We start from the raw sequence: 60948 nt of genomic DNA on the forward strand, positions 1-60948 counted from the left end.
CTGCATATCTGGCAAAATTGGATGTTGTTCAAAGCAGCGAATTAACAAGACTTCCTGTATCACTTTGTACCTCAAGAATATGCCCTCAAAAAATGCTGATTTTTCCAAGTTTTTATACAAATTAAATCCAGAGCCCACAGCAAAAGGAAAAGGCAATATTGGCTCTAATATATTATAGCTAGTTTCCCCATCCCTCCTGGAACTCCTTACTAAAGTACAACCACAAGATTTCATATTAACCAGTCGCTGTTGTTGCTTTCCCTTTATTTTTACAACCTTGCTCCTCTTGATGTCTCCCTTGCTGTGATGGTACATTACTCTCTCATTGAGTGCCTGTGTCTAATTTTTCTGTTTAACTATCCATCCATCTAATTCAGTATATATGGATATGTAATACACAGAAATATAAAACAAGGGGCTTTCTTTCATAATATATTGATTTCAAACATTATGTTATATTAAGTGGAGTTTATTGCATTATTATGGAGGAACTGAATATTTGCAGATAGAAATTTTAGTCTGATTATCTACTGCCACTTCATTTCCCATTTTTTTCATGTGTCGTTTTGGGGATGCCTTTATATAAAAAGATGCTGACAGTGAGGGTAGCCATTCACATACCAATGCTGATTTTTTTCCATATACGAAGACTGCTACAAAAGTAATTATTCTTATTTTATTTTGTTGGCCTGCAGTGTCAGAGGCGTATGCTGGTGGTATGGCAGAAGGCTGAATCTTCCTGGCAACATTCTGTTACGTTTTGTTGCTGTACAGATAGCAGCAGTGTGACATAATGGTGCCTGACATGGAAATGCGTATGAAGCAAAGCTATGTCATTGAATTCCTCCATGTGGAAAAAAAATGGTACTCATTGACATTAATTGACACTTGCTGAACATTTACGGAGACCAAACAGGGGATGGGAGTACAGTGAGGCAGCGGGTGGTGCATTTCACCAGTGCCAACAGCAACATGAAAAACATGCAACGTTCTGGGTGGCCATGTACAGATGTCATACCACAGAATGAAAATCATGAAAAGCATGGTGGAGTTTATGGTGAAAAAAAATAGTTGTTGTTTGATGAGAATTTGATCTATGCTATTGCACTCTTTATATCTGTTTTAGTTTCCATATAAATAAATATGAAGCATTACTTTCAGAGCTACCTACATAGTACACAACTAGTTATGAATATTATGTGAATGATATAGACTCATATAGAAATATGAGTTTGGTACTATTGAACACCCACATACTATTGACATACCCACAGATGTAAAAAAAGATCATTCCTCTTTTATCCTCACTTATCCACATAACAGCTTACATTAAGTCAGAAGAAATATGCGGTCAAATTGATAAACTGGTATTTTTTCTTATATTGTATGATTTACTAGGAATGTTTTTTCAACTGTATTTCTTAGACCGAAAATAAATGTTTTTGTTTTTTTTTTTACGGTTTTTTTTAGGAGCTATATAGGTATAAGAGCTCAAAGTTCTTCCTGTCCCTGTTTTTGAGGTAGATTTGCCTTTATAAAATTACTTGAAGTCTGAGACTCCTAAAGAACAGGAATTGCCCGTATGATGATTTATTCTCTTAATACAGATCTCAAGTTTGTAAGCAGAATAATTTGATTTTTTTTAATTGTAATAATCATAGAATCATAGGAAAAGTGGGAGAAAAAGACCACAATGATCATCTGGTTTCAAGCCCCCTGCTATGTGCATTTACAACAATAATATTTATTTGGGATCCTATTTTGGCAGAATAATATCTAAATGCTTGTTAACCCTAATAATCTGAATCAGTTGAAAAAAAAAAAAAGTACAAGTCTCAGAATTTCAGTTAAAATAGATGAGAAAATGAGCAAGTTCAAATGGCAGAGCCTACAGTGTAGAGTTCCATTTCACACAGAATTTTATAAACTCAAATTCTTGTGAAACAGTAGAATTAATGACAAACTAAAGATGTAAAAGATTCTTAATAAGCAGATTTACTCCTTACCTCTACCTTTTTTTAATTGGAAATTTAGACTTCATCAAACCTAAAAATACCAAATACTGATGGTTTTTCTACTTCAGAAAGCTGAAACCTGGACGATGTTGTTCATAACTTTCCAGAACTTGTGTGTGTGTGTTGGCAAGAAAGCAAGCATTCTTGCCAAACTTCTCAGTGTTGGTCAAAAGTGTTCAAGGAAAATACATGCTTTATTCATTTAATTGAAATCTAATTTTGTTATTGAGAAAAGGTTAACAGAAAATATTTAATAAGCTAAACGTCACGTGTTTTATGTTGTTACATTGATTTATGTTGGAGAAATCACTTATAATTTTTCAGTTATCAAATATCTTTCTGATGGTATTTAATGACAGTACTAGTCAGGGCAATAATTTTTCATTTTCTACGATTCTATTCTGAATTATTAAAAAACCTTGGAATCCTTCTCCTTATTACTCAGCAGCTGAAAAATTTCAGGGAAAACCTGGCTTAAAACAAACAAACAAACAAACAAACAAACAAAACCAAAATCATGCCCTTCTAATAATATTTTTAATTGCACACAAACTTCAGTTTGATGTTTCATTTGTTTTCAAATACGTACTATGACTTCAGAAAGCAAAGCAATTCAAACTGGGAGATTTTCTCTTCTGTGAAACAGTACTATAAGAAGATGCAAAAAGATCTAAATAAAAATGGTGAATTACTAATTAGATGCATTCAATCATTCTGCCTCACAGCACAAAGGTTGGGTAAACCATCACAGTATTTGCCATACTCAGCCAACATAACTTTAATTTATGTTGTAACTCTGGGATCACCTGCGCACCAGCCTAATCTGGCCAATAAAGACTAAAGATCAAATAGTTAAACAATTCACCTGGTTCTCATCAGAGATTCTGACACTAAAAAACAGGCTGAAATAAGCAGAATATAGAGGACTTCAGGAATTTTCCATGGAAGTCATAGAATACTCCAGAATTATAGCTTAATTAAAATAGAGATCAATTTTATGTCCTGCAAAATGAATAGGAATCTTTCCTTTGAATTTTGTCCCCTATACTATGCTGTACAATGTGCAACCATCATTATTTTGCCAACTTAAAATTTAATAGCTTCTCCCTTTTCAAATAATGAAATCCAAAAAGAAAAATAGTACTGTCAGTTTGTGTACATTAAAAGCTTACTAGATTTTAGAAATGTTGAATGAAAATGCAGACATAAAATAAGTTATAAAAAAGTAATTAGAAAACAGAAATATGAGATGAGTCACTTGTCACAGTCAGGAGGATTTCACTAAAAAGTGTGAAATAGACAATAGGATGAGTTCTTGTTCTTCCTCCTTTCTAATAACCTGAAAAAAAAAAAAGAAAAAAATAAAAGAGTACCACAGACAAAATGTTGTCTTTAATGTTATTTTTAATATTCCATCATGATTTTTATCAGGCTTCTCCCACAGTAAGAAGTCCTTTTTTCTCTTTCCATGCTGAGGCCAACTTTAAATACAAAGCAAAACAGATCCACGTTTCTTTTTTTTTTTTTAATACAATCAAAATGGTGAGAAGAAACATGCCAGACTGAGACTGATATGTTCCCACCTTTTTTTTTTCCTTTCTAAAAATGAGAAGTTAACAAAATCCTAAGCTATTTCCAAGTTTTCTTTGTAGAAAAGCAAGCTATCTTAAGTGTTAAGCATAATAGGAAATTCACCATGAATGTTATAAAGATCATCAACTTTTACAAAAGTTCTAGTCAAAGACACTATAAAGAAAACAAAGTATTTTCAAGAACAAGAAAAAAAATCAACAAAAAAAACAAAAACAAACAAAAAAAAACTTTAGAGGAAGCTTTCTTCCAGCACTGGGAAAATGAATACAATAAAAAAATGATACGTGGTTTTTTTTGTTGTTTTTTTTTTTTTAAATACGTGTAGGAGAAGTACTTCCAAGCTGTTGAAAAGAATTGGAAAATGAGAAATGTCAGGGTGAAAAAGTTTAAAAGGTGAAAATAATGAAATGTAAATAACTGACACATAAATCAGAACCAGACTGGCTAGAATAAATTGAGCAGAATTTACAAGAGAAAGAGAAAATAAAAAGAGGCAGATTTACTTCGGAACTAAAGGCCCTTCAAAGGAATCTGAAATGTAGAAGAAAGTTGACCTAAGTTAAATGATGTGTAGTTAAAACTGGAAATATAATTAAAAATAAAGAGAAGAAATATTATGAGGAAAAAAAAATCTGAAAAATCAAAAAAATGAAAAGAACTGAAGAATAAAAACTATTTCTGATAACTGAAATATAAAACCTCAAGTAAATAAAATTAGAATTTGATTCAGAGTACAGAAATAATAAAGCATGAAGAACTGCCTTGTGTTCATTTCTGAAACCAGCCCCAGTGGAAGACTTCTGACCTTCATTATAAATATACAAGTCAAAATGGGAAAACTCTTTTTTGTAGGTAAAAAGCAAAGCTGCCATTTTTTTTTTTTTCATTTGCAGTACGAAGCTTTCCTTTTCATTTTCCAAATGAATACATTGATGAAATCTAATTAAAAAAACCACAGAGATTTCTTTATTTTATTTTTCCTGGCATTACATTGAAAAATACCATGCAACAGACCAAGATACTACTTTTTCAGACTTAATTTTTTTATGATGAGAGTATCTTCTTGAGCAATTTTTTGAAATATGAGGCCTTTTAATTTAACTCCTGTAAGTTCCAGCCTTCTGTACCTTTCTGGACCCATCCCTTGAACCACTAAAGATAGTAGTTTGTTCGTATAGAACCTGATGTTTCACTGGCATTTCTTTGTGTATTAAAAGGCAAAACTATTATTCTGTTCATTAAGTAGAAGAAAAAGTGAGAAAAAAATGGAGTTTTGGTAGCTTCTGTGAAATCTCATGAAAGCTGTAATTTGAATTAGACAGTTTCCTAACCAACTGAATAGGTAGAATCTTGCTCACCTTTAATTGATGTGATACTGTAAGTTATTAGAGGTAAGGAATCCATTCATTTTTATCACTCAGTAAGTCTCTGAAGATTTTGCATCTTTCTGTAGATTTCTTTGAGGGAAGATTAGACATTTAACTCAAAATCAAAGACATGGAGATATGATTCTCGGTTTAAATGCCTTTTCATTTTAACTCCCTATTAACTTCAAAATGGAATGGATGAAAAATAAGAAAACATGCAGCGTGAGTCTGCTAGAGTAGTGTATTTCAGTTATTTTTAGTTTCTGATCTTAAAGCTTTAAATTGATTTATTCTTATTCATAGTATTCATAGGGTTTCTCTGAATGTGCTGTCTGTATTATTTCCACAATAAATAGATTCAATTCTTGTATCAGTGTCATTTTTACATTATATCATACAGATCAGAACCAAGGGAAAGTAACACCTCCATTATTAAAATACCATTTAACTTTCATTTTCCTAAAATATATTCAAAAACACAATAGGAGTTTATTCTGATTCACATTTACAGTAAGCATATGTGTTAGAGAGAGAGATTTTCAATACAAAAATTGTATTAAATAAGTTGAATTGGAACAATAATATACAATACTCTTTAAATCGAGTATTTTATTACAAAGAGTATTAACTTTGGTTGTGACTATAAAAGAAACCCCACAATTTTAAAGACTCTTTTAAAGTCATTCTGATGACCATAACAGTGAATGCGTTTGTTCTGAAAACTCTGAAATGTATGGAAAAAGTTATTACTGTAGTAGATATAATTAAATAGGAAAGATTGCCTAATCTGACATGGAATAAGTGATAGCTGCTGTCCATACTATGGAAACATTTTGTAATTTCATAGAAATAGAAAATAAAGGACATCATCCTTCATGACAGTATCTTCAAATGTGTAGTATCACAGTCTAGGCTGGCACTGAGCAACAGAACTGGGGAAAGCAATACTGCCTGATGATTTCACTAACATTTTCACAATGACAGACAGCTTTTTTCCTATTCTCTATGATTCAGTTGGGAAAACAAAACAAAACAAAAAGAAACTCATAATGGAGAATTTCTTTCATTTTATTGAAAACATTTCAAGAATACCTTACACTGGGACTGCAAATCTATCATGAATCACAGGACTAGCATATATGGCTGTATATTACTGTATAGTAATCACACCTATAAAAGTATTGGTATAGCAGGCTAAAAGAAGAGTTTCAGAATGGGGGAAAGGAAGGAAAGGTGGACAGCTATCAGTGTTTCTAAAGCTAATATTACCTGATGTAAATGGAGATTATGGGACAAAATTCTACAGAATATTCTCCACAAGATGTCAGATTAGATGTTAGTAACATTCAGCTTCGTTTAATTTTTTTTTTTTGCCATATGCTTACTATTTTAATAGTGCCAGTGCTGCTGGGTTGTTGCATCCTTAAAGACACAAAGACTTTGTTTCCTTAAAGCAGACCCTTTGTTATGGGTGGAAGAGAGTGTTTACTCCGGATAGTTTGCATCTTCCACTGCCTCAATCCTAGTGTCTGAAAATCCTTTATGAAAATTAATATTTCCTAAGCACAGGATGAAAAAAAACCTTAAATTCTTACCTCTCCTGCGCATGGACCAGAGAGAGGTTTGCACATTTCAAATTCTTAGAAAGCCTGCCAGTTAAAACATGGCCCTACACTTTAGTTTAGCTTTTGTTTCTGTATTTTCTTATCCACGGGAAGTTAAATCATCTCTATCAAATGTTATTATACTGAATGAAAACTGTCTGGGAGAAGAAAATTTATTAAAAGTGGTAGTGAAGTTCTAGAAAAATAATTAACTACCACTTGTCACATAACCTTGTGATTTGGAAGCTTTAAATATATTTCTTAGTTATCTAGGAAAAAGTAGCAAATATGAATATGACATACAGTTGTCATTAAACTGAGGACTGCTAAAAATCAAGAATGAGAATAAAGGATACAAATGTGTCTAGCTTCCAGTATGTATGTGACTAATTATTTTTAATATATTTATCAGTGAAATGAGAGAAAATATGACATTTTTCTTTAAATTTTTTTCATTAAATTTGTAGATGACAGGAAGAGGTATTTTTCTGAACAAAAATGAACAATTGTTTTCACTGATATCCATGCTGATACACGTCTATTTATAGTCTGTGCAGATAAAAACAATGACAATAATTTACACATTGTGGAAGACTATGTTTAAGAAACAGTGATTAAGAAAAAGGCATTGAGGTAATCAGCTGAAGAGTAATCAATTGAAATTGCCTTCTGGCAAATGCAATTTCTGGGAATGTCAGCATGAATCTTGTATGTGTAAGAAAAATAAAAGTATTGGAAGGTGTAAATATAGGTCTCATGTTTTCCTACTGCTTTTTTCTGTATTGCATTTGTGACATCATTATTTGAAGATGATGTCCACATCTGGTGTTTATTCAAGGAAAAATTAGAAGGATTTTATTACATTCTGTAGGTAAATGGGAAATAAATTTCTTAAAGTAGAAGAGTCTTTAATATAGCAGATGGAAATTTCACAGCATGAAATGGATGGAGGCTAATGTAAGAAATTCAGACAAATATTTAAGAATACTTTTTTAGCACAGCGTAGCCTACTATTGAAATAGGTTTCCTGGTGATGCAATGAAGTCTGCATCATCTGCACTCTTTAAATAAAATTTAGATCATTTTCTACAAAATGTTCTTGCTTGGATACTGGATACATCACTATGCAGCCTAATGCCTACACCTTCTACAAGCAGATAAAGCTACAGTGATTCTTTCCAGACTCGAAATTTGTGATAAATCTTGAGAAAGATTTTAAATGGAACTGATTGGTTGGAAAAGCAACACTGAGGAGAGGTAAGCACAAATTTGCAGTGAGGTGCTTGCAGAGATGAAAAACACTGATTTTTTTTTTTTATAAGCACGAAGATCTGCAGCCAAATTGTGCTGATTCTGTGCATGACTAGTGATTTCCTTATGCATCTAACTGATGTATTCTAAGACAAAGATAAATTAGACAGTTTTTGTAGAGAATCGACGAATTTAAAGGGCAAGAATCCTTTTGTGTTTTTGTTTTGTTGGTTACATGATCTGCTTATTTGTGTTGCACATCTGAATACTAACTGTAAAGAAACATTTTAGTAAATGGTTACAAATTACAAGGAAAATGAATAGAACAAATTTCAGGGTACTCATCTACCCACTCTTTCTGTATTATTATCCCTATACAAACTTGCTTTAAAAATAAGTCACTTACAAGTTTAGCATGTCCAGCACTGCATCTGATAGATTACTAAGATCTTCAATTTTCATAATTCAAATGAGATTTACAAAGAAAAATAAAGGGGAAGACACGTGCTTATCACTATCCATACTGCATATACAGTCTCAGAACATTTGTTACAGTGTAGATAGCCATGTACCTCCATTTAGGCTGGAAGTATCCATAATTTTTGGAGACCTTCACAAAACACTTCAAATAGCTATGGAAAAAATTGATCATGAATGCATCCATCTCTGAATAACTAGCACAATATTTTCCCTTGACCTTACAGGTAATAAGATGACTTTTATGTAATAGTTAACAACAGAAATCTGCAAAACAAACAAACAAGCAAATGAAACAAAACAAAACAAAACAGAACTGCCATAAAACCTGAGGCAAATTTAAATTAAGCAAATAACTCTAATAGACTGCCATGGCTGGGACCAATGCAAATGGTTTCGAACTTTCCAGTCTTTCTTTTCTTTCATCTTCCATGAAAGTAATCAAATGCTATTTTTATATCAACAGTAATGCTGAGCTCCAGAAAATAAGACTGATTAATGATTAGCCATTGTTCCATATGTGACCATGTGGTTCCTAATGTGCTTTGATTTAAATGCAGGCTTTATAGACAACAGCTTTGTTTCACTTCCCTCAAAGCTTGCTTTTCCTCAATAAGAATAACTGCCAGAGTAAGGCCAAACTTTCACAAACACCTGTGCATCCAAGTGCTGCACTCTACAGATCTGGCAGAGAGATGACCACGTGGATCACTGGCTACTACTACTTCTTCTAAGGATTTCTTTTGGTGGCCCTGCCTGAGGCAGGGGGGGTGGAGCTTGATGATCCTTGAGGTCCCTTCCAACACATGCCATTCTATGATTCTATGACACTGCGTCTCATGGAAGAGTCAGTCTGATCTTTTACTGGATCTTTCTTTCAACATCCTACTATGCAGTTCTTTGTCTTCAAAGAATGAGTTTAATCAGGCCATCAGCAAACAGAAGTGGGAGTTTTTTCCTCTTCAGGGCTGTTCTGAGTTTGGAATCATCTTTTAACACTCATATATCAGCAGATTTCCAATATCCTTTTTCAAACAGAAATATATCACTTACTTACATGCTTACCCTGATTACTTGGTAATTACTGGGTTCAATATGAAGGAGACACTGTAGGAAAGTATACCACTACTTTTGAAATGTAAAGAGACACTATTGTTTCCATTGGGAGGTTTTTTAAATATATGGAACAGTGAACCGGTTTACTTCAAATTAATTAATATTTTGCTCCTGTTATAGATGAGGATAAAAAATTATTTCCGAGTATGAAAACAGATCATTTTTATATCAAATCATTCATCTCCCTCCACAACAAAAAGCTTTTCTGCTTCCCTAGAAAAGTTGCAAAACAAACTCTATAGTCAATTTTGGAAAACTGAGTATTCCTCATAGTAAAGTGTGCCCAAATGGTAAGTACATATTTCTTTGAAGCAATAAAGAGAATGAAATCTCTTTGCACTTCATGCTCAACATTTGAGATAAATGGCTACGAGTTTTCAAGGTTCTTGTTCACCTCTAGAAATATGTCTCCTTTCATATCTTAAAATTAATTTTCTATTTATGGAGTAAAACCTACTGATGATCTACTGATAACTGGATTTTTCTGCATTTTGGGAAGTTCCTCTAGTCTTTCCATTCTTTCTTGACAGAGTGACAAACTACAGTACTACTTGTAATCTTTTTCCTCTTTAACTTACTTATTTAGCAATACTGTAATTTTTCAATAGCTACACGACTCTGCTCTACTCTATCTCTTAGTGTCCATAAGTAAGATATTTCCAAAGCCCAGAAATCTGATTCAAAGAAACTGCTTAAATGTACAGGCAGAAGAAATGGCAGGCTGCAATATCTTCTATGGTTCATAGTGAATTTGAGCCATGACTTCTATCTCTTCTTATTTTGTGTGGGTGGTCATTTGACAAGTTATCTGCAGGGATATTACTAATACAGTTTTATTTGAAGTCCAAGACTATCAGTTAGGATGAAATCATTCTGAAGAACAAACACATTTTATGACGACAGGAAAAACTTACTTTCAAATGAAATTTAGTCTCATGAAATCCACAGCTCTGGCAAGTGTCTTGGATTGGCTGACCTTCCCATCACCGACAGTTTCTGCAGCGGGTTGAAGAAAACTATCAACAAAACACCTCATTCCCATGAGCATCAAAGAATTCTAGCTGCCAAAAATAACCTCATTTTTATGACTGTGTAAAACCTGCCAGAGTCTAAGTATGACTATTAACCACAACAGTGTGGAGAAAAAAAAACTGCTTTGATTTGGTGAAGAGCTGAGTATTCACAATTCCCCATGATATAATAAATACTCCTAATAAGAAAGTCAGGCCTAACATGGTCTGTGGTTGTCTGAGAAGGGCTACTCCAACCAACACCCCAGCAACTGCAAGTGCAATAGATATGAGAATGCTACTTTAATGAATACTAAAGTATTATGCTGGCATTACTACATGTGGTAATTTTTTTCTAAAAAGATAAATATATCATCCAATTAAAAATAAAATCAGACCTTAATATGAGGTTACAAGGCATAATATTCTCACCCTGATTCCTAGAAATATTTTTACCCGTCTGGGAAAAAAACTGAATATTTTCATGGAAAATTCGGTACCAAACAAGCATCTTTCATCCACAAAGAATTTCCAAACAACTAATTTTGTCTTATCTTGCAAAATGATTACCAAATCCCACCAAACACTCCTTGAAATCTGCACATCTGTCCTTTTTTTTTTTTTTTCCTGTAGTCCTTAGAGAAAAAGCAGCTTTCTCTGATTTTCCCCTCACTCTATGTGATGTTGACTAAATCAGATATGAAGTTACAGTGCCTAACTGTGGTGCTAAACTGCTTGAGAACTCCAACTAATCCTCCTGATTTTCCTGATTTTCATACTCGGAAATAATTTTTTATCCTCATCTATAACAGGAGCAAAATATTAATTAATTTGAAGTAAACCGGTTCACTGCTCCATATATTTAAAAAACTACCCAGTGGAAACAATAGTGTCTCTTTACATTTCAAAAGTAGTGGTATACTTTCCTACAGTGTCTCCTTCATATTGAACCCAGTAATTACCAAGAAGTTTTCAGGTTCTCATTCTGTACTCAGTACCACAACACACTGTTACGTCCAATCCATTTCATACTTTATTATCTCAAGCCTATTTTCCACAAAGCTGAAGTATTATGCACAATACTGTATTGAATGGGCTGGATGCACATTTATGACTGCACTTGAAAAAGTAATGGGTAGACACATTCCAGAATATAATGTTCCATACTGTCATAAAGGAGAAAATAGATCAGCGTCATAGACAAATCTGAGGCATTTCTGTCATTGAGAGAGATGATTTTCATGGGGCTTGACTGGCCTATCTCTATCAACAACTATAGTTATATACCTATAGTTTTTTCTCCTCTGTTTCCCAAGAGCTGTGTGGTGCTGCCATGTATTGAACAGATTGGAATTGACACTCTTAGCAGCAAAACTTGGGACAACAATTACTATAACAGTTTTACAAATCTGTTTACAAATCTGTTAATCTCAGTTTTTATTGTTCAGTTTTGAATTTATGAACAAGTTTTTGACTGAAATCTTAAAATTTACCTGTTTCTTTCAGCCTATGAAGAAGCATAGTATTATTATTCTGCAAATCAAATCATTATTATTTTTATTGCAATGACTTGTTTTGTGGTTTTACTAGTCCACTCTCATAGAATCACAGAATCAAAGTGTCAACGGTTTACGGGCTGGTTCGGCCCGGTTCCGTGACTAGAAGGGCGGAGGGATCCGCGGATCCGCGCCCCCGGAAAAAAAAAGAAAATAAGGGACCCCGAAATAATTGAAAACAGTGGCAACAATCTGAGGTAAAACAAAGTAATTTACTAAATATGGTATCAACAGAATTTTATAAGGAGAGAGAATGTGAAATTGATGGTGGATTGGCCTTACCACAACGCTGAGATGAGAAGCACAGGCAGAGAAGCGCAGGCGAGAAGCGCAGGCAGAGAAGCGCAAGCAAAGCAGCGCAGGCAGAGAAGCGCAAGCGAAGCAGCGCAGGCAGAGAAGAGAGCATCAGGTGACCTTGCCGGGAGTTATATCTCCTCGCTGACCGCAAAGCCCCCTGGGGAAACGTAGCTGCTCTTCTCCGCTGGACAGGCACCCGGAACTTGAGCATCAGCAGTCAAAACCCCAGTGCATTGCATGATGTTATGATGTGGAATACCGATAATGAAAAATCATGAAACCATGACACAAAGAATGGTTTGGGTTGGAAGGGACTTTTAAGGTCATCTGGTTCCAGCCCCTCCTGTTATAAGCAGGGACACCTCCCATTAGACCAGGCTGCTCAAAGTCCCATCCAGCCAGTTCTTGAATGCCTCCAGAGAAGGGTTATCCACAGTCTCTCTTTTCTGGTGTCTCTCCACTCTCACAATATAATCCTTCTTCTCACGACTTCTCTGAAGCCATTTTCCATCCGGTCTCTTGGGTGGCAATATTGGTAGAAAGTTGGAACGGTACAGCAATGACTCCTGCCCTTACAAAGAGGATTTCTATTCTAACTAGCTACAGCCTAATTAAAAAAAGAATGTGAAATGAAATATATACAGATAAACAAAGCTAGTTTCTTTAGCGAGAGAGATCGTATTTTCAACTTTCCAATCTGTCTCCCCTGAATGCATGGCTTAAGATGTAAGAAACCTGAGCATTATCTGAGGCCCCAGCCTGCATTTAGGCTAAATAAGAGAGTGATGAATATTGCCAGGGGAAAGGAAAAGTCAAAAGAATCCTTATTCCTTGTGGAGCCCCCCAAGTCTGACAATGACTGTAAAAGATTTAGCCCTTTATCACTGTCGATAATAAGATTACTTTCCTCCACTCAAATGCAGTAGGTGTCCCTTATTCATAACTTCCTGAGAAGAAACTGTAATGACAAAAATAGAAAAAAAATAATAATAAATAGAGTAAGAATACTCATTATTCTATTCCAACTATTTTCAACATGTCAGTGAAAAACTTCGTGTAATGTTAAAATGTAGGTTAATGTTCAAATTTTATGGAGAAAATAGATATGAAAAGAAATGAATCAAAACATTTCACAGATGAAAACTGTTGAAGTTACATTTAGAACTGCCTAATTCAGTTCTTGAAGCTTAAGAAGCTATTTTTCATATTGCAAAGAGAAATTTCCTTTCTGTTATTTCTACAAATTGTTTGTACATGTTTTCCAAGTATGTGAACAAAGATTCAGAGCATTTTTTGTACTCAGCCTTTTGGAATATCATTCATCTTACATCACAGCTCTGCATGTACATCTTCAACTGTATCTCATTTTCCCAAAGGAAGTCAGGTGCTGTACATGACTATGTGACACCAGGAAACACAAACATGCATTTGAATGTTGTACTTTTAAAGCAAAAAGCCTCAGTTGATTTTATTCCACCATGTGAGCAAATGCAATGAGGAAAAAGATTGGTTAAGATCATAGAATCACAGAATCACAGGGGTTGGAAGGGACCTCAAGAGGTCATCAAGTCCAACCTGCCTGCTAAGGAAGGTACCCAACAGGTCACACTGGTAGGCATCCAGATGGGTCTTGAATATCTCCATAGAAGGAGAGTTCACAACCCCTCTGTGCAGCCTGTTCTAGTGCTCTGTCACCTTTTCTATAAAGAAGTTCCTCTTCTTAGTATCTTCTTCTTAGTATTGAACTTCCTATGTTCAAGTTTTAAGCCAGTACTCCTTGTCTTATAGCTATGCACCACCAAGAAGAGCCTGGCCTCATCCATTTGCCTCTCACCACCTTTTAGATATTTATAAGCATTAGTCAGATCCCCTGTCTTCTTTTCTCCAAGCTGAACAGATCCAGGTTACTCAGCCTTTCCTCATATGGGAGATGTTCCAGGCCCTTAATCATCTTTGTGGCCATCTGCTGGACTCCTTCTGGAAGATCCTTGTCTTTTTTGAACTGAGGAGCTCAGAACTGGATGCAGTAGTCTGAATATAGCCTCATTGGGGTGGAGTAGATGTGAAGATCACCTCCCTCAATATGCTAGTCATGCTCTTTCTAATAGACTCCAGCATATACCATTCGCCTTCTTGGCCACAAGGGCACACTTCTGGCTCATGGCCAACCTGTTGTCCACTGGGACCTCCAGAACATTTCCTGCAGAGCTCCTCTTCAGTAGGTCATCCCCTCACCTGTACTGATGCATGCAGTTATTCATCCCCAGGTGCAAGACTCAACAATTGCTCGTTAAACTTCATCAGATTCCTCCCTGCCCAGCTCTCCAGTTTGTCCAGGTCTTATTGAATGATAGCATAGTCTTCAGGTGTGTCAACAAATCCTCCCAGTTTTGTATCATCAGTCAACTTGCTGAGGTGGACTCTGTCCCTTCATCCAAGTTGCTGATGAAGATGTCGAACAAGACTGCACTCAGCACCAACCCCTGGGGAACATCACTAATTACTGACCTTCAACCAGACGCTGTGCCACTGATGACAATGATCTCAGCTCTGCCAGTCAGCCAGTTCTTAATCCCCCTCATCGTCCACTCATCTATCCTACATTTTCTAGGTTTTATAACAAGGATGTTGTGGAAGATGATGTCAAATGCCTTGCTGAAGTCAAGGTACACAACATCCACTGCTCTCCTCCTATCTACCCAGCCAGCGATGACATCATAGAAGGCTGGCCAAGTTGGTCAAGTACAATCTCCCTTTGGTGAACCCATGTTGACCACTCCTGATAACCTTCTTCTCTTCTACTTGCTTGGAGAGGTTATCCAGAGCAAGTTTTCCATCATTTTTCCAGGGACGGAGGTCAGACTGGCTGGCCTGTAGTTTCCTGGATCCTCCTTCTTGTCCTTTCTGAAGTCTGGAGTAACATTGGCTATCCTCCAGTCCTCCGGCACATCTGTTCACCAAGACCTTTCAAAGATTATAGAGAATGGTTCAGCAGTCACCTCAGTTAAGATAGTTAATATCCTCAATGAAACCAGGTATTTGACTTCTCTTACTGTTAGTTCAAAAAAGCTATAAGAGAAAATACAGAGTAAAACCTAGGGGAAACACACAGACCAAGGGCTGTAGCACTAGCCAGCTCCACACTAGCCATGTGAAATTGTACCAGTATATGCAATGTCCCCTAAACACTGCTAACCATGTTTTAAAGTAAGGACACATTTTTTTCCTGGGCCTCAGAGGGAAAATATCAACTCCTTCCTCTCCTTTCAAATGAGTGTGATCTGACCTCATAATCTAAATCAGTCTTTCATTCTAGAATTATCTACCCTGGTTGTCCAACTTTTTGTCTTGCCTGGACTGCATTGGGTTAAGAGGAATTTTCTTGGGCATAGTATAAAATATATAATATGGTTAATATATATAGGTAACAAAATTTTTATTTTTATACATTTTTTATTAAAACATAAAAGAAAAGAAGGGAACAAAAACATAAAACTAGCAGGCTGGACATTTATGAACTATTGTTGCATAATCCTAGTCTTAAATTGTCAGTGTCTTTAGCCATAAACCCATAATCCAGTAAACTATGTGTAGTTGTGCAAACTCCTTTGCACTGTACTGTAGTAGTTTCCATTAGTGTCACTCATTGTGACATGGCCAACAGTGGTATGCAACCTCCTGTAAGCTACTACTATCTGGCCCTTTCTTGGGCTTGTGTATTTGTTTGGAAGGAAAGGCATCTTGTGGAAACTGGACAACACTATCTATACCAGAGGAATCCTTGTCCATGCTGATCTGGAGGCTTTTACATCAATACAAAGCATGGAGATCCCATTAGAACATGGAAATATCACGACTTTGATAAAAAAAAAACTGGGCTCTTTGGGCTTAATTCCCCTGCCTCTTCCTATTCCTTGCTATAGAAGATAGAGATGAAAAGTTAAATGCAAACATCTATAAAGCATAGTCTTTTTCTCTTCCGTATAACATAGAGTCTTGGCCAATGTTTTTTTGTTTTCTTCTTTGTTTTCACAACTAGAATAATTTTGTCTTAATTGTATCTACCAATGAGTTGAACAGGCTCCTCCAAACAGAAAGGAAGCACTTGCCAACACAGATGAATTCTTTGTAAGACTGTTGATGATACAGCTGCATTAGTTCAAGACTAGACTGTCAACCTAAATTAGGGACCAGAGCTCTGAAAATGAAAAAGATACTGGCAAATGCTGCACAGTTTGGCTCAAATATGTGATATGCAAGCCAGTATGCATACTAGATGAAAGATTCAAAAACGAAAATATTCATCCTTAATGGTTGCAAAGGGACGCATTTTCCAGGGTTAAATTGTATAACACCCACTGAATAAACAGAGATTTGGAGCTTAACTCTCCTGTCCCACTTTTAGTACTTTCTTCATGGTAGATGTGTATGTAAGAACATTACATTTTCCCTCTGAGGCTTGCCATTAACAAAATAAGATATTCATTTGCTTGGTTTATTGAATACCACCTGACTCATCTTCTTAACATCAGATAAACAAAAACTGAATTAATAATTAGTTATTTTCTCAGTCTTGAAGGTGTTTCCTGTTATGTTTTGTCTGTTAAAAAAATAAAATAAAATAAAATAAAAATAAAATAAAAAAGAAAGCATAGAGGAATAGGACTGAAATTTCATGTTGTTTCTTTTACATTTCTCTCCCTTTTTCTACAATCATTGTATGTCATCAGAGGCTAGGGACGTGCAAGCTGGGGGGTGAGAGTGATGTAACTGTGATAGTTACCTCTCTCATAAAAGCTGTAGCAGTATTCAAACTATTTGAGATATGATGAAGTAACTTTGGCTTTTGTTCCATTCACATATAAGAGGAGCATTGAAGTCTCAAGCTGAGCACTTCTCCTTGCTGTCTTGAAAGAACAATATGTAACTCCTGCTATCTGCTTACCTAGAGCACTATCTGGTAGAGCACACTGTGAATGGTAAATTATAATCCTTTATTAGATCGGGGTGTTGCAGAGCAAGATCTTAATGCATGTGTGTGGTAGGGAGTATTTCTGGCTTTGTACTGCATTCCACAATGGATTTTGCACTCAAGCCAGGTGCTAGGACATGCCAGCATTATGATTAAATAATTACATAGGTCTGTTTGTCCCCTACAAGTCTGCATTTGATGAAGGAAGATCCAAAGTTGTGTGCTTCATGCATGTTGTATGTGAAAGCCTGTACAAAAGTAGAGCAAATAGCCCTCTGTCTTGTCATCTGTTTTCTTGTTCCAGGGAAGTTGTCCTTACAAAATGACCTGCATTCCTGATATGCACACAGGTTAAAAACTTTGGATGTTCTCCTCTTTAGCAACTGAAATAAAGCAGATTATTTTCATGTCTATGTTACTGAGATATTCGGATTTGATCCCCATTTCTCCTCTGCATTTTGATTTCCATATTTTTACCCCGCAGTTCACTTTTTATTTGTTGATGTTTTCTATCAGGGAGTTCAAATATATTTTGAGTACCAGTCAAGATATTGCTTTATTTTACATGATATAAATATAATGGGTTCATCGTGTTTCTGCTGAATGTTTTAAACATCACTAGTGTAGGATGTCTCATTGCCTAAAATGATCACTATATCTCAATCTCAGTGAGTTTCTATTTGTGTATATTCCACAGAAAACATATTCTTGAGAAGCTGATTCAATATACAATGATAACAGAGAAATCTTCTGCACATTAAATACTCCTGAAGTTGCTAAGACGAGATATACTTATAAGAACAATGTGATACTTTCCATTTTTCTTAAAATCTTACATCTGAAGAAACTGATGAGTCAACCATAGCCACAAGCCCTTCTGTCTTTATTCCTGATTTTATGTCTTCAAGTAATATCTTCTTCACTTTTTATAGTATATAAGTAACTATGCAAAGATCCAGTCAGGACACTGAATTGTTATATTTTCATTATATATCTTTCTTCATTTTCAGACATGCACTCTGAAAATTTGTTACTCTACATGCTGAGTTTCTGAAGTATTTTCCCTGGACAGCAGTCAAAACTTCATAAAAATTTGCAATTGTGTTAGGAGTCAAATCTAAGATCTGATGTAGGATTTAGACATATTTGCATTGAATCTGAAGGAATGAGTTCCAATATTTAGACAATGATATTCTGTAAAATAAAATTCACCATTCAGTGTTACGACAGTGATGATGAGAGGTCAGCAGCACAATCAAGCACAGATTAATACAAGGAAATATACTGAGTCAATTCAGCAGCAAGCAGGCAAGGTTAAAATGTAAATGACTGATATGATTTTTTTCTCATTAAATACAAAGTACAATAAGGCACTAACATTTTCCTCACAATTTATTCTAGAAGATTATTAACCTTCTTTGAAGAGAATGTGCTTTTAAACTCATTTAGTAATTCATGCATTGAAAGTTCATTTACACAGAATATGCTTTTATTAACAATACAGTGGATCTGGGTATTGTTTTTGCTACGGCAAAAATCTAGATTATCAATTCATACACCTGTTTTGGGCAAATGTCACACAACCGAGCTGCTACAGTAATTTAGCTATTCACAGAAGAAAGAGTTCCATCTCATATTCCGCTCCAGCTGTCCACTACTTCCTCTTGCTTTCACTCATTTCATCCCAGCTGAATAAATTCAATTCACTACCCAAAGAAAATGAAGTGAAATAAAAATTGAAGAGTTCTGTTGAGATGATAATGAATTAGATCTCTTCTGCGAAGGTCTGATCAACGGCAAAGTGGAGAAGAATGAGAGTGGGAAGATAGAACTGCCTCCTTCTCGTCATCATCAGAGCTAGATTTATTCAGTATCATGCCATTTTACTTTTTGATATCATAGAACCCTCAGACAAAATGCTTGAAATTGATGCATTTCAGAGAATGAGAAGTAATCACAGAGAGATGCAATAAGTGTACACAGGCCGTGTGTGATCAAGACTAGATTCATTTTAATCTGTGCAGTATTAGCATAAGCATTTCCAGTCTAGCATAGGCTCAGATTATTTGCATTCAGACTGCAAAACAAAATTAAGAAATTCAATGCATATAGACATGATGTAATTTTCATGTGTGTGATACAGTGCTCTGCAAATTCCAGGTACTTCCCCAAACTGTTAGTGTCTTCTGAAGTTTGGTGACTGTACAATAGGGAAAAGACAGAACAGCAAATTACTATTTAACAAATAGTAGACACCAATGGCAGCCCACCACATTGTTTTTCTATAACTGTGAAAAAGTCAGTGTAACCAGCTCTTTGATACAGATATAGAACCATATATATCTGCATGTCATGTTTCATAATTTTCAGCTACCTGACTATAATAAATTACATAAAACTCATACAAAGGTGTGGATAGTTTTGCAATTTCATGTTTCTATCTTTAGTGGCAGTGCAGGTTTAGTAGTTTCTGCTCTCAGCCCTCCCTTTCTGTCTCCATACTACCAAATCCATTGTGCCGACTGTCTCACTCCAATTTATAGGAGGGAGAGGAAGTTCTTTGATATCTGTATACCCAGCAATGGTTCAAATGTTGTTCTGACCAGTTTATTATAAATCCTAATCAGGGAGACGGGGAAGAGAAGGATGGCAACTATTATGAATTAGGGTGATGGGGAAGGGAAGGAGGGTTTAGAAAAGATAGGAAAAAAGCAAGAATTGCGTCCAGGAGGAAGAAGCAGGACTGACTCTCTCTCTGTCTCCATCTCTCTCTATCTCTCTCTCTCTTTCTCTCATTTTGCCTGGCCTTGTCCATCTGCATCCCTCAGACAATTGATTTATGAATCCTTGCCCAAAGACTTGTCCATCAGTTTTCTCCCAACAAAGGATTTCTCAACCCTTGCCCAGGACTCGCTTGAACTTGTAGATCTGTGTGCCCAGCAAGCCCACTCTTTATCTAGTGCCACTACCTCTTAGCTGTTTGCAATTTGTAAAACTCTTTATGGAATAATCCTAAACTTACTTGAGTATAAATCTTCTTGATGAGTAAAGATTCTTAAGTACCTATCATTCTATTCCTCTTTTGCTTTTCTCCCAGGAAAGTAGCTGAATTGTAGCGAAATTTTTATGCATATGGACATGTTCATGTGTATGTGTATACTAGCATGTATATACTAGTTATGTAAGCATGATATTATGTTTTTGCTGTCTAAAGAGAAGGATATCATTCATGACATCTCGATTAAGATGTTATTAAGCCCTATTTACAATTTAAACATACTTTTTAGCTGAATACTCAGTTTCCACTAAGAGCCAGAGACATAAATGTCTCTCACCTGTCAGTTCTGGCAGTTTCTCTAGATTGACTTAGTTTCTCATTTTTTGAGAACAAGGGTTTCTGTCACAGTCAAGTCCCCGCAGGAAATGTTGCTCATTTATAGATCTATAATTCTGGAACACTTTACTGACCAGACACATTGCATCTGGAGACTAGGTATCTGGTTTCCACTCCAGGGTCTATGCAGTAAAATACATATCATTTAGGTGTTTTAAGTTTTGGCTAATTTCAAGTCTGTGAGTAATGACTGGGACTATTCATACCCTTGACAGTAGGAAAATGCTCAGGAGATTTATTATAATGTTAAGTCACAGTAACACTGTAGCCTCCAAATCAGAGATTTTAGTCATAAACTCTCATATTTCTTCACTTTGCCTCCTCATATCCTTATACAATGACTTTTACATGCTTTCAAGTAATTGTTTTTCTCTGCAAACCTTATCATACAGTTTACTTGCTATTTTACCCTGACAAATTCTTCAATTCAGATAGCTAAGATAAGATAATTTTGGAAGGCTCCTATATGAGAGCTGTTAGGTCACGGGCTGAACCAGTGATTGAGAATCTGGTGAAACGGCATAGCCAGCCCTGGGAGCACAGGTGGAAGCAATTCACCTGTGTGACTGGAAAGGGTAGACCCAGGATCTGCCCCTCCCTAACCTCATTTGAGGGTCAGCAGCTGCAAAGGAAGTATCTCTAATTGGAGATCATCTCCTTTGGAGCATTCAGCAAACCCTGATCCTTGGAAAGGGGTAAGCGCCGCCTTCTTTATTACCAGATTCTGACTGCTATCTTTCTTAAGTGATTTGAAACTGGTTTAAAGCAGCTACATCTGCTGTCTCCTGCATTTCTTCAGTATCTTTCCCCAGACCATCTCAAAATGCTTTATGAAAATTTACTATGTCAAAGACAATTCTGTACTTAAAGGGAAATGGATTCTTACACATTCCAAGTCATTCTTCTTCTGTCCTGATTCACTTCTCATCTTTCTCCTCTCATATATTAACACACCTTCAAACAACTTTGATTCATATATCTTTTCAACAACTGCATCTAACTGTAGGCTGTATCTACCAAAGACCCGATTGCATCCTAATTCACATAGCCATCAAATCCTGTTTTCTTTCTGAAGATTTTGTTTGTTTGTTTTTTCCTTTCCATACCTCCTTGTCTTTCTGGTTTTCTTACTGCCTGTTCAGTTTACACTTGTATGGTCACTGAATTATCCTTATTTCAGCTGTATGTTTTCCATTTTTCTTGTATTCATTTTTCTTTTAATAAACTCAATTCCTCATCATTCCATTACTCCTTTTTCACTTTTTAATTCCTGTTCTTTGAACTGCAAACCTGACTTTTCCTTTTCATGTATTTCCTTTTTGCTTGAATCAAAAATCTGAAAACCAATTAGACTTGCTTTAAATAATTTTTTTTATTTTCTTCCTACACAATTGTTCACTAATTGATCCTAGCAACTAAAAAACAGTTTTATTTTCAACCTGTTGAATTTGGATTGGGTATGAGACATCCAGAGGGTTTCTCATATACCTATATATATATATATATATATATACACACATGCGCACGCACACACATGTATATATATGTAAGTATGTATATATGTACATACGTGTATACACACACACATATATAAGGATGTATATACATATGTGAATATGCACACAAGGATGTATATATGAATTTATATAAGGAAGTAAATCTAAAGACACCTGTTTTTTCACTGAATGCCTTTCTGTATTAACAACATAAATCAAATGTCATGGCATGGGAACACTCATTGCCATTCTATGTACATAATTGAGAAAAAGTAAACAGCAAAGATATCTACTGAAGCTGATTTATAGACTTAGATACTACTTTTGTTCACCTAGTGCTAAATTATAAGATACAGCAGAGATGAAAGGCACAGTATTTCTATCATAGTGAGTGAGGTATTCTTTACACCCTCACTGCCAAAAGGTTTTAACAACTGCCCAAGACATAAAAAAAGATTGCTGCTATTACAACATAACATTAGTAGATATCACACTACTAGCTTTCTTGAGAAAGTTACAGTCACTCCATCAGCTGTTGTCCCTTCTAGGTGTCCCTTACTGCGCCTTTGCTTTCAGCTACCACATTGCATCTTTCAGCACTTAGCGATGGAGCACTGAGCTGCCTGCTTTCAAGACACAGACTAGGCACTGGGATACTGACGGTATGTTGCCGTTTTCATTAGTATTAAAGATTTGTTGTATCGTTCATTCCTGGCTATTAAAATACAAAAACAAAATATGAACAAACAAAAATGAAAAAAAAAATCATGAAACCATTTGAAGGTTTGTGAAGCACCGACTTTTTAGAAAGAGACCATGGTAATTCTCAAAGGTAGAGAATAAAAGAATGACATTCTCCCTTTTTAAAAACTCCTGAACGTCATTTTTCCAATCGATATGAAGTGCGAGCACCATCCAGTGGCAATGGAAGTAAATCACAGCTGAAATATTTCCTCATTCCCTCCCAGCCAACCCACAAAATCTAACTAAACATTTAAAAGTTTTCATTAACTTTTCCTGCATTTCTCAAAACTGGCATGTCTACATATATATAAAATTGTCAAATATGCTGTAGCAGTAGAAAGGTTTTGTTTGTTTGTTTTTGCGCGTGTGTGGTTTTTTGGGTTTTTTTTTGTTTTTTTTTTTTTTTTCTAAGCACATTGATTTTCAGCTGCACAATTTATGTTAGCCTTTCTTGGTGTCCAGTAGAGGCAGGTATTTGACAAATATCTGGAAGCTTTCTGCACGCAGTTCTTTTTTTAACCATCCACTGCTATCACAATTATAAGTGACTCTTCCCCAGCATAACAAGATTGCATAAGAGAGAAGACTCATCTGCTAATATCAGTTTGCTGTCATCAAATGACTTGTATCAGCTGCTCTCTAAGATCAGTATTATGATTATTTGACTCTTCTGTTTTGTTCATTCTCTTTCTTTCTTCTTTTTTTCTTCTTTGTATGACTTTCTGTAAGGTACCAATTAAATTCTGGAACATCAGGAAAAACAACATTCAACCAATAAAACTATAATCTCCATTCTGCAGAAATTGAGTTTCTTGAAGACTATGGAGGTACAGTGGCATGGCCTTTATTTCTGTCATACTTACGCTGAAAAGTTCTATTAGCTTTCATTGAGGACATCAGATTTCTTAAAACATATTGGTTTCAGAAAACTTAGACTTGCTTCAATAAATGATATTGGTAATATATTCATTTCCACATGTACAGTTTGGTTCTTAAGCTATTTCTGATTGTGTAAGATTCAAATTCTATTTACTTTTAAGCAAGACAGCCTTTTGCAATGATCTTCTCCTTAACAAAAGGCAAATTAATTATGGCTATAACTGACATGACACGTAGATATTCTGCTATTCATGTTAATAAATACCTGAATCTTCTTTTTTTCCTGCTTTCTACTTCTACTTTCCTTTTATCCCTGTGATCACCAAGTAGCAACCTGTACCCGAAGTAGGAAAGAACAGTGAATTTCCTTGGCTTTAGAAGCAACTGTACACAAAGTTTCATACCTTGCGTCAACTCTTTCATATCCAAGCACTTGAATATTACGCTTTACAGATACAATGTTTTTAAACAAATCTAGTTGTTTTTCAGCCTATTCCTACCAATTCCTACTTCTTTAGGGAGCAGGGACTGAATTTTTAACCCAACAGAATAAATGAAGTTCCAAGGAGCTTCTGCACTTCAATCAAGGTTAAGATTAAACCATGAATCAAATACCTACCAGTAGACGAGACGTATATTCTTCAAGCCTGCAAAAGTTAACGAAGCTGAGGTGAAATTTGCTAATTGGAGATGAAAGAAAATAAGTGATTGATAAATAGTGGTTTAAATGAGTGGAAAATCTAAATACTCACTAGAAGTTTTCAAGGAAACAAGTAAAAGGACAGAAACAAGATATATATTCCCCAACAGTATTAACTTTCAGCACTAATACTACTTACGTTGCATTAGTCCTCTTTGTGACATTTTCAATGGAAGTGCTTATTTTGCTTTGATAGTGAGATCATATTCTTTTTGATGAGTTATCTGTAACAGCAGACATTTCACTTCTAAAACTAAGGTCTGTATAACTAAAAGTACGTATCTCTACAGCCAAGTACTCTATAGTAATGAACTTCTGCTCTTTGTAGACTGGCCAGTGGATGCTTCCTTTGCATCTCTAACAAAGATCCATTATACAACTATGAATACTGCCAACTGATCAGTTATGAAAAAGCAAATTATGCTAGCTTTCCCAAACACTCTAATACATGCTTTTAGAGGACTAAATTGAAAACTACTCTATGTGCACAATTTTTGACTAGTGTTTAAAAAAAAAAAAAAAAAAAAAAAAAAGTCTAATAATTAAAGGTATCTTTAATTATTATTAATTAAAAGTCTCTCAGCTAAGTCTAATAGTCCTACTATTTTAATTATTGGAATCTTCTTCAAAAAAAAAAAAAAAACATGACAGCTTAGAGACAGAATATTATCCAGATTTATCATCCTAAAGAAAAAAAAAAAAATAAGGAATTTAAAACCAAGTAGCTAAAGTATTTTGATTTGCTCAGGATTGGGTATGAAACAAGCAGCTATAGTATGTGTTACCAAGCAATTATTCCACATGTGGACAAGCAGAAGGCACCTCCAGGGCCTCCAACTGTGAAGAGCGCTCTCTTGCACCAATTGTCTTCCCCTGCCAAAGGTCAAGAGGTAGGCAATACGTGATAGAGAATACACAGAGGTATGCACAAAATCTGTTTGTTTTTGCTCTCTGAAACAGGTAGGCCAGAATGATGGAAAGTAAGACAGTAAGAAATCCTTATCTGGTTATAATTCTGAGATGTGTGTTTGTCTCAAGTAAAGTAATTCATTTATTGATTTGACGCTGAAAAAATGCAACTAAGTTCTGTCCTCTGCTTGGTATAGATAGTGAAGTCAGAATTTACACCTAATTTCAAAGATTTCTGAGATAAGGAATAAACTATCTGCTATCTTTCAAAGTATCATGTCAATTTACTTTGACACATCAAACTACTGTATTCATAGTTAAAGTCCTTGTCCAGTAGTTTAGTAATGAGAGAGCAATCTTGTTTACTATTTTTGTTTTCAGGTTCTTCAGGAACCTCCAATTGGTATTATTCTTTCAGATAGCCTGGTATTGTCTCAGCAGTGCTATGTTCTAATAAATGGCAAAGGAAATTACAAATACCTTGTCAATCTCTTTATTCATAGGTTAAAATGTAATGGCATACAGTTCTTAGCAATTACTGACTGAAAAAATTATTGGCAAAGAACAAGCAAAAACAGGAGACTAATTAAAAAAGCCGTCTTGCTTCAACTTTTGATTACATACAGAGTAATATACATATTTACAAGTATATTATATAAATATAATATATATGTAATCTCATAACCACAATAAATATCAAGAAGGTCTCTTTTAGGCACACAGCATAGAAAAAATGCAGAATCTGCACAATCCTTAAGATTCTTGGAGTGACTCACTCTTACATTGTTTTCACACTGAAAAAAACAAGTATTTTACACAAAATACGTAGGTTGCTCTGAAAATAATGCCTCCTATTTCTACAGAAACAACAACAGATGCAAAGAGAATAACGCTATCTGATAGAGCAAATTCTGAGCTACAAAACAGTTTTTGAACACAGTCACAGCTGTTAGCTATGCATTTTCACCAGTGATGAACAAGAGCCTGCATGCCACGCTTGTTAAAATCTGTACCAGTGAAGATGGCACATTGTTTCACAGCTGCTATGACGGCATAATTTCTAGGAAACTGTTGGCCATGCAGTCCATCTTCCATCAGCCTGAAAAGATGGAAGTCAGAAGGCACCAATTCTGGACTATACAGTGGGTACGGTAGGACAGTCCACTGGCAATGTGCTCCGTGTGTTCGAACTGTTATGGGGCACAGCCTGGCATTATCATGTTCTAAGAGAAAGGTTAACTTTTTCTATGGCCTGACCTTGGAAGTTTTAGCCTTCACCTTAGTCAGACTCATTATGTAGTGGTCAGTGTTGATAGTTTGTCTGGGTTACAGGAAGTCCAGAAGGATCACCCTTTACCATCCCAAAAGACAGCGCACACCACTTAACCTGCTGAAGGCTGTGTCTTAAGCTTTTTCTTTGATGGGGAACCTATATGTCACTGTTCTGCAGACTGCTGCTTTGACTCCAGCTCATACTAGCAATTCCACATCTCATCACCGGTAGTGATGTGATCCTAGACAGTGTCAACTTCAGCGTTTGTCCTGATAAATTTGAGTATGGTTTTCTTTTTTTCTGCTGTGACCATTTCTGGGACTTATCTGGTGAAAACTTTGTGATATTTCAATATTGCCGCCATCGTTTCCAGTGCATTAAAGCTAATATTCAGCTCTATACATGGTTCCCTAGTTGTAATCTGCTGATTTGCACAGATGCACTGACCAAGATGCTCTTCTTTTTGTGGTATGGCATTTGTGCATGGCCATCCAGAACATGGCCTGTTTCTCACATTTCTATCACCATTCCTGAAACACCACCCACAGCCTCAATGTGCTCATATCCTCATATCCATTGTTTGATCTCCATAAATGTTCAGCAAGCTTTGCGGAAGGTCAATGTGTACCATTTTTTTTCCCATGGAGAACTTCAGTGACACACCTTCGCTTCATATGCGCTTTCATGTCTGATGCCATTTGTTAGAATGCCCCTCAGCAGCTGTCACATGACAACAAAATGTAACTGATTACTGGTGGGAAGATTCAACCTCTGCTGCCACACCACCAACATCCACTTCTGATGCCATTGGCCATTATAATAAAATAGGAGGCATTAATTTCTTAACAGCCCTTGTATACAAATACAGTCTATGTAGTCCCCAGTGAACAGGGAATCTTTTCTTGCCTTCCCATGAGTCTACTCCTTGATTTTTCTAATACTATTGCTCTATACAGATATTACATAAGAAAATAGTTTGCAGGTTTTTTTACTTAGCTAATAGCCTAGGTAATTATCATTGCTAACAAAATAAGTACAGCTTATCTACATAAGATATATACAAATGTGTGCATAAACATGGGTTTGGTGAACTTCTTCAGAGCTCACTTTTAATACTGGGGGGTTAATCTGGAAGCAGAAAAAAAAAATCAGTTATATTACCTCAGAAATATTACATCATTTAAGTGGGATCTAGGCTTCAGTGTTGGAAAGCTTTAAAATTAGAAATTAATAAAAAAAAAATTCTCAGCTACACTGGCAGATGTAGGCTGCCACTGATTTTCCATTTTTCCTCAGTGCAAATGAAACTCAGAAAATTAATCCAAAGGCAGTTTTCTCAACCTGTACAGACAGTCATAACACCTTGAAGTCTGTCACTAGGGAGCACCTGAGATTGCACCTTAGTATGTGAATACGACCGCCTCTTTTAGGGGAAAAACAGAGAACTTTTTTTTTTTTGCAATTACAAGTCAGATTCTGGCATATCAGGCATATCTGCCATTAAGTATCCGATACCATAGCGTCCATTTGGAGCAGTGTCCAGAGTTGGTGATCCAGTCTGCTTTCGATATATGTTTTTCCCAAAGTTCGGAGATGGCACTTCACTTGGACTCTTCCCATGAATTAGACTTGTATTATCTCCCTCAAGATTAACAGGCTCCTTTATTATCCGACCTCTTTTGTAGGATACAGATGCCAAGCTACCAGAGCTGTCATCAATAAGGTTGCAGCGGCGCACTATTAAGACTATTGGGACAGGCAGTATGGCTAATACCATCAGAGATATACAGACAATCATTCCCCATGTTGGATAGCTGTGGAACTCTTCTGTAGCCTGAGAACGCAAAGAGAAAAAGATTAAATAAATCTCTACTTTAACAAGAGCAAATCTGCAGTTCTCACTAAGGCCTGAAGTTTTCAAATATATGCTAATCTACTTGTCATCCTGCATCCACAATGTGGGCATCGCTGAAGGTTTTGAAGTTGAACAATCATGGAATGTATGATTGGTATTTTGCTGCCAGGAAGCAGTACTAAACTGCCATCCCAAAGTTTCTCACATTCTCAGAGCACTGAAGCAGAGTCCAAATCAGGATTTTCATATTCAGCCTTCTGCTAAATCTGCCTGTAGTTCCCTTATCCTTTAAAACAGCAGAGCAGCATGCACTGGTATCTGTAACCAGGCCTGGAAAATAGATCTTTGTTTGGTAGGCTAACAGCTGAAGTAGACAGGGACTGTTTCAGATCATCTTGTGGAATTGTTCTGCTTTGTCTAAACTTCACATAAACTGTAATTTATTTACTGGGCCAGTGACTACCCCACAAGCATGCCTCTCTACTCCAAGCATGAATCACTGGACAACACTCTCAGTTTGTCTAACAGCTCAATTAGTATTCAATTTTATAAAGGGAAAGGAGAAACCCAAGCCTGCATTATGAAGGCATAATGACTTCAAAGGTCAGACTATTAGACTAGCTTAAGACGATGGTATGGATTAAAATTCAAGCTCCACATAAGGCACAGCAGGTACTACCTGTTCCCAAAAAGGAAAAGATATCACACTGCTAATCTCAATATTTAGTTCCAAGTAAAAAATTGATGTGGTATCTGAAATACCAACAATTTTCTGCAGTAAGATAAAATTTAGTGAAAGTGAACAACTTCTCTTGCCCTTAAAACATCTCCAACATACACGAACAAACCAAAATTTACCAAAAAACACATATATTCACATCAAGTGGTTATATTTTAATGCAAAAAAAGACTTCAAAATTTAAAAGATTATTAATCACTGTATCATTTTTTATACTGATATTGAATTTGTAATTGAAAACTTTTGATTTTTTTTTTCACAGACTTCTGAAATACTTCATATTTGATTACTGTGATTGCAATGACATCTACTATATACATACCGTATCTTCAATCCATGCATTGTAGCCAGGAGGACTTAATCCCATTTGGACAATACTAGCTACCAGCAAACATAACAATACTAAAGGTGAAACATACTTCCACATGTAGTAATAATACTGGCTTGGAGAAAATCCAAGCATATCTTTCAGATCCTCCATGAATCTGTGAAGGAAATAAAAGGTTATCGTTACCCTGGCCGCCTCTGAGATTTCAAATGTTGTAGCAGACAGTATCTAATTTGAAAGAATAGACAAGCTGTATGTATAGAAATGCCTGCAGACTGGAAGGCATGAAAAATAAAACTTTATTACAGTTCTGAAAAATTGAGCAAAAAATTACTCCACAGTGTAATGACTCAGTAAACTAGCTTTTGAACACTGAAGATTCAGACATAATACACTGTAACTAATACAGTAAAATAGTGTGATGCCCTTCTAGTCAATAAAAGTTTAGGTTCCAAGTTTAATGCCTCATCCAAGTTATAATGTTGGATTGCTGAAGAGAAAATTGAGACTAGTGGCATCTTAAAGTGCATTAAATGAATAATTTTTGGTGAGCAGAGAGAAACAGTGAAATACCTGTAATTTTACTAACCAATTAAATCACATTTACAACTACTCCTTTGAAACACAGGCTCACTTAGTTTGTGAATTCAAACGATACTGTGTGTTACCATGTATTTTCAGAAGAATAATCTTTTGTGTAGAAGTAAACATCAAAGCAGAATTGGAAGACCAAGCTACTTTCTATTAGCTTCTATTAACAAGGTTGAGTATTACCCTTTCTGTTTCTGTCACTTTCATGGAGGCTGAAACTTGAAATTCTGTTTCTGCCTCATACAAATGGCCTTATCCTGCAATGAGTAGTAAACTACATGAGTAGTTCAGGTACTCTAGGCAGTGGAAAGGGTGAGATTTTAGAAGCAGACCAGACCACCTAGTTCTGTAGATGAAGCCACATGTCATGGACATAGCCTGTGACCCTTTCCAGTTTTTATGAAGGTAGAAGAAAAAGCAGACACTGCTTCTAAAGCAGGACAAACCTAGTCATGGCTACTATTCAGCTACACCTCCTTAACCCATTGTCAATCTGAGCATTAGAAAGCAGCAGGACTGCTCTTTTTGGCAACTGCCAGGCCAGAGAAGATACTAGCCCTCCTGCCCTCTTCAGAAGGCCTTAAGGGAGAATGTAGTAGGCTAAATTTAACATGTGAGCAGCTTGTTAAACCATTCTGGAAAGATTCATTTACAGAAGTTTACAAAAATCTTTTTAATGCTTGCCTAATGCTTGCTGAGGTGTGTGCCATCGCTTCTGAGCACATGTGAAACAACACATCTTACAGATTTTGCAAAAATAATTTAGAATCCATATGTGTACTGCAGTGTAAAAGAACATCTTTATACATAAGTTATGGTTTGCATCATATAAGCTGCTGAAATAAAAGTTTGTGAAGTTTTAAATCTGCCTTCTTGTGCCTCAAAATTGCACGTTATGATCTGAACAAAACTATTTTTGTATTCTTGATGGAGTACATTGTTCCAGAGCCAGTAGAAAAAGAGAATATTTTTAGAACTAATTATTTTGGAGCGTGCACAAGTCTTGATTCTCTTTTAATTCCCTTATGGTCCTACTCCCTATTGAAATGTGTGCATGAAAAAAGTTCTTATAGCAATAAATACATTTTGAGAGCAGTTACACATGTGACGTTACTGTCACATAAACACTGAAAGAAATTTTGAACCACATAGTTTGGGGTATTCTACTTTTTGTTTACGCCATACTGAAACACACCCTTAAAAAGAAGCTGAATTTGGAAAGGGTTTGTGCCCTCTAAAGATTGCCTTTTCTTTCCACATTCCCCAGCTCTACACCTAATGAAACATAAATCCATTCTCTTCATTTTCAAAGTCTTTCATCACCTTCTTCACTCTATTAATATTTCTTATAAGCCACCAATCTCATGTTCTTACAGTTTCTGTCAAATTATGTAGAAACATTAGAGATACAATGGCTTTCATTCCTCTCCTCAGTCACCACTGCTAGAAGACTGAGCTTTTTTTATCAAACATGCTTCCTCCATTTAAGTTTTCATCCTATTCTTTGCTATAATTTCCTATTTTTCCCCTCACAACTAATGCAAAGAACATTTAAGTGCGAGAACACCCCATAATAATAAATAATAAATGAAAAACTTCTTACTGTTACAGCCACTAAAGTTTGCTTTATTTCTCTCAGAATACCCAAAATACTGCAGATTTGTTCAAAATGCTCCTCCTCATCTGCTGCTTAGACCACTGTTATGACTTCTTCAAATCCTTTCCTTACTGTCCTTTACATATATAAATTCCTGATATTCGCCCATCCATTCTTCTTTCTACCTCTAATTTTGATTCTTTCATTGCATTCTCTATTTGTTCTATGGGTTTCACCTGACACACTATGCTTTGTTCCAAACTTGTTCTTTTTAGACTTGATTCTAGTCCAGAATGACCCACTTTGACTCCTTTACTGCACCAAGAATAACAGTTTTATAATCATACAGACCAACAAGAAATAATTGCAAAAATAAATTCCTGTTTTCATTCTTAACTCCTACTGTGCTCATTTTATTTTGCTTTTCTATCTTTGTCTTACAGTTAGTTTACAAAGAAGGATATCTTTCTACTGACTTGAATTCATGTGTTCATAGCAAATAGTTGGTGCTTTAGAATTATAACAGTAGTAAGTATTGCAATGAATACTCTTGATATGAACAGGGGAATGTACTTCCTTTAACTTACTTTTCTATTCCATAAATTCGGGTAACTGCAATGTTCTCCAAAATCACCACAATAAGCAGGGGCAGAGTAGCTGAGTAGTCATCAAACATTGTGACAAAATAATTTCCAGAGCGCTGCACGAAGATCAAGCCAATAAAAAATGCCACCAAGCAGCAAATGACTGGAATGAAGGACAGAAATATGAGTTGTAACAACAATTTTCCATAGAAAAAGAGGAAATGAAGAGAGAGTTTGAAATAGTAAAGATGTAATTCAACACATTATTCCATTTACTCAAAGTTGAAATAATTTTCCTTATTTTGATTTTAGTTTTGAGAATATTAGGAATTCTAAATACTCCCTATGAAACAGAAAAGTAATGAAATCGTAAGTATTGGAACTGCCATATTAGAGCAGCCCTTGTTAATCAGCAGAGATTAATTAATGAATTTTTTTCTCATTAAACATTTTACTTAATGTGACTGCAGGATAAAATGAAGAAAACTGGTGAGCTGAGCATCATATTATTTAGTCGTTAAATCCCCTACATAATAAGCATAGATTTTTTTCAACTAATTTCATCAAGAATGATGTAACTGTACAAATTCCAGTTATTTGCTATTGAATACAGTAGAGAAAGGAAAACAGCGATGCTTTCCTTAAATACTGCGGTGTGAGATGACCATTCTTCAACACAGGCAGAATCTCTCCATTGGTACTCTCATTAATCACACTGACTTTTACTAACTCTGAGAAAAGAACCTGAGTAAAGGTGTATGTACGTGATTTTAGAAAACCATCACATGCAAAATAAAGATGCACCCTTACTTGTAAATTACACTCTGGTACGTACATTATGCATATATTCAGCATATACACATACTGACTCCACAAAATAACTTTAAGCACATTTGTTGGTTTCTCTGAAAAGTAGAACTATAGTGAAAAAAGTTGCAAGAGTATTCATACTTCCATAAAATCTGATAATTTGTGGTTTCTAAACACAAGCTCTAGTGAAAGAATAATCCTTATCAAATCTCAATGATATTGTATGAAGCTTAATCCAGGCATTCCAGTTTTGTAAGTAAATCGTAAAAACACTACACTACATTGTAATCCTTTAAGCACAACTGACTTAAATATTGAAAATAATACATGTATAACACTTTCAAACATTACCAGAGAAAAGCAGTTCTTTAATACTGCTTTTTCAAATGGCGTAACAAGGAGTTACCATAACATGCACCATCATCAGAGTAATGACCATGTAACATGGTATTTGCTTATATACTTAGGGCAAACAGCTGATTTCTAAATGTCACATTAGTTATTAGCTATCCCTGAAAAATAATCTGATTAACATTTGTGAAGAATTTTATTTTATTTTTAAACCAAGCAACGCAAAGCAAAAAAAAAAAAAAAAAAAGTATGTTTTGCATTATTATGTGTTACATACTACCTGAGTACTCAGCAGTCAGGAAAAAAATAGTATTCTGCCATACCAGGCAGTAGTTAACTCCTTCCTCCACATACCCAGAAAATGATAAAGCAGCAGGTTTTTTTTATTATTATTGTTACTTTTTGTTCCTACAAAATCCAAATTTGTACTTAATATACCAAGTGCATTGCAACTCTCCTAATGATTTTCAGAAACACTTTTTCATATTTTATGCTGATTTTCTATCTTTCAAGTAAAAACAAAGAAACAACCTGCTACAAGGTAATCAAAACTATGTGAAGAGTTTATAACTCAAATAATATAATAACTTCAGACATTATAAAGAGAAAAAAAAAAACTTGTTTAAGATCCTTTACACATTCAACAGAGAAAAATATGTTCTTCTGGAGAGGATTTTTAATATAAAAAACATTTCATAATACATTAAGATTTCATTTGCTTCTATCATTATGATTTATTGTAATTTGCAATACACTTTCATCCTTTCTTTCTGCTTTGTTTCCTTTATGTGTGAGACAGGCTTGGATAGAAAATGTTCCAGAAGACCTCATAAGAACCTAATGTGAAGAAATTTTGAACAGAAGTTCTCTAAATTGAAGTTCCCTGTTCCAGTTCTTGTAGCATCCAGAAGAAGTATCTACTTGTACATATTAACATGCATATATGTGGATGTACAGTCTGGAACAGTGATTTTCTCATCTGTTCAATGTAAGTACCGAAAAGTTTAAAGTCAGAAAACCAAGACTTATTACTTTTGGCTTATTGTTTTGGTAAGAAAAGAAAGGTTATGAAACTCACCAGTAAGAATTTCTTTCCTAATTTTGAAAGTATCAACAATGGGTGTGATGATGCCTTCAATGGTTCCAAACATACTTCCAAGTCCCAAATTTACCAACATAAGGAAGAACATGACCGACCAGAAAGGAGAAGCAGGAAAGTGGGTCATTGCTTCTGTAAAGGCAATAAAAGCTAAACCAGTTCCTTGAACAGCCTGTCAGAAAAAAATCCACATTATAATTCATGGGTAGTAGCAGTAGTCTTAGTAGTAATAGTAGAGTGACATTTTAACTTCATGCTTTATTAACAATGTTAATATCTGCTATTAGTATATAAAGGACTTCACTTCTGTATCCCTGTTTCAGATTTAAAAGGTTTGAATAGTACAAAACTTTTTGATGTCTACTTAGACATCAAAATTATATTTCAGCTTCAAATGCTGGTGGAATTGCAGAGAGTTCAGTGTTTCAAACTTGAAGTCTCTTCGTAATAAAGTTAGAAAAATGTTCTCTACATGTAGGCTTTATCACAAGGATTTCAAATCAGGATGATGTCAATTAAACAAATGTCTACTAAGTAATTAACTATTTTCATTTCCACTGAAGTGATATCTATATGAAATAATATTAAATAATATTGACATTAAAAGACATTGTTGAGATGTTGAATAGATAAATCCCTACTTACAATTTGGAAAAATGCCTGTGGTTAAACAGAACTTCAAAAATTTACCATCTCTTGAGAACTAATGTTATGGCTACAGTATGCTAGAAATCAGTGGAAATGTCAAACTCAAAAGTGCTCACCAGAACAAGAATAAGATCCACAACAGAATCATATTTTCATGCAGACTTCTGTAGGGATGAGTACTGATTCTGATAGGTATACTTTATTTTATTTCATGCTTACAAATATTCCCTCTTCATAACATTTTCATGTAAGGTGTATTTATTTCCCTCACCTTGTCAAGCTCATCTTCAATTTTACAAGATTTCAAGCCTAGTGAATCAAACTCTTCTTCTTTAACTTTCTGAATAATGTCATAAACTAAATTGTAATCTTCTGCTGTAATGCTTGAGAAATTGATATGATGTGGGATCATATCTTGGCTCAGATTTCCTGTTTTCAGAAGTTTTAAAATCTTCTCTGAATTTCTGTAAAACACAATAAAACAGAGAAATCAAACTTGATGATCTATATGCATTCATAAATGAAATTTACCATAAAAATAATAATTAAAAAATTGATATTCATACTGGATAACACATTTTTCATTTATGATATTGGCTTTGAAGCCCAGAACTGCAAACACCACCAAGGTTGCCAGCACAGAAGTGAAAAAATTGATGAAGGACACCAGTACAGCATCAAAATGGCAGTTGTTGTCTCTCTTGTTGTAGCTTGAAAAGGCAATGACTCCACCAAATCCAAGCCCTAAGGCAAAGAACACCTGAGTAGCAGCTTCTCTCCAGACCTTGGGCTCCAGCATTATTTCAAGCTGTTTGAAATTAGATACAATACGTGTCAGCTATAACATGCATTTCTGTTACACACACATAAAACAAAACAAAACAAACAAAAAAAATCAACAACACACGAAGACAACCTACATCGTATAACACTAACAACCCACTGTACCCCACTATAATATATAAATATATTTACATTATGATAAAGCTCAATGTTATGTGCACTTACAGACCAGAATTTCCATTTAATTTATACAATATAAATTGTAAAGAGAAATATTCTACGCAGTAGAATGAGATACTACTGAAGTTATGCGATAACTGAAATAGCAGCTAGTTACACTGTGAAATCAGAGAAAACATTTGTCATTTTTAATTCGTAGTACTCGCTCATATTACTGTTACAGTACTTGTACAGACAGGCATTAGAATTAAGATTTCTTTTGGGAAGACAAACCCATTTATAAATGCAGTAAGTACGTTGCATTTTTTTAAATTTTGTTTTTAATTTAAAAAGCAACAAATTGAATACGAAATACACATGCTTATATGGAGTTCTATTACATGCAAATACTGTAAAGCAAAAATATAGCATGTAAAACAAATACTCAGTCACCAGAATTTGTATAGTGCACAAGTAGAATCTCCCTTATGACAAGTTCAAAGCATCCAGCCAAAGTTAAATGAGTGATGTATTTCAGGAATAACTAATCTTTGTATCTCAATTTAAATGTTAACTCCGTAAACATTTGCTCTGCAGATGATCACACTTCAATAAACATCTTTGTTTAAAGTTATTAGTCGTATATCTAAGATCCTTCTCAACTCTGAATCATAAAAAAGAAGTGCATACTTCAATATTTCATCTTCTTGAGCTGATCCAGTGTCTCTGTCCACTTAAGAATGACAAACCTTACTTCTTCAAATATTATAACCTTACTTCTTCAAATACTATAACCTTACTTCTTCAAATATTATTTTTTTTTCTAAAACTCAAACCTTAATAAAAACAGTAAGACTGGAAGGCTGATGCAAGCAACAGAAGACTATCTTATTCTGAGAAAAAAAAGTCTGCAGTTGTTATATATAGATAATAAACACCTTCTTTATTCTTCAGTCTTCTAAGTAAATACCCAAAAATAAATTACATTTGAAAAAAAAAAAAAAGTTTTATTATATTACACTAAATTTGTTCCTGTCAAATGTATATATTTTTTAATAATTTCAATACTCGAGTAGCTACTGTATTTACTTCAACCTGCTTATATCAGAATCATGCTAGAGACATTCCACTGGAGGGTGCTACAGGACTAGTCTTCATTTTACCAAATCTAACTGGTTTACTTAATAAAATGCTTCTCTGTTTTCACAGACTGCATGGAAACAACAAAATGGGGAGTCTGAATACCTAGATCGTTTCCTGGGAGCCTACAATCCAAGTTAGTGTTTAAGTACAGAAACATTCTGAGGTTTTTATAAAAATACTTCTGAAGGTTTATGTCTACATATTCTCCATCTGGCTTGACATGATTCCTAATCTCAAATTTAAACCATAACTTATATTTTGATAATAACAATGATAAATTGGAACATTAAGTCTTCAAAGTCTGTTTATCTGAATATTTGAAAAAAATATATAATTAAATGATGAAGTTAACTATAAACTGAGGATCAACTGCAGCTTTTGTTGCATGAAAGATGAAATAATAGAGAGCGCAGGGTGGATATTGAAGAGGAGTTTCAGTATTGATTCCTTCTCAGGATGCACTGCTAGTTTTTTAGCTAAAGAAAGAATACTGACACTGAGAAACCAGATGAAAGTTCAAGAGGTCTGTATTCCATCTCTGCTATAGATTTCTTCTTAGTCAATAAGCATTACTGTTCTCTGTTCCCCAGATTTCACCAAATTTGCCTAGGCAGGCTGCAAGCTCCTGCAGAACTGCAACTCTATAAAGGAAGTGAAGTTTATTTCTAAAAGAAATAGATCCTTTCAAAAATGACATATTAATTATTTAAATCTATGACAGTAGTCAACACTGTGACACTTCAGAACGAAGCATTTAAATCCTAGAGAATTACGAGATTAAAAATGCACAACTCTCTTCATTACTCAATTCATCAAGTTTTCTAAACATTCTCATTCCTATAAACAACACTTTCAGTTGCTTTGTAAAAGCAGCTAACTCAGGGAACCTATCATGTAAGGGAGGTAACTCCACACATACATTTAGAACACTTGGAACCTTACTGACCTTAGGGCTTGATATTTTAAACAGGAAACAATCAAACAGGAAAATGATCCATCTTCTATGAAGGCAATATGCTTATCTGAGAGCACTCACAAATAGTCAAATTGCCCCTGAATCTTTAAATACACTGGGGAAAAAAAAAAAAAAAAATACATTAAGAACATACCTTAGGTGTGAACATATGACGAATTCCATCCAATGATCCATTAAGGAGCAGTCCTCTGACCAGAAAGCACAAGAGCACCACATAAGGAAAAAGGGAACTAAAGTACATGATCTAAAAAACATTAGAAAGAAATTTAACATGACATCAGTTGACATTATTTTCAAAAGTTGCACATTCAGTATCTTTTGTACATATGGCTGAATTAAAAACTATTTGTTCACAAAGAAATATACAAAATATGTTCCCTGCAGAACAGAGCAAAATCACAAGACTGTACTCAAATAAATTCCGTACTGGATTAAAACATTACAGTTGCCAATACATTAACTAGCTGATAACAAACTGTAAGCCTTCTAGGGAAACTGTGAGAGAAGTCAAGGAGAAGATGAGAAGGACAGAAACAGATTGTTTCAGAAATGTTTCCCTTTACAAATGCACTTTAACTCAAGTACGTGATACAATAAAGATGGAGTATGAACAGAAAGTCTTTCTGAGTTCAAAAGGAGAGAAGCAGCAGTCTGGAAAGTATTCAACAGATGGAGTCAAAACACTAAGGAATGCTTACTGAAAAAAAAAAAGAAAGAAAAAAGAAAAGAAAACGGGATATTCTCTGAGCTACAGAAACATTCAAGATCTCACTAGTTTGATCCATAAAAGCAAGAAACCAATATTGCTTTGACTATTGGATGACAAAATGTCACAGGGCGTTGAGAATCCAGAAGTGTAACGCTACACGGTTTCTAACAGATTTTTTTTTGTTACTGTTTAATGTTAAGATCAACAATTCTGGGCTTCTGTATCATCAAATAGAATATATTTATGGTACAATGTTTCATAATCAAATATGATCTTTTACTCTCCATCACTGAAAAGCAAATTTATTCTCTGCTTTAAAGTTTAGTAAAACAATTCTACTGCTAAACTTGAAAGTCATTTCTGCAACTAAAATACATTAAAGTACACTGAAGAGATCAAAGATAGTTCCTGCTCAACAAAAAAAACTCCTAATAGCAAATAATTAATAGGTGACAGGAATTAACAATAGATCTCATCTGAGGAACAGATCTCAGCAAACCATTCACTGGCCAGTCTATCTGGCTGGATGGGAAAGAAGTCAAAGTGATGTACATCCAAAGAGATGTTTGGTCATTAATCAAAGAAACAACCTAGAATCCTGACTGTGATAATGACAGAAGCATGGATAATGACAGTAGCAATAAAAAGCAAATGCAAGGAATTTTGAGGTAAACTGCAATCACGCTAAGCATTACAGATATACTCAGAAACTTAATTCCCTAGACATTCAGAAGCACACAAGCTCACGTTGCATTAACAGTTCAACAAGGCCAAGTTGCAGTGATTTGCAATAGTTATGTTGATGAAAACCAAAATGATTTTTCTTCAGATCTCAATCCCCGCAAAATTACAGTTCCCAAGGAAATTACTACAGTTTTAATGCTTAACTACTAAGAGAGTAGGGATTGTACAAACAGTGGTGTGAGTCATAGCTTCCAGCCTACTCTTACATATTTAATGAAAGAACAGAGGGCGTGGTGAACAAAAATGTAGTAAAATAACTCTTAAGTGCTTCAAAGTAAAACACTTGTCATTTAGGTAAACAGCATACTCACTTTGCCAGAAGACTGAATGCCTTTGATCATGGCTAGGCATACCATGACCCAGGCAGCCAGCAGGCAGATAGTCATCTTCCAATTTAAACCCCCACTCTCTGACAGAGAGCTGGAAATATTCAGTGCTTCTCTGTACCAGTAATAGGTTGTCGCAGAACTCTTTTCACACTCTGGCTCCACAACTGTCAAGACATGTTAGCAAGTAAAGATTGGTTTAGGACAGACGTATTTTCCCAACACTTCACTGTAAAGTTTTATCAATTTCCAATTCTTTCAGTCATGCCTTCAATGCTGACAGAGAAACTGAATTCACAGAGTAAAAGAAAATGGAACTGCTATCAATTGAAAGTTCTGGATATAACTTTTTAGAACACTCTTTTGGTATTACATATTCCTCTGCTTATCGTCAATACAAGTCCTCAGCAGAAATAATTTTTTAGCTAAGTAAATAAAAACTTACATTTCATTTTTAACCCATTAGATTTTCTATATATAAAACCATGAGTTACTGTCTGTGAAAATTCTCCCTCTGATCTGTGTCTGTTTTGATATGGAAATCAAATCAACAGACACTTAATTACAAATGTTAATAACAAAGCAATATTAAAGTGATGAGGAAACGAAAAAAAGACTCCTTCACACTTGCGTTCTTAGGAAAGGTGTATGCATTCCAACAGTTACTTTAAAAAAATACTTGACATTTTTGTAAATTATTTTTTACAATCAACCATATTTTTATGCTAGGTCCTGAGTGAAGGTGATTAAACAAAACAAGGGAAAAATACAGCAGGCATCATATCTTCACCAAAATAAACTGTCAAACGTGTCAGGATGATATCAAATATAATACTTTTCTGTGTTTTAGCTTAGTTTAAATGACCTCTCCTGAAATTAGGCTGAAAAACTCTGTCTTACCATTTGGGCAGGATAAGAACACGTAAACAGACAAAAATTGTGGCTCAACCATGGTCTTGTGGTCCAATGCTTGTGGAATACAGCCGATTGTAATGAGTGCCAACATTCACAAATATTGATTATTTATTGCAAATAACTGAAGCAAGCAACTCTTGCAAAGACCATTTAAAAACATCGTACAGCTTTTCAAATATCCGTGGTTATGGTATTCATTAAAGGAGGGGAGAGGAATACAAAAGATAATAAATGAAAATTTAAGATCTGATTTAAATAAACATTTCATATTAGAAAAGCAAGACAAATCCCATGTGTGCAATTATCGTAACTGAAATCAAAGTATAGGAAACTTTTTGTGCTATTGCATAACACTTCCACATAAAACATATTACAACAACAACAAAAAAAAGACTAATGATCTAACTGTTACTGGTGGTACAAAGCAAATAGTGCTTTAACCATATAAATTTCATTGATGTTTACAGCTTTCCATTTTCTGCTTTGTTAGCAGTGCAATCCCTCTTATTTTATCGCCAGGATGTATGCCATACTAAAAGAAATGGAGAAACAACTCTTCTACTTCTGTTTTTCACCATGAAAAGAAGTATCAAAATCAGAAAGTTATGAGAAATTGTATTTTACGGGTTTTTTTCCTGCAACATACTAAGTAACCTGATTTTATTACTTATTACAAATGCTGCTGACTGCAATGTTCTTTTCCAAAACCTCTGCAATTGTCTTAGATTAGTTGTTGTATTTTTTCTTATTAAAATGCAAAACCTGCTTTGTGTATAACACCTTTTCCCACAATATCTGCTTAAAGCACATTTTTTTCTCTTTTTAGTTTGAAAATCTCAAACTTGATGTGATGACAAAATGACAGTAGAGAATTAAGAAGGAAACTGTTCAACATTTCAGAAAAAAAAAACTGAGACAATAAAGAGAAAATCTCTTTTCATTCTCTTCGGTTAGGTCAACAATAACCAGCAATAAAAAGAGATAGTTTTAAAAGCAGACTTTTAATTCATATTTTTTTCCCAATAAGCCTTGATGAAAATCCAGTGAAATTCAGCAGAAAGTCTTGGTTTTACTTAGTGTTGGACTTGTGTTTGTATGATAAAAAAGAACGTTAACAGACTTACATGTATGGGACGCATTTTTAACTAGAGGACATTGGTCCCATGGCAATGGATGCTGAAAAGACTGGGAAAAGTAAAACAGACTCCATCCAATAATGACATTGTAGTACAGGGCCACAAAGAAGCATACCTATTAAAAAGACCAAAAAAAAAAAAAAAAAGACATACCAAAAAAAGTAAGATTTATGAACTACATTTTTTAATTCAAAAATAAAAAAAAAAAACACCCAACTGACATTATACCTTTGCAGATTTCTGAAGGTGAGACATGCAACTTAATTTTCGCTAAAATAAGACAGAATAAGAACTGAATGGGTTGTTTTACTAAACCTTGTTTGATGACGACTTCTTCACTTTTGTTTTTCTCTGTATTTATCTTATGACACCTATATTTTCACAGGATTGTTTTTTTCCCCCCAGAAGCCTAATCTGTTCCCAAGTTCCTAATCTCCAAAGAATGGTAAAATACAAGTTAACTGGTTTTACAAGTACATCCATATAAACATTTTTACTGTACTAATTTAAGAACTTCCTAAACAGTGTAAATTGACCTTATAGCCTAGCTACAGGTCAGTGCCTTTTCCTTGTAGGAAAATAGAAAGTCTAAATCATACAAATTGGAAGTGAATTAAGGTTAAAAACAAATGAACAAACAAACAAAAACTTACTACACAGCTTGCAAACCCAATTCCTCCAAGTTTAGGGCTGATATAATTCCATACACCAATACTCCCTCGGCGGATTCTCTGCCCCACAGAAAGCTCCAAGAAAAAGAGCGGAATCCCTATGATCAGTAGCAAGATTAAGTATGGCACAAGATAGGCACCTACAAAAGGAACAAAGTAGAAATCTTTGTGAGTGAAGAAAGTCACAGTCTGACATAACTCATATGCATCCACCTAATACCTTCAAGTTTGCATTATTCATTGCAAAGCTTTGCATATAAAGACTGATTTTACTTGGATGTTGGTCATAAATCTTGTAAGATCAGAAAAGCCCTGAGATACTTATTCCTAAAGCACTGAAATGTTTTGAGGCAAACTTTACTAAAGTGAATCATTACCTAATCTAGTTGGTTGTTTGAGTCATTACTTTTGCATGTGTAAAAATTTGGGCATATGAACAAACTTCTTTTGTACAATCATTATTTCCTAAAAAAACCTCTGAATTTGGACTTGTAACATAGCAGAAAACCTGAATTTATAAAGGAAATACAGAGCATGCTGTGGTATTACAACACTGAATTTCATCCAACCTACAGTGCAGTTTCAAAAGACTTTCTTTTTTTCCTACATACACTCCAGATGCTTGGGAAGGGCAGAACAGTGATCCTATTCAGCTAAGCAAACAACAACCTTGCCCCATTTCTACCAGACTCTAGGCAGAGACATGAGGTAGAAGTGAGACGGAGTTATCAGAGAACCAGACAGCCCACCTGGACTACTCACAAGCTCCTGCTAAAGACTTTTGAGAACGCAACTCTTTTATAGGCATGTAAAACATTTCCTCTTTTCAAGGTTGTATTCCCAGGAGTGGTCACATACAATTCTAATTTCAGGGTGTATCTCCATCTATTTCCACCAGCAAAACTACTTGCAAGCAAAATTCACATGTTAAGTGCACTGACAGTTTAGAGCCAAATTTCACCTGTGCTGATGAGGAACATATAGGACTACAGCTAAAACAAAGTCTAGATAACAGCAATTAGAAAGACATTACCTAATTTTCAAGTAGGTTTCAAGTGTAACTCTTATGATGCAATACAGAGTACTATGCTGGATACCCAAACTAAGTCTTTTAATCGCAACACTGTATGGCTAAAGAAATTCACCTGAGATTTTCTTTGTCAAAGCAGGCTACAAAGCAACAGGTCAAAGATGGAGCTAGTAAAGTGTCTAATCAGTCAAATCACATATGTGATGAGAGAGAAGCTGAGCACAGCTCAAAAGTAAATTCTGGATTTATCCTCAGCTCTAGCTAAGCGGTTTCCATACCCAGTGACAACTTTCTAGGATTTTTTCAAGAGTCTATCAAAATACATTATAATTTACATATACTTAATAGGTGGCTTATCTCAGGGAATAGGCTTTATTTTAGAAAAGTTAAACTTTCATAAGCAGTGCAGGAGGCATCAGATTTTATGGTACCATCTGCTCCTATTTAGGTCTATTTCCTATTTTACTATTCATGAAACACACACAAAGAGGACATCAGAACATCATCATCACCACCTTTGGTTATAAAGAATTTATGAAGATCCTAAGAGTAGAGTATTTGAAGTCTTGAATCTAAGAAAAATAAGAAAAAATTACACAGAAAATAAATAAATAAATAAATAAATAAATAAAAAGACAACTACTGATGGACCAGACAAAGAACCTATTGAACTCATTTACCCTACAGTCTGTAGGCTACTGTTAGCAATGAAACAGCTTTTTGAGTTTTATTTTCATGACAATATGACAATGCAATGAAAGCACTAGAGCAGCAATTGATCAAAAACTACACCAGGCTCTGAATAAACTACTAGTTTAGAGAATACAATGCTACTTCACAGAGACAAATATTGTGGTATAACTACCTATTTCATATACTGCCTGCTTAAGCATGTGATAGAAATATTCTTTGTCCTGCAGAAGCAGCTACATTCCCAATTTGTACTCTGGCATCTCTTGTGGTTCACCGTGTATATGCACATAATGTTACAAACACAAAGGACTTACTTTCTACTGAAAAAAAAAAAAGAAAAAAAATTAAAAACAAACAAATAAACAAACAAAAAAACAGGATAGAAGGAAATAGATCTGATGAAAACTGAGAAATAGAGTAACAACAACATTCCAAAATGAGTGGGCCTATCAAAGACTGTACAAGACATACAATAGTAGTAATAGTAGTAAGTACTCATTCTCCCAAAATTTCTATGAGACAGAACTACACTGATAATTCACATTGTAAAAGACACATGGAAGCTTAGGCTTCACAAGCTTTAAAAATGTGGTGATATAATTCATTGAAACCAATTGTACATCGTTTTTTTTTAATACTGCAAATTATACCTAATACCTTAATTAGGTAGGTATTGCACGGCTAGGCAGAGAAAAGCCTAAACATCTCAAAAAAATTGGGGCCTAAGTGACTTACCCTGTATCCCTCTGGATGACTGCACTAGAGCAGGAACTGAACCCAGCTCTTCTGTGTCCCAGTCCACAACCTTAATCACAAGGCTGCAAAGTTAAGCACATGTTTAAAGACTGGGCTGATGTGGGTGCTTTATGGTGCAGTATCAATGTAAGTAGCAAGATTTATCAGTCAGATTCAACTAAATGAGTTGAATGTGGTGCTAAATCCACATTACATTATATGTTACACAACCCTGTAATTCAATATGGATGGCCAGCAGATATCATCTCTTTACTTCAGGGCTTGTGCACAGGACCTGAAACACTGGTATTTTTATCAGTCAAACCTGCTGAGGTCCCTTCTGATCATCCCTGTAAGGACATAATGGTCAATGCTGCACATCTGGGTTTAAATACAATGAGGTTTAGATACACAGTTGTATAATCTAGTTGTATCAAAGCTGCAAAATGCTTCTCTGACCTATAGCTCATATACTCCACAGTATCTCAGCGTAAGTATTTTGCTGGATCCTTCCCTTGAAGCAAGACATACTTCAATAATCTGTAAGACGTCTTCACTTCATCATTAAGAAAGAAAGAAAGGAAGAGAGAAAGAAAGAAAAGAAAAGGGCATGGGTTTTAGTGAGTGAAGTGTTAGAAAACAGTTTCAGAAGCAATATAACATAACTGTTATCACCCGGATAGTACAGAACTTTTCTTCTCCTTGAAATAACTTGAAAAATCTAAAACCTTTAAAGATTTATTTCAATTGCTGCTGTGGTAGTTTTTCATTTACTGCTTCATTTCTGTTCATTGCAAGGGAGTTAAACTAGATGACCTCCAAAGATCCCTTCCAACTCTAAGGATTCTATGATTCTATGATTCCATGATTCAGTTCTTACTCGATGAAGGTGAGTTTTACCACTGCCTTGACAAGACATCAGTATTCTTGTAATTTACTGCATACTTACTATTAGAAAGCTTGCAAGAAGATCTTACCATATGAAAATTAACTTATTTTGAATATCAGATGATAAAATCTTCAATTTTATTAGAAGTGAACAACAAAACATCAAAGGTTTACAGTCCACTGAACTACTTTTAAGTGAATTTATTCACCATTACAAAACACAAACTGCTTTTATCAAGAAAACTCTAATAATAAAGGTTTTACATTTTATCAGTATGTTTACAGCCTATCTTACTGACTGGATGGTGTTCCTGTCAGTAGTCTTACATAGATTTAGTATTTGTGCCTATTTACAGAACTGCGTTTAGTTCCCCTTAGCCAATCAGTGCTAATGAAAAAATAAACTTGCAAATTAAAAATCAGACTTTTTCAGTGCACTGAGTAAGATAAAACTAAATTTCATGAGCCTGACGATACAGTGAAAATTAAGAATTCACAAACCACTGATTACACATTATTGATAAAAAGCTAAGTAACATAGCTGCTGAGTGTATCAGTGTTGGAAATACAAGAGAGTACTTGCTTTGTTCCCATTCCTCTAAAATTTAACAATGAGACTAAAATATCCAGTCACTGCTGAGTCTTTAAGAGTTCACATGTTATTTCCTCAGTAGTTCTCAAGAAGAGTTGCTTTGTTTTTCATGAGCTCACAGAATAAAACTGTTCAATCTGTTGATATTTCAGTACAAAATCTAGACTCCTTAACTATGTAATCTCCTGATACGATTTCACTCACGTCACTCTCTTCAAAATGCACTGGTAATTAATCTGCTATAGATTTTCTAATGCTAGTCACATCTTTTATATGTTTATCTTTTGTTTACTTGTTTTTGTTGCATATGAAGCAAAGGTGTCTCACTGAGTTCTGCCATATGAAAAAAATGACATCCATTGACACTCTTTGATGCTTGCTAAGAGTTTAGAGAGATCAAATAGTGGATGTGAATACAGTGGTGGGTGAGTGTTGTGTTTCAGCTGTGGTGACAGAGATGTGAAAAACAAACCACGTTCTGGATGACCATACAGATTTTTAAGAGCATGGCACGCAGGCTCTTGTTCATCACTGGTAAAAATGCATCTCTAAGGTGGTGACTATATTAAAAAACAGTGTTTAGTACCTGAGGATTTGCTCTAACAAATAGTGTTATTGTGTTCTTCGTCTCTGTTGTGGCTCCCATGAAAATGAATAGAAGACATTATCTTTGAATAAATATGAAGACCAGGGTCACTTGTCCACAACAGGACACTAAAGACAGCATGACTTCACAGGCAGGAAAGAATCATCTCAGTTTTGAGATAAGTCAAAGTATTAAAATATCATCAACTAAGGAATAAAGGGCACTATCAGAGAACAAAATATGAATTAAAAAAAAAAGTGAGCATGCTAATGATCTGGGTTAAGGTCTTCCAGATCCCTCTTTCAGTTTATTTTAAACAATTTGCTCTTCTCTGAATATCCCAAACTTCAGAAACTCCTTTCTCACTCAAACAGTCCAGACGTTGTGATTAGGACATATTCTCAGACAAATGGATTGAACAGCTTCAGGTTCCAACTGAATCCACAGAATCTCATAGACATCAAAAACAAGGAAAGAAGACAGCAGGACTGAAGCCAGGTGCAAGGGCAAACTGAGTGGACTATGAGGGAGAATCCCCCTGCATGGTGGTATCAGCTGTTACATCAGCTCTCCTATCTTACATAACTTCACTCTGAATATAATTAAATATTGAAAGACAAAAACCCGTGCCAGTGTTTAAAAAACTATGAGTTGTTATCATGCTGTTAATTATTTTTCTTCTATTCACATTGGCTACATCCCCAGATGACAGAAAACATTGTGAACTCCTTGAAATTTTGCTAGTTTTCACCAGCATGTGATATGGTCTACCCTGAATAGTTAATTTTCTATCAGAATTATTACAAAATTTGTTTTGTTACTTATTGTCTTTTGCTCCAAGTGCAACATGAATTAAAAGACAGAATTACAGCTAAATTGCTATATCAATTTGTTTTACTTTCTAAGTGTCTAACTTGACATTTATTCCTGAAATTCCGTGATGAAGTTTTTATACAGAAATGGTGTATATCTGAAAAACCACACATATTTGTTCTCAGATAGCAATAAATAAGTTTTATAGCGTAAAAATGGTTAATATAAAAAACTTTTTAATTTAGTTTGAGTATACGCATTTCTGATGCAAATTACCTTTGTGAGTCATTGAGGAATAATCAGCTTTTTAATCCGTAGGCTGCAATAGAGGAGACAGGGTTTTGCCTACCAGGGAGAAGGTGGATCTCTAGTGCGAATAGTGAAGGAGTCAAAGACTTATAATCAGGTCCCTCTGAATACTCTCAGACCCTTACTCATTGATCCTAGAACTCCTCTGAGTAAAGTAAATGCACACCACTAGAGCCTCAAATTCTTTTAATACTTGCTGTGTTACAGCTACATCCCTTGTGACGTTGAAGTCCATTACAGCTGCATACTAGCTTCTTTGATCCCCTCTTACAATAAACATTCTCTGGGAGAGACCAAAGAGTGAAAGCCAAGGAAGCCTTAGCTTTAATCATCACTTGCTTTCCTCTGTCTTGCAAAATTAGCAACCAAATTAAATTCATAACTTCAAACTGTTGCAATGCATTAGTCTTGAGCTTGACTGATCATTACAATGAAATTATCTAGAATATAAACATTTTAATAGCTACAACTTCAACTAGTATCAGTTTGCTCTAGAATTATTTAATAAAAGTATTTATTTTTCAACTAATAGTGATTCATGACTGATTCTAAGTTATCTAGTAAGCCAGATGACATTGTGTTTCATTGAAAACCTGTGTTGGTTTTTTTTGGGAAACTACATACAACTTGTTTTCTCAGTTAACATCACAGTTACAGATCAAGAAAATTTTATCTTCCATACAGACCATACAACTTTCCCTCCAGAATTAAGAAGAGAAAAGGAAGTTAAAAAAAAAAAAAAAGTGTGAAAAAAAATTACTGCACTAAACAAATATAAAAGAATTTACACTTTATCCTGGAGATGGAAGACGTGAAAGTAGAAGTCTCCCATTTTAGCTTTTAAACTGAATAAGAGAAAATGGAGAATTATATGCTGATTACACTCTAGGCTAAATTCTCTACTTCTCATTTGCATCAGTTTTGCCATTCAGCCTTTGGAATCCAGTATGAATTACATGTTATTCTTCATTTTATGTTCTATACCATGGATTCAGTTTTTGTATCATAAAAACTATGTTTTGTTTCAAATTCAGCTATGATAGAATGAACATTAATGTTGTATAGCAGAGTACAGTACAGAATAGGATAAAATACTAATCCTAGAGGAAGGCCTCTAGCCACCTACTTTCTTCTATACTCAAGACTATAAGTGAACAGCTAATAAATAATGTTTTAAGTGAAAGGTAAAATATTTAGGAAAATAAAACTATGTAACAGCATAAAACAGATACACTCCATTAATGTAAATTTTATGATGTAAATTAATCATTATCAGTTAAAAAAAAATTCACTTGCTAATTTACCGGAAGTAAATAGAGAACTAAGAGTTAAAGGTAATCAAAAAGCAAAGCTCTGAAGCTAAATAGTAAAGACCGAATACTGCTTTGGTCCTTAAAGTGGAAGTAGATTTAATGCTTCGATTTATTACCCAAGTACTATAAACAACACTTTAGCACAATAATAACCAGGTTCTAAATAATGCATCATCTCCAGAAAGACCTAGCAGGGTTTTGGTTAACCAATAAGAAAGTCCCAAGAGCTGTAAGACACTTTCTGCCTCAAAATAAGAAAATGGTATCTTATAATTATCTGCTACTTACTCCAGCAGATTTGTCTCACTAAATAATGAGAACATGGATTTTTCCTCAAAAGGTCTGGTAGAAATTAAAAGAAAAATCTGACATGTTGCAGTAGGTGTTACTGTATCTGTGCTAACCTTAATCTTAAAGGCTAGCTTCATCATTTAGCTACCGCTATCACAAAACTTACCTCCACCATTTTTCTGACACAGATATGGGAATCGCCACACATTCCCTAATCCTACCGAAAATCCAACTTGTGCCAGAATATACTGGAGTTTGCTATTCCAAGCAGGTCTTTCGTCTTCCACATCTGAACCTTCTTCAACATCCACATCTTTTTCTTCCTGATCACCAACCATCAGCTCACTCTTCTTAAAGGCATCATCTGAAGAGTCTTCATTAGAGAGAAGGTCCTTAACTGACTCAATGACCTCATCATCTAGGTCTCTTTTCACTACCTTGCTGTTTTTAGGCATTTGTAATGTGAGAAAAATACAGAAGTCAAGTTTGGCTGGGACAGATGGAGAAGTGCTGAAGAAAGCTCTCCCTCTGCTAGGCAAAAAACTTTGCAGAAATAGAATAAAGATGCTGCCTGAGTCCTCGAAAGCAGGGAATCAAAAGTAAGGACTTCTCTGTTTCTGAATGTTTGTTCTACTGAAAGTATCTGTGAGGAAATAAAAGAAGAAAAAAAAAAAAGAATATTATTATACAATGCAGAACTTAATTTAGTAATTGTATGCTCTGGTTTACTCAATTTCCCTTATCTGCAAGGTCTGAGAAGAGAAAAAAAAAATAAAGAGAAGAAAGATATTAAATTGCTTTTACATTGTTGGACATAAATTCACATTTCGGTCCTAAGCTTTCATATAAAATGCATTTCATTCACTTGCTGAAGGTTTTTTTTTAATTATTATTATTGTTTTTTTTTCATCTGTTTCCTAAAGACTGATAGGCCAATTGCTTGTATTTCAATCTGAAAGCATAATCAGATTCTTTTTACTAGACATAACAGGGCGTGTACTTTGCAGACAATTTAGGTGACCAGCTCCATTTCTTTCATGACTTAGAAGCTCTACTGGAACTGTTGAGTTTATTAAAAAAAACAATTTAAGCAAAGTACATTAATGTTTGGGGACCATTTCTGAAAGTCATACAGCAATTAAGATGTTGATGTATAGGACAAACTCAGGACTTCAAAAGCAAGGGAGACTTATTTATTCTTTATCTAGGAATACACAACCACAATCATATTTTCAAAGGAGAGAGCGTCATCTCTTCTGAGCTTTCATGCTTTAGATACTTTCTTGGAAAAAAGGAAGTAACTAAACATATATAAAACATTTAAGAAGCTGTTACCAAACCCATTGAAAAAGCCTACTGTTTCAAATGTGCATGTACAGAGAATAACATAAACAAAAAACCTGCATTTAAATATATGCTTTTCTTTAACACTCTGATGGACTTCCTTCCAGCTGCCATGCTGAAGGCAGGAATTTGGGTAGGAATTTTTTTTCAAGGAACTCAGAAATTCTCTTCTATTCACATGGGACAAAACTGATACGTACAAAATCATCTGCACAATTAAGAGTCTTAAAAGGGATTTAGATTATGTGTTAAGCTTCTTGAAAACCTTAAAGCAGGACTAGATTTCCACACAGAGTCTAATCAAAACTCCTGACTGATGAGAATCAGAAATTCCTAGAAGATACATGCAAACTTTCAGATTTTGCATATGAACTTGTTACAATATCTGGTCCATAAGATGAAGATTGTACTATAGTGTGTGGAACTCACATAGAGCTGAGAACTGTTCATACTATTACTGGACTGACAGCACAATAATTGAGACCTCAAGAGTGCTTCAGTGCCTAGTGACAGGTCACAAAGAAAGCAGTTAAGCCACTGGAATGCAGCCCACAGCTTATCCAGCAGACACTCAGAAAAACAGCATTAAAACCTCTGTGAGCACAAGTGCTATTATCAGCCTTGGGTCTGATAGGATAATTAACTTTTTGATAGTTTCCTAGGATTTTGAAGCTGAACTTCACTCCAGTTGCCTACTGAACTCCACTGTAATCTCCTTCCATTCATTCCCCAGATTCTTGACACTGCCTTCTTACCTTCCCTCTCCCTCTGTCACTACCTCTTCTCACCAACTTCACTTATGGGCACACATCCATATTTCTCAAGCACAGCAGAGCTGGTTTGTGATCTGATTCACAGCTCACCACTGATGCTGAAGGGGTTCAAGTTCCTATAAATCTTCCTTCTAACATGTGGTGGTCCTAGTAGCAGGCTTTGTTTTGTCTCTGAAACTAGCTCTTCAAAATAAATAAGTGTAAGAGTAGGAGAGTACAGAACAGTGTAAAGGGGAAAGCAACTTTATCTATTTCACCTTTTAGGTTGCAAACTCTTCAAAAAACTCTGTTCTATTCTAGTCAATCTTCAGCAGTTATAGCTGCGACTGACGTTTAGGTAGACACAGGATGCAAACACCAGTAATACATCAATTGAAGCATTTATCCTAATTGAGCTTTGGGATTACAAGCCACAGTATCTGTTACTTCAACTGCTACTTCTATTCACTTTCCAAACTTCTCCTTTCTTTTCATTGATGTAAATTAATGCAGCTTCTCAGTTTCATTAATTAGTAACAACATTGGGCAGTAGAAAGTTAAAATGAAACAATTTTATCTCTGTTCTTTATATAAAAGTTGCAGAAGTAAATCTACATCAAAATTTGTCTGTATGTCCAAAATCCTTTTTGAGTTGTAAGAAGCAGCCATTTATCAGTATTTATTAAAATATTTTAGAAGGTCACATCTATAAAGGTACTTTGGATATAATAACTTGCAGGGTAGCAGTATGATTTATCTGCTGCTCTCCTAGATGAGTCAATGCCAACAGAAATTGCATCATTCTGCCTGTCCTCTCATGCATTAAACACTGCATTGCTACACTTCAAAATACACTGGGCCTGATACTGTTATTCCTAGCATAATATCATATTAAGTTTCCTTTCATTAACCTTCCATTAAGCTGGCTGTTATCAATAGTAATATCACAGTACAGGTTTGCAATATCTGAGAAAATGCTGGAGGCATGCTCGGCAGGCTAGTGGGACAATGTTCGTTTTCAATAGCACTGGTTTGCTAACTGAATATGTATCACCAGCTAGACTGCATCAGAGAGTACACTGCTAAAGTCCTTCAGGATACATCACAAATCCACAGGTGGATTCAGACTTTACGACTTGCTTTCTGTACTAAAAGTTCACACTAAACCAAACACAGTCCTACCTCAGCAGACACTACCATCAGGTGCACTTTGTCAAAATGTGGTCTCAGTTGATTTGTTCAAGGGCTCTAATGTTGTGCTGGGCCCTCTTCGAACACACTCCAGGAGACTTGCACAAAACCCTCTTTCTCTAATCAACCTGCACAGAAAGTAAACTCCAAACTACTCAGCCCCAGCAGAGTACAGATATGAATGCTCCCACGCTGAATGAGAAGACAACCAGTAAAAATCACCCAATGGCTGAGCTGGATAATCAAGAAGAATAAACTTTATTTTATAAAATACAATTCCTACCTATAAAATACCATTTTAAGTTCCCAAATAACTTGGCTCTTGTCAAGTACAGAGCTGGAGTTCTTGATTATGATCAAGACATAATTAAGAAACATAAAGCCAAATTCTGTTAAACTGCTCTTCGAATTCCACTTCTAGCTATCTTCTATATAGACTTGTATAAGTAATAAAGCACTACAGACTGTCTCCCCGAAGTATCTCCAAAGTACTCTACCAAGATAAATAAAACCACCACATTTACCAACAAACTACAGAATTTGGTATCAGATTCAGGCATTACTGTCATCATTTTAAGCCCTAAGTCTTAAATCTTGCCATGTATGGTAAAATATTACTATACAACACCATTACCAGCACAGTGCATTTAAAAGTAAAATGCCAAAAACACAACACAACTTAGCTATTTAAATTAAATTATTAGCTATTAAAGCTATTTCTTGTGGGGGTTTTTTTGTGTTATTTTGTTTTGTTTGTTTTGTTCTTTTTCCTATTTCAGATCTACCTCATGGAATTAGATAGCTGATTTCATTCTTGTTTCTGAGCAGTATAACTCATCCTTTTCGTAATTTAACTGATATCATGCATTAAATGAAAACACTAAGGGAAACTTTACATGTACTGGATACCACCATTTTTCTCTGGACTTTTTCACAATTTAAAACAGCAAAGAAAGATGCTATCCTTTTTGTCATGTAAAATACCACTTCAAAAACCTAAAGTTAATCTTAAATTGACGACAACTGCCTCTACTGTTTGAGAAAATTTAACAGAAGTTGCTGAAGATTACCAGGGTTCAAAAATCTGAATTGGCATAAATAAAGTTTTTGGAAATAAGTTGCCAAATCAACCTAACTAGATATTTAAGATGTCTTATTTGTATCGGCCTTGATATGTTAAAATTTATACTTTTTTCTGGTACTGAAAGATAGAAGGACTTTTCTGCCACATCAAGAAAACTGCAGAATCAAGCTTTCCTTCTAAGACAGTGGGAATTTTGTTATTTTCCTTCATGGAAGAAGAATCAAGCCTAAACGCACCAGCATGCAGAGGGAAAGCAACCTGATTAGAATGCCATATTATTAGCAAATTAAGCAACAATGATCCACTGCGATACAAAATTCAGATCCAAATTAGCTCCTCAGCAGATCTGAGCTCTCTATACAACTTTTAATTCAGGTTCAAATCCAAATTTTGTTCTGCTGGCTCAGGGAGATAAGAAAGGCAGACTCAGCTGACCAAATTGCAGGCATTTGCATCAGGACTTGAGACAAGTTTGTCCGCTAAAGCACAAAAACACCCATTCAGAAACATTTGCTTCATAACATTTTCTCCTAATATTCCTTAAATGTATTCTCTAGTAAAGGAACTGCAGTAGGGTTAGCTGTAATCAAAATATAGCAACTCAGTAGATTTAACTACACTCAGATTTTAACAAATGACAAAATAATCCTCAAATCTTCTTTGATAAAAAATGGTTTCAATCTTTGTCTAAGCTAGAAGGAAAAAAGTGTCTGTACTTCACTAAAGGATATCAAGAAAGCTCATGCAAACAAAATTTAGAAGTTATAATATGCTGCTGTAACATCATAAAAGTTGAGAAAAGGAAATAATGGATACCTTTTTAAGTTCAGTGTTTGCCATTAAAGGCAGGGAGAAAAATATTAACGCTAATTTCTTCAGAGCTCATTGATCTTCTCTGATGAAGCAGTCAACATACTAACATGCTACCCTAGGGGTAGCAAAATGCAATATTGAGCTGCAACAAGTTCAAGTTACTTTAATCTTTGATTTGATTTGAACATAGATTGTGAGAGCACAGGGCACCAGCTAAGTATCAAAAGCTTAGCAAAACTGCCTGTTCTGACTAGATCTCCACCCTGACCATCATGATTCAGCAGAAGACACAAAACAGAAAGTCAGGATTCTCACTACACCAGAAATTCAGAAAAGATCTTGACTGAAACATACATCAAATTTAATGGATGAGAACTACATGCAAAAATGATGAAGATGAAACAAAATGCACCTTGAATATGAAGTCTACAACCAATACAAAAAATGAAAGACTACGTTTTAGGAGCCAAAGATTACTGCGAGTCCGCAATAAGAAATCGGGTAACTGGTGCCAACAGGATGGGATAATACTTAAGTAAGAGAAAAAGAATACTGCAGGAACAAAGCAGGCTTTGTGGGAGTACTGAACTCGTGAAGAATGGTTATTGCTGGAGAATCTGTGAACAGATAATTATTTCAGCAAGAGTTACACCAGCTTACAGTATGCACTTAGCAAACTGAATCAGTGTTGCAATGCAGCACTGTGACTTCTGCACCACAGTCTTTTTGCCTAGTCAAGTCCATTTGATCTATCCACTCCAGGAGTCATTATTCTGCTCTTCAGTATGAATTACATGATCTAGCACTTTGCCCTAGCTGGTTTAATGCAGCTCGTTAGCAGTAGAAACAGAACCAAAGGCTATCTAACTCAATCACAATGAAAGATGACTATATTCTGTGGAATGAAAGTTACATTTATCTGCATTCTTTAGTGATTCTGGGGCATGCTAACGTACATTACACTTTTTGTTTGTTTGTTTCTGGTGTCCATAAAGTTAAATCATTTAGACTATAGCAGAAGTATTTAAATACACAAGATTAAATTCAGACCTGATGTAAGTATGGGTAGTTACAGACTTCAGTGACACTGGGTCTGCTTAGTATCACTGGGAAATTTGTTCTTAGTTCCTACAAAATGTTCTTCCTGTTGTACACCAAGAATTCGCCAACAATTTCTTTTCCAGACTAGTCTCCTCCAGTTACTGGAAAATGTTTTCTACAGTCAGAAGAAAATACAATATCTTAACAGCAAAAGTAAGATTTCCTTCTCAGAATTGTTCAATTTCATCAGCATCACTGGGTGAAGAGAAATATCTGAGAGAGAAGGTTACAACCTACACCTCTTGAACATCATTTTTTTCTTTATATTGCTTGCAATCTCTGAACTTAATTGGTCCTACAGTAGTTTATCAATTTTCGTAAGTTTCTAAGTATTTTCTTTTCAATCAACCCCACTGCAATACTTAACAGAATTGCAGGGCACACTCTCTGTAATTTTCTATTCAGATGGTGAAAACTACCACTTATCCTGATAGGTGTACTGAAATATCAAATGTAGTAGCTACCACTCTTCCAGCTGAACTTGCATGAAGTAATGCTAACAATTCTGAAAGTATCGACTGTTAACTGGTAAAGTATGATAGTCATAACTGTTGACAATGTGAAACAAAATCTCTATTTTCTAAATTCACCATATAAGTCACAACACAACCATGATTTTTATAAAATCTTATTACACACTTCTGAGATGGGAGAGGAAATGAAAATATCTTAAATAATTAATTCAAGAACTGAAGTTATTTAAGTTACAAAAATCAAGTACTGAAAGTTAGACATTTTGCCTCCTGTGCATCTGAATGGATTAATAAGTAAAGCAAGTTGTACCTGGGAAAAAAAAACTGTTTACTTCTTTGCCTTTCTATACATAAACTATAATATATATATATATGTAAACTGTATGTTATCAGAAATGCTGCTTGTCCTCAAAACAGAATGTTTTATTTAATGATATGAATCATGCTTTCAAATTAGGCTAGAGTAAATCCCTGAATTTAAAAATAAAATATTTGATCTCAACTCCATTATAGAAAATCCAAAACTATAAAGTCCCTATTCCAATTTCTCATCCCTTCCTCATTTTAGCATAAGAGTATGCTGAATCATTAGCATTGCAGTATACGTTTTTGGCACTTGAAATAGTAATATCATTTGCCAGCAGCAAAAGTCAGTTTTCCCAAAGTGGGAAAAAAGACCACTGGCACCATGAACTAGATTCAAGGCCTCGCTGTACACAAGCACTATACAGCCTTGTTCTTTTCTCTTTTCCATACAGCAAATAAGGAACTGCTAGTCGCAGAGTGAACGATAAGAACAAGGAGCTCTGTTTCAATTCAGGGTTCTGGGAACCTCAGCCCAATTATTCTCACTCCCTAAAAACTCTTCTAACAGTTACCATTGTTATTTCATCCTATTTTGTATGGACTTGTCAGATTTTGAATATCCAGCTGTTTGAAAGAATAATGTTCAATTATCATTATTCACTGATATGTTTTCCTAGAACATTTCCTGAGTAATAATGGCATGGCTACTCCAAGAAAAAGAGAGTTGCTAAAGTTTTGGGATGCCACCTGCTGATATGCCAAAGTTCTTTTGCAACCAATGGAAAATTTAGAGGTCACATAGAATAGCTGCTTCTAATATTACCATCGTTCTCTTTTACAACCTTTTGTATGCTGATATATATAGTTTACGAGTAAGCTGTTCTTCCAAAAAATTCAACAGATATCCCGTATTTTGGAGCAAGAACATTATTCCTTGATGTAAATGGAAAAGTGCAGAGGAAAATAGTGGGAACATAGGTTTGCACACATAAATCTGTGGATGCTCTTGGTTGTGCACTAGAGGTTTGTAGAAGAAATTCTGTCTTCCTGAGAAGATTCCTACCACAAATACTTCCCTAGAGTTTTAATTCCATACCACCCCCCCCAGTGCATATTAGCAAAGTAATTTATAGCAAAAGGATTAGCTTTAATTAGTACATTGCATGTTTCTTGCTATTATCCCCCAAATATATTTCTGAATAACCCATGATTTTTTTTCCTTTTCTGATAAATTCAACTTTTTAGAAGTTTTGTGCATACAGGCTTTTGCAACGTACAGCAGAGGAAAGAGTTGACAGATCGTTCAGACTATATGATCCTCATCTGCACTACTACTTTTTTGCTTGCTTGCCTGAAAGAAAAAAAAAAAAAACCTGTAAGAATGACAAGACACTAGAGGTCAACAGGAATCAGCTTAGCCCGCAAAAGCAGTTTCAACGTGCTTTAGCACTTTTACTTCTTCAATTTCTGAACTGGTGGAACACCCAAACAGCAATTAAATGGCTTGGTTTTTCATCCATAGATCAAAACCAATTGAATTCTTTCTTCTTGAATCTGAAGCGCCTAACTGAGCCCGAATGAAATTTTTTATATGCAGCAAATGCAGACTCATGCTGTAATTCTAATGTTGTCTTAATAAAGTCTCTGTGTAAATCACAGTCTTATTATCCAAGAAAAAAAATAATCTACCTACATATTTGGTAAAGTTTCCTTTTTAATAAGATATTGATAATGTATATCTGAGAAACACAATGCTAAATAGGAAAAAAAAATGGGAATATTGTTATCATTTTCTATTAAATGGAGAAACCAGATTCATAGATGGATAATATATCCAGTGCATATGAACATTATATCAGATAACTCATGAAATTTTTATTTTTTTCATTTATACTCTTCTTTGGAGTGGAGAGCAGAGATTTGGATCTCCATCCTATAGATGTAACAGTGCCATATTCACAATGCCTGTTTAAAAATAATTAAGCTTCTCTTAGAAATCAATACTGTGGAAGTGAGCTTGACACACAGCAATATCACACAGACAAAATAAAATGGCTGATAAGGACGAGGTCTTGACTACAGTATCTTTTAAAAATAAAACAAAGTGCAAATTACTGAAATAAATTCCATTGCAAGCTCTCAAGTGGCTAACCAGTGGGACAGCACAGGCATCGCATTTACTTCCACCACAAAAGCAAAGCATTGCAATGAAATTCCAGTTTACCCTAATGCAAATGTGGGCATGGGAAATTAAAAGGTTTAATAAGAAAAGAGATGAGATTTTAAAACTTAGATGAGAAGTGCAGACATCAATCTGTCACGCTGTGGATATTGCAGAGGGCTGCAGTCATTACAAGCCCCAACACAATATACCTCCCAGACGCATGGAGGTTGAGAAAAGGTCCTCATTACCATACCCACCCAAACATGGCTGACACCGGGGCGCGCCGGTCCTGTGCCTGCCGTGCTGCTCCGGCCACCGCGGCCGGGGGATGCGGGATGCAGGCAGCGCTGGTAGGTTCCGCGCCCTCTCTGCGGGCGACGCCCGATGCTCAGCGGCAACAGCGCTGCGCAGCCAGGCCCGAGCCCTCTCCGCCCGGCTCCTGCAGCGTAAGAGGCTGCGGAGGGGACAAGGAGGGGATGGGTGCGACTGACACATCTCTGCCCCGCATCTGCCGGAGCCCGGCGGCAGCAGCTCGCAGAACGCAGCGGACTCTTGCCATGCATCCGCCCTCGCCCCGCTTCTGCTACTCAAACTCGCGCTGGAGGTGGTGTATACGTCACATGCGGGTGATAAAGGAATGAATGAATATTTTTTTTTTTTTTGTCACTCGTGGTAGGAAAAGAACGTATATCCCCAGCCAGAGTAAAGAAAAAAAAAAAAAAAGAAAAAAAAAAAAAAAAGGAAGAAAAAGCGCACCGTACATCCGTGCAACCCACCGCTGAGTTCAAACACATGCGGGCGCCCGCTATTGTCTCCCGAGGGGCCGGCTCTCTGCTCGCGGGGCTGCAGGAAAGCGGGCATCGAGAGCAGGGCATCCCGCTCCGCTCCCCGCTCCCTGCTCCCCGCCCGACGGCACAGACTCAGGACGGCCGCGACCGACACTCCCGCCGCCCTCCGCCGCACCGGCCGCGGGCGCGGCTCCGCGGGGCCCCTACGTCCGACGGGCGCCGCCGCCTTACCTCCTCCGCCCGCCGGCAGCGGGAAGGAGCCGGGTGCCCGCGCGGGGCAGCGAGCGGCGCTACGCGGGCGTGGGGCTCAGCGGCGGGCAGACGGCGACGGCGCGCACACGTGCCCAGCCCTGACTGCGGCGGCGACGTTTAAAGACAGACATAAAAGCGGCGGGGGGAGAGGAAGGGGGAGGGCGGTGGCGGGCCGGGGGAGCCGCACCTCCTGACGCAGGGAGGAGCCCCCCCTCCACCGCCTGCAGCAGCATCTCCTGAGCCGGAGGCGGGCGGGGAGGAGGGCAGAAACGACGGCGGGAAGAGGCGGAGGAGAAAGAAGACGCCCCCCACCTAGCCGCCCGCTTGCCGGCGCCGCCGGGGCCTACTAGCATCTCTGGGCCCATGTGCCTCGTTCATGGGCAAGGGTAGAGGGGGCATGGGCCGGGAGGGGACTCCCGGGAGGTTGTGCAGAAGAGTGAGGGGTGCAGACCTGAGGAAAGAGCGGGCGGTCAGAAAAAGGGCGGCGACAGAACAGCTGCGTTGGGTCCATCTCCGGGCTGGAGGTCGGGATGCACACTGCAGAAGGGATGGGGGACAGTGTGAGGAGCACAGATAGTACAAACCAGTGCTGGTGGTGGTGGTGCAGAAGCCT

General features: G+C 35.7%; 1 protein-coding gene across 2 annotated transcripts; it reads right to left on the bottom strand.

Moving 5' to 3' along the window:
* Positions 1-25857: 25857 nt before the first annotated feature.
* On the bottom strand, positions 25858-60441 carry SLC6A15 (solute carrier family 6 member 15). Of its 2 annotated transcripts, none has more exons than XM_085222158.1 (12): positions 60315-60441; positions 50234-50710; positions 42800-42957; positions 42135-42261; positions 40081-40262; positions 38450-38560; positions 35822-36063; positions 35527-35719; positions 34587-34779; positions 32351-32510; positions 29570-29732; positions 25858-28487 (listed from the first exon to the last, which is right to left on the bottom strand). In XM_085222158.1, exons 2-12 carry the CDS (start codon positions 50520-50522, stop codon positions 28116-28118), a joined length of 2190 nt encoding a protein of 729 aa, XP_085078284.1. In that variant the 5' UTR covers positions 50523-50710; positions 60315-60441; the 3' UTR covers positions 25858-28115. The 2 variants fall into 2 exon arrangements, with proteins under 2 accessions (XP_085078284.1, XP_085078289.1); XM_085222163.1 differs by lacking the exon at positions 60315-60441 and adding an exon at positions 53346-53467.
* Between the last annotated feature and the right edge of the window lie 507 nt (positions 60442-60948).

The sequence above is a fragment of the Meleagris gallopavo genome, chromosome 1, assembly GCF_905368555.1.
Source record: "Meleagris gallopavo chromosome 1, MGAL_WU_HG_1.1, whole genome shotgun sequence".
NCBI lineage: Eukaryota > Metazoa > Chordata > Aves > Galliformes > Phasianidae > Meleagris > Meleagris gallopavo.

Bases quoted from the DNA above. Each gene is read 5' to 3' on its own strand.
- SLC6A15 (XM_085222158.1), bottom strand. From the start codon at position 50,522: ATGCCTAAAAACAGCAAGGTAGTGAAAAGAGACCTAGATGATGAGGTC. The intron at 38,561-40,080 runs GTGAGTATGCTG...AATGTTTTTTAG, and splicing joins GCATTCAGTCTTCTGGCAAA to ATCATGTACTTTAGTTCCCT. The intron at 36,064-38,449 runs GTATGTTCTTAA...AATTTCAAACAG, and splicing joins GTCATATGTTCACACCTAAG to CTTGAAATAATGCTGGAGCC.